The following is a 72,089-nucleotide window of genomic DNA, read 5'->3' as shown; positions in this document are numbered from 1 at the left end:
TTCACAGGCCACAGAAGGAGACAATGCAGCCAGTCCTGATGAGATCTTATAAGCTATGGTAGAAGTGGAGAAGGACCTCCCTTATCAGTGGACTAGTGGAGAGGTATAAGGGGAGAAGAGGGAAGGAGGGTGGAATTAGGAGGAGAGGGGTTCATAGGCAGGATACAAAATGAAAAAAATTAATAAAAAATTTAAAAAATCTTTCTTCTCTTCTATAAATATCTTCCCTGCACCATAGTTATGGAACTGTGCTGAAACTGTGTTCCTTAGGACTGGTCTTCCCATGATCTATTGATCTCTCTATTGTGCCAGTTGTTCCTTACTATAATCATCTCTATTTTCTGCAGAGAGAAGTTTATTTGATGAAGGAAGGTAGGTACACATTACTGTGGGTATAAGGACGATATTTAGAACATAGTAAGGAATATTGCCAGTCGAATAAAGGAATAGTAGTGGATTATTTTCTAAAGTTGTGACCCCAATAGCCTTAGAAATTTGTGGCTCTGTACCTAAAACTGTCCTATACAACAAAACACTTATGAATCAGGACAATCATCAACCTAGCAAGATATACAAAAAGGTAAAATAAGTGGCAATCACAAGTCCATGAAAACAAACAACTGTGCAATTGTACTTAAGACCCATTCATAATGAGGAAAATCATGCATGATGCTGGAAACCACCACATCCATGTATTATAAAATGGGAAGAAAATTCTGTTTACAGCCTGAGTGAACTTAGACTGCAGTATGTCAGATAAATAATAGAGGTACAGAGCCACAATTACTACTTGAAGTCCCTTATATGCAGATAAAAATTAACAGATAGTAGCATGGATTTTTTTCAGGCACAGTGGTGTGGGGGAAATGAAATTTTGGTTAAAGCAGACAAAAATTATAAGAAGAATAATTTGTAAATCCCTAGTAGTAAAATAGTGATAATAATTGATAATAATTTACTGAAATCTGACTAGTGAAGTCACTTAATATTTTGGCTTTTCTTATATTGTATATTACAACTATCAACAAATACTTTCAACACTATTTAAAACCTGTTTTGCAAACTTGACTGTTTCCCTTAGTTCCTACCATTTTTAACTTAAGCCACCAATATTTTTATCTATACTCTGTAATAGTCTCATAACTCTCCCTTTCCTTATCTCTCCCTTGAAAGGTTTATATTATTTATGCACAGCAGTGAAAATAACCCTTTAATTTTTCACACTATCATTTCCAAATTCTCTATAGTGATGCAATTAATTTGACATAAAATTCAAGCTGTAAAGTATAAGTGACAAACCTCATCTGGTTGTGGAAAATATATTCTTATCATCACCACTTTCTTCTTAGGCCATGTTGTGCTTCTCAATATTCCTAGAAAACCTCATCTATTTTCTACATTAGATTTTTTTGTTATTATTTTTGTCTGTAATAATATTTAGCATCAAAACTCCTTCATTCTAATCAGGAACTTCATAAATGTTATGTCTTTAGGCTGTCATCACTTTAGATAAAATTTCTACTAACATTTCCTTTTGCTTCAGTGTCTACATAGCACTGGTCAATTTGATATTTTACATATGCATTTTATTATAATTTGAGAATTTTACAATATTAATTTTTTTCAATTTTATCACTGTAGCTTTACTTTTTATCCTTATTATAAATAATTAATTAATATGTATCTTCAAGATATAATCCCAATTTTTGTCATACTCTTTTGTTTGATTTTAACTATAACTGTCAAATTTTACTAAAAATTTTGTGATCACTTCATGAAATCAAAGAAATATTGAAGCGAGCTAGAATGTATTTTAAATCAATGAGAAGTGGTTTAAATTCTAAATACCTGATGAAAGACATCTAAATCTTCCTGATGGTAAAATCAAAATCCACAAAATGAACAACAAAATAAAGTGTTCACTGCCTGATAACTTATGTGACTTCTTTAAATGTACTTTTTAAAGATCATCAATACACAATCAAAGAAGCAGAGAAACATTCACACATATCAATTAAAAATCCTGGATTAAGGCAAATCTGAATCTCTTCCCATTTTCTGACATAATGGGGAAAAAAACTGCTTCCAACTTAAATCCAGTATTTGAATAGTGTACTTGCTCTTTCCTAAAGCAAATGGCTTGTTTCTATATTTTTTTCTTTCTGGAAGAATTCAAGTCACAAAATGTGACACTACTTTATAAACACAGCAGACACCATCATTAGAAAATAACTGCTGTGCAAAAATCTTCTTTGAGTCAATGGTGCCATATCTATAAGGGAAATTTTGCAATAATTTTTTTATGGATCACTTTATAATCATTTTTTTGGTTTCAATTATATTATACAAGGAAGTTTACAACTGCTGAATAAATCCTTATACTTATAACACTCCTTTCTCTTAGGACATTTTGTTTATTAAAATATAAATGTCTGTAAAGAGATTAATAGTAATAGAATATACTTTAGAGAATTTGCTTAAAAGTGCTTGAAAATAAAAAGTAATTGGAAAAATTACAATTTAAAATAAAAAATATATCTTTAAACTGTTGTAAAAGTGAAGATTGAAGAGTAAAGTAGATAAAATTAATAAACTTTGCCTATTGACCAAGTTTTTCCATACTTATCACTCCTAATTTTCTCTCATTTTTCATTCTTTATTTTCTTCAACATTTTATTTTCTCATGGTGATTTTACTACAAAATAAATAGTGACTGGAGTACAAGATGGTGACAACAAGCATACATCATATCTAAAGGGCACAGGATCTGAAACTCCAAAATTGGTGAATGGCACAAGTAGTGACCCATGGAGAAGAAATGAACAAAAATATAGAGGCCATCATGGAAGACAGGAATCTACATTCAAACAGGTAAAGGAAATGTTGCAAGACATGAAAACAGAATTAGAAATAATAAAGAAAACACAAACAGAGAAAACTCTGGAGCTGGAGAATTTGGAGAAAAGATCAGGAACCGCAAAGGTAAGCATCACCAACAGAATACAAGGGATAGAAGAGAGAATCTCTGGGTCTGAAGATATAATTGCAGAATTGATACATGTCTCAAAAAAAAAATTCTGGAAAGCCTCAAACACAAAACATACAAGGAATTAAGGATGCCATGAAAAGACAGTATCTAAGAATAATAGGAATTGTTGAAAAAGAAGATTCCAGGCTCCAAGATCCAGAAAATATCTTCAAGAAAATCATAGAAGAATATTTTCCCAACTTAAAGAAAGAGATGTCCATAAACATACAAGAGGCCTACAGAAAACCAAATAGACCACACCAGAAAAGAAACTCGTCATGTCACATAATAGCCAAAACACTACATCTACAGAAAAAAGAAAAAAAAAAAAAAAAAAAAAACTAGTGAAACTGGCAAGGATACAAGGCCAAGTAACATATAAGGTAGAACTATCAGAATTACACCATACTTCTCAACAGAAAGTGTGAAAGCCAGAAGGGCCTCGGCAGATGTGATTCAGCAGACAATAAGAGACCACACATGCCAACACAGAACACTAGGCCCAGCAAAGCTTGCAATCAACATAGATGGAGAAAACAAAATATTCCATGATAAAACTGAACTTAAACAATACCTAATCAAAAATAAGGAAATCATGAAATTTGCAGGCAAATGGTGGAATCTAGAAAAGATCATTCTGAGTGAAGTATCCCAGAAGGACAAAGACACATATGGTATATACTCACTTATATAGACCTATAAGATAGGATAAACATAATGAAATCTATACGGTACGTCTAAAGAAGATAAACAGGAAAGAAGACCGGGGGTAAGATGATCAATCACTTAGAAAGATAAATGGGATGGGCATTGTACATAGGAGAAAACAAGTAACCAGGCAGGAGCCTACCACAGAGGGCCTCTGAAAGACTCTACCTAGCAGTGTATCAAAGAAGATACTAAGAATCATAATCAAACTTGGGCAGAGTGCAGGGAATCGTATGAAAGAAGGGAGAGTTAGTATGATGTGAAGAGGTTAGGAGCTCCACAAGGACCGAATAGATCTGGGTACAGGGGTCTTATAAGAGACTGTTTCACCAACCATAGGGCATGTATGGATATAACCTAGAACCTCTGCTCAGATGTAGCCCGTGGTAGATCAGTAACCAAGTGGGTTTCCCTGGTAAGGTGAACAAGGTTTATTTCTGACATGGACTCAATGGCAGGCTTTTTGACCTCCCCCCTCCCAAGGTAGGAGCAGCCCTGCTCCTCCTGCTAGGCCACAGAGGAGGACTTTCCAGCCAGTCCTGAAGATACTTGATGAAACAGGGTCAGATGAAAGGGGAGGGGGTCTTCTCCTATCAATGGACTTGGAAAGGGGCAGGGAGGAGAAGAGGGAGGGAGGGTGGGATTGGGAGGGAATGAGGGAGCAGGATACATCTGGGATACAGAGTTAATAAAATGTAACTCATAATAATATATATATTATTTTATATTTTATTTATATATTTTATTAATATATATTATTAATATATTTTATATATAAAATAAATTACTAGAAGGAAGACTCCAATCTAACAAAATCAAACATACTAAAGAAAACACAGTATTTAGATAACTTCACAACCAAAAATTAAAAGGAAAAAGCATAGAAACACAATAACACCACCAACTCCACAATAAAACGACAAACATTCATTAGTCAGTATTATCAATTGACATCAATGGACTCAACTCTCCAATAAAAAACAAAAATTAACAGAATGGTTGCAGAAACAAGATCCAACATTCTGCTGCATCCAAGAAACACACCTCTGCAACAAAGATAAACACTCCCTCAGAGTAAAGGGCTAGAAAAAGTTTTTTTTCAAACAAATATACCCAGAGAACAAGCTGGCATTAGCTATTCTAATGTCTAATAAAACAGACTTTCACTCAAAATGGATCAAAAAGGATGAGGAGGGGCCTTTCATTGTCATCAAAGGAAAAATCAACTAGGAGGACATAACAATCCTGAACATCTATGCCCCAAATATAAGAGTACCTAAATTTGTAAATGACAAATTATTAAAACTTAAATCACACATGTATCCCTTAAGTGTGGGAGATTTCAATTCTCCACTCTCACACCAAGGGACAGATAATCTGGAAAGAAACTAAACAGGAAAATAATGACACTTACGGAGGTCTTAAATCAAATAGACCTAATGGATGTTTACGGAACTTTTCACCCTAACTCAAAAAAGCATAACTTCTTCTCAGCACTCCATGGAAACATCTCAAAAAAAAAAAAAAAAAAAAAAAAAAGACATATAGTTGGGCACAATGCAAGCCTCAACACATAAAAGATCGAAATAATTTTTTTGTCTCCTACTATTTCACCATGGCCTAAAATTATACCTCAACAACAGAAATAACAAAAACATATACATGGAAACTAAATAACTTTCTACTCAATGACAGCTTAGTCAGGGAAGAAATGATAAAAGAAATTAGAGACTTCAAAATTCATTGAAAATGAAGGCAAAATTACCCAAAGTTATGGAAGACAAAGTAAGCAGTGCTAAGAGGAAAGTTCATAGCACTAAGTACTTCCAGGACGAAGTTTGAGACGTCACATAAAAGCAACTTAACAGCACTCCTAAAAGCCCCAGGGGGGAAAAACAAACACGCCAAAGACAAGTAGATGGTTGGAAATAATAAAACTCAGAGCTGAAGTCAATGAATTAGAAACAAAGAAAACAATTGAAAGAATCAATGAGACCAAGAGATTGTTCTTTGAAAAACTCAACAAGATAGGCAAACCCTTAACCAAACTAAGTAAAAGGCAGAGTGAAACTATCCAAATCAACAAAATCAGAAATGTAAAGTGTGACAAAACAACATACATGGAGCATATCCAAACAATCATTATGTCTTACTACAAAAGGCTATATCCCACAAATTTTGAGAATCTAAATGAAATGAACAATTTTTTGGATAGATTGCATTTACCCAAATTAAGTCAAGATCAGGTAAATAGATTAAATATTCCTATAGCCCCCAAGGAAATTGAAGCAGTCATCAAAAGTCTCCCTTCCAAAGGAAAAAAAAAAAGCCCAAAGCCAAGTGGTTTCAGAGAAGAATTCTAACAGACCTTCAAAGAAGAGCTAATTCCAATTCTCATCAAATTATTTCACATAAAAGAAAGAGAAAGAACATTACCAAACTCATTGTATGAGGCCACATTCACCTTGATAGCTAAACCACAAAAACACCCAACAAAAAAAGCTTCTGTCCTATCTCTTTTATGAACATTAATGCAAAAATATTCAATAAAATACTTGCAAACCAAATCCAAGTACTCATAAAAGATATCATCCAGCATGACCAAGTAAGCTTAATCCCAGGCATGTAGGGTTGTTTCAATATAGAGAAATTCATTACTTTTACAGTAATACCATATAAACAAACTGAAGGAGAAAAATCACATGATAATCTCCTTAGATGCTGAAAAAACATTTGAGAAAATCCAATACCCACTCATTTTTAAAGCCTTGGAGACATCAGACATACAAAGCACATAGCTAAACATAGCAAAGACAATATACAGCAAGCCTATAGCCAATATCAAACTAAATGGAGAGAAACTTAAATAAATCACACTGAGCTAAAGGACAAGGCAAGGCTACCTATTCTCTGTATCTGTTCTACATTGTACTTGAAATCCTAGCTAGAGCAGTAAGACAACTTAAGGAGATCAAAGGGAATACAAATGATAAATGTAGATGCCAAAGTATCATTATTTGCAGATGATAGGACAGTATACATGAGTGACCCCAGTATTTTACCAGAGAACACCTTCAGCTGCTAAACAACTTTAGCAAATTGTCTAGATACAAAATTAACTAAAAAAAATCAGTATCTTTCCTGCATACAAAAGAAAAAAGGGCTGAGAAAGAAATTAGGGAAACAACACCCCTCACAATAGCCACTAATAACATAAAGTACTTTGGTGTGACTTTAACCAAGCAAGTGAAATATGTGTTTGATAAAAACTTCATGTATCTAAAGAAATAAATTGAAGAAGATATAAGAAGATAGAAAGAGTTCCCATGCTCACATATCGGTAAGATTAACATAGTGAAAATAGCCATCCTGCCAAAAGCAATCTACAGATTTAATGTAATTCCCATCAAAATACCAGCACAATTCCTTACAGAACTTGAAAGAACAATTTTCAACCTCATATGGAAAAATTATAAACCCAGGATTGCTAAAACAATCCTGTACAACAGCAGATCAACTAGAGGTATATCCATCCCTGCTCTCAAGCTGTACTACAGAGCAATAGTACTAAAAACTTCATGGTACTGGCATAGAATCAGAATGGCGGATCATTGGAATCAGAGAGAAGACCCAAAAATGAAGCCACACATCTATGGATACTTGATTTTTGATGAAGAAGCTATAACCATACAATGGATTAAAATAGCATCTTCAACAAATGGTGCTGGTCAAACTGGATGTCTACATGAAGATAAATGAAAAAGACCCATATTTATCACCCTGCACAAAACTAAAAACTCCAAGTAGATCAAGGACCTCAACATAAAACCAGACACTAAAACTAAAATTGTTAGAAGAAAAATTGGTGAAGAACATTGACCTCATTGGCACAGGTGACAACTTCCTGAACAGATCAACAACAGCACAGGCTCTAAGATCAATAATCAAAAAATGGGACCTCATGAAACTGAAAATCTTCTGTAAAGCAAAGGGCAGTACCATCAGAACAAAATGACAGCCTACAGACTGAGAAAGGATATTACCAACATTATATTAGACAGAGGGTTAATATCTAGACTATGTACTGACCTCAAGAAGTTAAAAAGCCAAAAATCATGTAATCCAATTAAAATATAGGGTACATAGCTAAACAGAGGATTCTCAATAGAGGAATATCAAATGGCAGAGAAACACTTAAAGAAATGCTCAACACCTTTAGTCAGCAGGAAAATGCAAAGGCAAAACGATCATGAGATTTCACCTTACACCCATCAGAATGGCTAAGATGAATACCTCAAGTGACAGTACATGCTAGAGAGGATGTGGAGAAAAGGGAACCCTCCTCCACTGTTAATGGAAATGTAAACTTTTCAACCACTTTGGATATCTTTGTGGTGCTTTCTCTGAAAATTAGGAATTTGGTACCTCAAGATCCAACTGTACCCCTCCTAGGCATTTATCCAAAATATGCTCAAATATACAATAAGGACATTTGTTCTACTGTGTTTATAGCAGCTTTATTCGTAATAGTCACAATCCGGAAACAACCCTAATGTCACTCAACTGAGGGATGGATACAGAAATTGTGGTATTTTTACACAACGGAATACTACTCAGCACTTAAAAACATGGAAATCCTGAAATTTGCAGACAAATGGTATGAACTAGAAAAGATCATGCTCAGTAAGCTATCCCAGAAACAGAAAGACACACATGGTATATACTCACTTATAAGTGGATATTAGACATATAATATAGGATAGATATACTGTATACCTAAAGAAGCTAAGCAATAAGGACCCTGGGTAAGATGATCAATCCTCATTCAGAAAGGTACATGGGATGGACATCAGAAGAGGGAGAAAACAGTGAACATCATAGGAGCGTTCCACAGAGGATCTCTGTAAAACTCTACCCAACAGTGTATCAAAGCAGATGCTGAGACTCATAGTCAAATTTAGGTAGAGTACAGGGAATCTTATGAAAGGAGTGTTAAATGAAAGACCTAGTGGGGCAAGAACTCCATGAGAAGAGCAACAAAACCAAGGAGTCTGATCCTAGGGGTCTTTTCTGACACTGATACTCCAAACAAGGACCAAGCATGGAGATAACTTAGAAGCCCTGCATAGATATAGTCAGTGGCAACTCAATCTTCAAGTGCATCCCCTAGTAATGGGAACAGGGACTTCTCTGACATGAACTCAGTGGCTGGCTCTTTGATTACCTCCCCCTCATAAGGGAGCAGCCTTACCAGGACACAAAGGAAGAAAATTCATCCAGTCCTTATGAGACCTGATAGGCTTGGGTCAGATGGAATGGGAGTAGGACTGCCACCATCAGTTGACTTAGGGAGGGGCAAGGGAGGAAAAGACGAAATGAGGATGAGATTGGGACAGGATAAGAGACTGGGCTACAGCTGGGACACAAAGTGAATAAATTGTAATTAATTTAAAAAGACAAAAAAGATTTATTAAAAAATGGAAAAAAATAAGCTAAACCACAAGAAGAACCCTAGAGAAGATGCTTAATTCTCATTGAGAAGGGAAAACAGGAGAGACACCAAAAGCAGTAATAGAGAGAGAGAACAAGAAATAAGACCAGCAAAGCCATAAATAGCTCTGCTCAGGGGGGACTACAGAGACTAATGTCTCAACCAAAGATGCATTGAGAGGACATAGATACCCTGCTCATATTTATCCCATAGACAGCTTAGTCTGGGCTCCCTGCTCTTTGATCACATGCCCCTGGTGATGTGGCATTACCAGGCCACAGAGAAAGAGGATCCTGGCAGTCCTGATGAGACTTGATATGCTATGAACAGATGACAAAAGAGGAGGACTCCCCCTTTCAGTGGCCTACAAAAAGGGGACGGTGGGAAGAGGGAAGGAGTAGGAGCTGGAAGTAGCTGAGGGAGGGGACTTGAATCAGGATATTAAAATGAATAAATTGTGAAAAATAATTAAATGAATATATGTGGGAAAAATAGAAATAGCATTTATGTCCTCATGAAAGTCAATATCTATTGAAAGAGGGAGAGGGTATTTGAATAGTTGATTACTCTTATGAACCTTATATAGAGCTATATTTGATGGAAAATTAAAGAATTCATATACAATCTTGCATTATACAAAACAATTGCTGACTCTTATATAAATGTCAAGAAGAAGCTCACCTAGGAATGATAGGATGCCATTGTTTCATAATAGTCTTAAGGGACTCAGACTCTTATGAGTACTTTTTCTTTTCATTAGGATACTAATTGATCCTTAAATTTCAAGTTAGTAGCCAACCTAACTATTGTCTGAGTAGCAAGACAGAAAAAGCATACGGAAGAAAATATTTCAATATATTACTTGGCATAAGAATGCTTGTTTAATTCTGTCACTTGTAATAGAACTAATGGGAAGACAAGCACCCTGTGAGTGCATGAGGCCTGGCTAGTGGGAGGATGTTTACTTTTTCTTTGTTAGCTGATAAACATGTAGGTTTGTTGCTCAATATAATAGCTGTATTTATTTTAATGACTAAGAATAGAGGAAAATCTTCAAAGTTCTTACATTTCTGGGTGAAGATTCATTGATTTCCAAGAGTGTTATTTACATTATTTGTTTCTTTTCATATATAAAATGTCAGCTTCTATGTAATAATTTTCATTTAAAACATGACTTTCTGCTTCATCTTAAGCTGAAAAAAAAATTACTTCTATGTATGGATAGAAGATAATTGTGTGCCCCTTTGTCGTACAGGTCACTTAAAGTTAATAAAAAACTATATTTTACAATTTTTAAAAATATTAGTTGTCAGTTAGAACATTATTTGATATCATTTTTAAATTATTGCTTTTTCATTAGTGATAATCCTATCCAAACTTGGAAATGACTGTTTTACCCATCTCATTAGCCAAAAGTTTTATCATTTTATGGATCCCTTCCATCGTAGAGCAATATTAATGATTCTGATAAGAAAAGAATATTTGTAGCATTTTCTCTCAGTGTCAGATTTTTAGATTGTACTTTATCTTCAGTAATGTGTCTCCTTTATTAGCAAATCTATAAACTGAATGCTAGTAAGTGTTAGGTCAATACATTTGTTTTTCCAATTTCAACACAGTGCCACTTTAATAAGAATGACAAATAGTTAAGTGAGAGAGCCTCATAATATATCAATTTAATATTAAATCTTTTTCAGAATTATTATTTAATAATTTTTTGAACATTGAAAGACTTACTTGAAAGAAGAATAATATTTTTGTTTTTAAAAGACTAAAATGGGGAAAAGGATGGTCAAGGCATTCAGTATTCTTTCAAATATCATAAGAATTTTCAAATGTCTGTACCTCCCTCAGAATTAGTGTTTATTATAGACATCTAATCATGAGTGAAATTTTTATTCAATATCTCTAAGACCCTGGAAAGGTCAAAAATATTTGTGTATTGTTAAAAGAATTGATTTATTTCATTTTTTCCTAAATCACCTTTTTAAATATTGCATTGTTAACTCTTTTTTTTCCAGGTTAACATTTTTTAATTTTTATTATTAGTTACATTTTATTAACTCCGTATTCCCAGCTGTATCCCGCTCCCTCATTCCCTCCCAATCCCACCCTCCCTCCATCATTTCCTCCCTGCCCCTTTCCAAGTCCACTGATAGGGGAGGACCTCCTCCTCATTCATCTGACCCTGCTTTATCAGGTATCTTCAGGACTGGCTGCAAAGTCCTCCTTTTGCTAAATTTTCTTTTGTTGTTTTTTGTTTTTGTTTTCATGTGTTTTTTTTAATAATAATTTTTCGGAGAACTTTTATGACATTGCTGTTTAGGACTTAAACAGTCCCATTTTTTTTTCTTCATTAGATTCTTACAAAGAAGGGGAAAATGTGAATAACAAAGAAATTATACTAATTACTCTTAATGCAAATATAATGTCATTGATCTGAAAAGCTAATTCCAATTTATACTTTTATAAATATACAATAAATCTAGAGATTACTATTATAATTCTGATAGAAAGAAATGATAAGTATAGGTTCTCTCGTCAGTAATTTTTCATTTAATAAGAAAAAATGGATAAAGAGTTAATAGAGCTTTGCCATATACCACACATGACCGTAAAATTTTCAATATTTTGAGTTTCAGTTTGTTCTTCAGAAGTCAGGTTTTAAGTTAATTGATGATTTTTTTCTGTTTTTTTTCTAATTTATTTATTTATTCACTTTTCATCTGGATCACAGTCCCCTCCTTCCTCTTTACTGACCACACTTTCCTACCTCTTCCCCCCTCACTCCCTCTCCTTATCCTCAGAAAAGGGTAGCTCCCCACCCCCCAAACACTAAACTACCATGCCCCATCGAGTCACATCAGAACTAAGTGCACACTCTTTCAATGAAACCAGACAGACAGTCCAGCTAGGACAAAGTGACATAAAAGCAGGAAACAGAGTCCATGTCAGAGGCAGCTCCTACTCCACTTACTAGAAAATCTACATGAAGACCAAGCTTCCCATCACCTAGCAACATATGTATATGGGGCCTAAAGACTCCAGTCCATGAATGATTTTTGGTTGGTACTTCCATCAGTTTATGTAGTTGACACTGTTGGTCTTGGTCTTTGTGTAGAGTTTTTGTCCCCTCAAGGTCCTTCTATCATTCCCCTCATTCTTCCACAAGACTCCCTGAGCCCTGCCTAATATTTGGCTGTGGATCTCAGCATGTATTACAATCTGCTGCTGGGTGGAGCCTCTCAGAGGACAGTTATGCTAGGATCCTGTCTGTGAGCATAGCAGAATATCACTAATAGAGTCCAATGTTGGTTCTCTCCCATGGGGTGGGTCTCAAGTTGGTCAAATCATTGGTTATTTTTCTGTGTGTCCCACCACTGCTAGGGCTGCCACCACTGTGTGCTGCACCACAGCAACTATCCTTTCAAAGGATAGTCGGAGCATTGCAGGCTTATAGGAGAGTCTCAGGTTCTGCTTCTCTCAAGAATGGGTAGATTGCACAGAGCACAGTTCATGAGTAAGACTCCTGATCTCACAAGGGTGTGGAAAAGCATTTTCTTTCCCCTGTGTTACGGTTAGCTCATTTTAATGAGATTGCAGGTACTAGATGGCATCTGAAACATGGGAGTTTCAAGGCCTGAGGTTAAACCTCAGTTTTATAACCCTTCAGTTAAGCCACTTTGCTAATGAATGAGAGTTTGGGAAAACACCCATGCCTGGTCTCATGGACTGAACACAGGTTCAATGACTGTTCTGTGTCTGTCACCAGCCCTTAGTGGATAAGCAGGCTTCAGAGGCAAATTCTTTTTTTTTCTTTTTTTTTTTTTGTATTTTATTTTTTTCTTATCAGTTACATTTTATTAACTCTGTACCCCAGCCGTGTCCCGATCCCTCATTCCCTCCCTCCCTCCCTCCCTCCTCTCCACCGTGCCCCTTGCCAAGTCCACTGATAGGGGGGACCTCCTCCCCATTCATCTGATCCTGTTTTATCAGGTATCTTCAGGACTGGCTGCAAAGCTCTCCTCTGTGGCCTAACAGGACTGCTCCTCCTTTGGGGGGTGGGGAGGCCAAAGAGCCAGTCATTGAGTTCCTGTTAGAAATAGTCCTTGTTCCCCTCACTATGGGAAACCAATTGGTTACTGAGCTACCACAGGCTACATCTGAGCAGAGGTTCTAGGTTACATTCATACATGGTCCTTGGTTGCATGTCAGTCTCAGAAAAGACCCTGTGCCCAGATATATTTGGTCCTTGTGGAGCTCCTATCCTTTCCTCATCAGACTAACTCCCCTTCTTTCTTATGATTCCCTGTACTCTGCCAAAGGTTTGGTCATGAGTCTTTGCTTTGAAAACACTGCTAGTTAGAGTCTTTCCAATGCGCTCAGTAGACTCCTGTCATACATTCAATGCACATCCCATCTGTCATTCTAAACGAGGATTGATCATCTTACCCCATGTCCACTCTCTTGATTATCTTTTTTAGGTGTACAGATTTCATTATGTTTATTATATCTTATAGGTCTATATAAGTGAGTATATACCGTGTTTGTCTTTCTCCTTCTGGGATATTTCACTCAGGATGATCTTTTCTAGGTCCCATCATTTGCCTGCAAATTTCATGATTTCCTCCTTTTTGATTGCTGAGTAGTATGCCATTGTGTAAAAATACCACAATTTCTGTATCCATTCCTCCGTTGATGGACATCTGGGTTGTTTCCAGGTTCTGGCTATTACAAATAAAGCTGCTATAAACATGGTTGAGCAAATATCCCTTTTGTGTACTTGAGCAAACTTTGGGTATATACCTAGCAGTGGTATAGCTGGATCTTGAGGAAGCACTATTCCTAATTGTCTTAGAAAGCGCCAGATAGATTTCCAGAGTGGTTGTACCAGTTTACATTCCCACCAGCAGTGGAGGAGGGTTCCCCTTTCTCCACAACCTCTCCAGCATGTGTTGTCCCTTGAGTTTTTCATTTTGGCCATTCTGATGGGTGTAAGGTGATATCTAGGGTCGTTTTGATTTGCATTTCCCTGATGGCTAATGAGGATGAGCATTTCTTTAAGTGTTTCTCTGCCATTCGATATTCCTCTGTCAAGAATTCTCTGTTTAGCTCTGTTCCCCATTTTTTAATTGGATTACTTGGTTTGCTGCTTTTCAGCTTCTTTAGTTCTTTGTATATACTCGATATTAGTCCTCTGTCAGATAAAGGGTTAGTGAAGATTCTTTCCCAATCTGTAGGCAGGCGTTTTGTTTTGATGACAGTGTCCTTTGCTTTACAGAAGCTGTTCAGTTTCATGAGGTCCCATTTATTGATTGTTGCTCTTAGAGCCTGTGCTGTTGGTGTTCTGTTCAGGAAGTTGTCTCCTGTGCCAAGGAGTTCTAGGCTGTTCCCCACTTTTTCTTCTAACAGATTTAGAGTATCTGGTTTTATGTTGAGGTCTTTGATCCACTTGGACTTTAGTTTTGTGCAGGGTGATAAATAGAGATCTATTTTCATTTTTCTGCATGTGGACATCCAGTTGGAGCAGCACCATTTGTTGAAGATGCTGTCTTTTTTCCATTGAATGGTTTTGCCTTCTTTGTCAAATATCGAGTATTCATAGGTGTGTGGGTTTATTTCTGGATCTTCTATGCGGTTCCATTGATCCTCCTTTCTGTTTTTAGGCCAATACCATGCAGATTTTATTACTATTGCTTTGTAGTACAACTTGAGATCGGGGATGGAGATACCTCCAGATGATCTGTTGTTGTACAGGATTGTTTTGGAGATTCTGGGTTTTTTTGTTTCTCCATATGAAGCTGAGAATCTTTTTTTCAAGGTCTGTAAAGAATTGAGTTGGTATTTTGATGGGAATTGCATTGAATCTGTAGATTGCTTTTGGCAGGATGGCCATTTTCACAATGTTAATCCTACCAATCCATGAGCACGGGAGATCTTTCCATCTTCTGAGACCTTCTTCAATTTCTTTCTTCAGAGATTTGAAGTTTTTCTCAAACAGGTCTTTCACTTGCTTGGTTAGTGTCACCCCAAGGTACTTTATGTGGTTAGTGGCTATAGTGAAGGGTGTTGTTTCCCTAATTTCTTTCTCGGCCCTTTTGTCTTTGGTATACAGGAGGGCTTCTGATATTTTTGAGTTGATTTTGTATCCTGCCACTTTGCTGAAGGTGTTTATCAACTGGATGAGTTCTCTGGTTGAATTTTTGGGGTCGCTCATATATACTATCATATCATCTGCGAAAAGTGACACTTTGACCTCTTCCTTTCCGATTTGTACCCCCTTGATCTCCTTTAGTTGTCTTATTGCTCTGGCTAGGACTTCAAGTACTATGTTGAAGAGGTAGGGAGAGAGTGGGCAGCCTTGTCTTGTCCCTGATTTCAGTGGGATTGATTTAAGTTTCTCTCCATTGAGTTTGATGTTGGCTATAGGCTTGCTGTATATTGCTTTTACTATGTTTAGATATGTGCCTTGTATTCCTGATCTCTCCAAGACTTTAAACATGAATGGGTGTTGGACTTTGTCAAATGCTTTTTCAGCATCTAAGGAGATGATCATGTGGTTTTTCTCCTTCAGTTTGTTTATGTGGTGGATTACATTGATGGATTTCCATATGTTGAACCACCCTTGCATGCCTGGGATGAAGCCTACTTGGTCGTGGTGGATGATATCTTTGATGTGTTCTTGGATTCGGTTTGCAAGTATTTTATTGAGTATTTTTGCGTCAATGTTCATAAGAGAGATAGGTCTGAAGTTCTCTTTTCTTGTTGGGTCTTTGTGTGGTTTAGGTATCAGGGTGACTGTTGCTTCATAGAATGAGTTTGGTAATGTGCCTTCTGTTTCTATTTTGTGGAATAGTTTGAGGAGAATTGGTGTGAGCACTTCTTTGAAGGTCTGCTAGAATTCCGCGCTGAAACCATCTGGCCCAGGGCTTTTTTTGGAGGGGAGACTGTGAATGACTGCTTCAATCTCCTTGGAGGATATAGGGCTGTTCAGTCTTTCTACCTGATCTTGACTTAATGTTGGAAGATGGAATCTATCAAGAAAATTGTCCATTTCATTTAGATTTTCAAATTTTGTAGCATATAGGCTTTTGTAGTATGACCTAATGATTGTTTGAATTTCCTCTGTGTCTGTAGTTATGTCACCCTTTTCATCTCTGATTTTGTTGATTTGGATAGATTCTCTCTGCTTTTTAGATAGTTTGACTAAGGGTTTGTCTATCTTGTTGATTTTCTCAAAGAACCAGCTTTTTGTTTCATTGATTCTTTGAATAGTTTTATTTGTTTCTAATTGATTGATTTCAGCCCTGAGTTTGATTATTTCCAGCCTTCTGCTTCTCTTGGGTGTATCTGCTTCTTTTTTTTCTAGGGTTTTCAGTTGGGCCATTAAGTTGTTTGTATGTGCTGTTACGAATTTCTTCTTGCAGGCACTTAGTGCTATAAATTTTCCCCTGAGCACTGCTTTCAGTGTGTCCCATAAATTTGGGTATGTTGTGCCTTCATTTTCATTGAATTCTAGGAAGTCTTTAATTTCTTTCTTTATTTCTTCCTTAACCCAGCTGTCGTTGAGTAACAGGTTGTTCAGTTTCCATGTACGTGTAGGCAGTTTGTTATTTCTGTTGTTGTTGAGGTCCAGCTTAAGTCCATGGTGGTCAGATAGAATACAAGGGATTATTTCAATCTTTTTGTATCTGTTGAGGCTTTCTTTATGACCAACTATATGGTCTATTTTGGAGAACGTTCCATGTGGTGCTGAAAAGAAGGTATATTCTTTTGAGTTTGGATGAAAAGATCTGTAGACGTCTATTAGGTCCATTTGATTTACGGTCTCTGTAAGTGTTTTTATTTCCCTATTTGTTTTCTGTTTAGTTGATCTGTCCCTTGGTGAGAGTGGAGTGTTGAAGTCTCCCACTATTAGGGTTTTAGGATCAATGTGTGATTTAAGCTTTAATATTGTTTCATTTACGAATGTAGGTGCTCTTGTATTTGGGGCATAGATATTCAAAATTGTGATGTCCTCTTGGTGGATTTTTCCTTTGATGAGAATATAGTGGCTGTCCTTATCTTTTTTGATTAACTTGGGTTGAAAGACTATTTTATTAGATATTAGGATGGCTACTCCCGCTTGTTTTCTGGAACCATTTGCTTGAAAGACATTTTTCCAGCCCTTTACTCTGAGGTAGTGTTTATCTTTGTTGCATAGGTGTGTTTCTTGGATGCAACAGAATGATGGATCCTGTTTCTGCAACCATTCTGTTAGTCTGTGTCTTTTAATTGGGGAGTTGAGTCCGTTGATGTTGATAAAAACTAGTGACCAACAATTGTTACTTATTTTAGATGTGGTGTTGGTGGTGTCACTGAGTTTCATTGCTTGTCTTCTTTTGTTTTTGTTTTTTGTTGTTGTTGTTGTTGTTGTGTAATTATCTATTTCCTCTGTTTCCTTCGATGTGGTTGTTTTCTTTGGTTTGGAGTTTCCCTTCTAGTAACTTCTGTAGACCTGGGTTGCTATGTAGATATTGTTTAAATTTGGTTTTGTCTTGGAATATCTTGAATTCTCCGTCTATGTTGATTGAAAATTTTGCTGGGTATAGTAGTCTGGGTTGGAATCTGTGGTCCCTTAAGGACTTTATGATTTCTGTCCAGGCCCTTCTGGCTTTCATAGTTTCTGTTGAGAAATCTGGTGTGATTCTGATAGGTCTACCTTCATATGTTACTTGGCCTTTTTCCCTTGCTGCTTTTAGAATTTTTTCTTTGTTTTGTAGGTTCAGTGTTTTGACTATGATGTGACGTGAAGAATTTATTTTCTGGTCTAGTCTACTTTGGTGTTCTGTAGGCCTCTTGTATGTTTATGGCCATCTCCTTCTTTAAGTTGGGAAAGTTTTCTTCTATAATTTTCTTGAAAATATTTTCCGGACCTTTGAGCCTGATGTCTTCTTTTTCTTCTACTCCTATTATTCTTAGGTTTTGTCTTTTCATGGTGTCCAGAGGCAAATTCTTTGTTGGGTTCTTTTCCCAAAATAAATGATGAATCTCACATGGTTATCATGGATGAATGGAGTTAAAGAGAATGTTTATTTCCTAAATCAGAGACATTATTAAACCTTGGGCAGTGGGAAGTGTTTCGGAGCAATGTGCTTGATTTGATGAGACTGGGAGTGCCAAGAATATTTCATTTACTTTCAGCAGCACAGTCCTATCATAAAAAAAGGAATGCAGTACTTAATTATAACTTGGGCAGATGGGGTGTGGTGTGGTAGTGAAAGATATCCAGGTATGGTTAGTGGTATGGGAGAAGATCATTGTTTGAAAGGTAAGGTAGGTACCAAGACATCCATTAGTATGGAGGGTGTTTCTAGGAATCATGAAGTGATCACTGAACATGTTTGTTATTGGGAAGGGTTTGGGCCTGTAACCTCCCTGAGTACTATGTGACACTTCTTAGAAGATCTGGAGTTTCTCCAGATATGGCAGAAAGGAGGGAACAAAGCTGAGGATTTGAGTCAGCTATTTTAGCCCCTAACTCAGGGATGTCAGTAATGTTAGACTTCAACATTAACAGCAGGCTCCAACAATTGGTTGTGATTGCCTCAGTCTCTGTTCCATCTATATCCCTGCACATCTTATAGGCAGAGTAAATTTCGGGCTGAAGATTTTGTGGATAGGTTAGTGTCTACCCTCCCTCCATTGGAAGTCCTGCCTGGCTAGGAGCTGACCACTTCAGTCTCCATGTCCCCTGCTTCTAGCAGTCTTAACTAGAATCAGCCCCATATCTTTCCAGAAGCCTACAAGCTTGTCTCAGACATAGTCCTCCATCAGGTTCCATTCTTTCTCCTGACCCTTTAAAGTCTCATCCTGCTCTGTACACACACACACACACACACACACACACACACACACACACACACTGCCATCTCTTTAGCTACTTTGGATGTATATTGCATTTACCCTTCCAAGTGAGATTAAAGCATCCTCCCTTGTGGCTTCTGGTCACTTAGCTTCTTTGGGTCTGTGGATTGTACTCTATGGCTAACATCCACTTATAAGTGAGTACATAACGTGTTTTCTGGGTCTGGGCTACCTCACTCAGGATGATCTTTCCTAGTTCAATTAACTTGCCAGCAAACTTCATGATGTTCTTGTTTTTAATAGCTGAGTAGTATTCCACTATGTAAATGTACCACATTTTCTTTGTCCATTCTTGATGGACATCTGAGTTGTTTCCAGTTTCTGGCTATTATGAATAAAGCTGCTATGAATATATTTGAGTAAATGTCCTTATAGTGTGGTTGAAAATCTTTTGGGTATATGTCCAGGAGTGCTATAACTGAATCTTGGTATAGACCTATTACCAATTTTCTGAGAAAGCACCAGTTTGATTTCCAAGCTGGTTGTACAAGAATACACTCCCATTAGCAATGGAGGAGTGTTTCCCTTGCTCCATAGCCTCTCCAGCATGTACTGTCACTTAAGTTTTTATATTAACCATTCTGTTGAGTATAAAATGGAATATGAGTTGCTTTGATTTGCATTTTCCTGATGACTGAGGACACTGAGCATTTCTTTAAGTGCTTCGTGCAATTAGAGACTCCTTTGTCGAGAATTCTCTTTTTAGCTCTGTACACCATTTTTAATGGAATTATTTGCTTTGTTTGTGTTTAATTTCTTGAGTTCTTTCTTTATTTTGGATAATAACCCTCTGTCAGATGTAGGGTTTGTGAAGATCTTTTCCCATTCTATAGGCTGATATTTTGTTCTGTTGAAGGGATCCTTTGCCTTACAGGAGTTGTTCAGTTTCATGAAATGCCACTTATTAATTGTTGATTATCAGTCCCTGAGTTGTTGTTATTCTGTTCAACAACTTGCCTCTTGTATCAATGAGTTCAATGCTATTCACCTCTCTCTCTTCTTTTAGACTTAGTGTATTCAGTTATATGTTGATTCTTTGATCTACTTGGTTTTGACTTTTGTTCAGGGTGATAAATATGGATCTATTTGCATTCCTCTACATGCAGAAGTCCAATTAGACTAGCACCATTTTTCTAAGATGCTTTAGTTTTTTCATTGTATGGTTTTGGCTTATTTGACGAAAATCACATGTCTGTAGGTGTGTGATTTTATTTCTGGGACTTTGATTCAATTCTACTAATCAATCCATCTGTATCTATGCCAATAACATACAGTTTTTACTATGATTGCTATATAGCACAGCTTGAAATCAGGGATGATGCTACTTCCAGAAGTTCTTTTATTGTACAGGATTGTTTCAGCTTTCCTGATTGTTTTTTTTTTCCTTATGATTTAAGAATTATTCTTTCAAAGTCTGTAAGAAATTTTAGATGTTTATATGTTAATGCAAATTGGTTGGAATCAGTAGAGTACTTTTGGTAAGATGTCTAATTTTCTTATGTTAATCCTACCAATCCATGAGCATGATGGATCTTTCAATATTTTGATATCTTCTTTAATTTCTTTTTTTCAGAGGCTTGAAGTTCTTGCCATACAAGTCTTTCATTTGTTTGGTTAGAGTTACACTAAGATATTTTATATTATTTGTGGCTACTGTGAATGGTGATGTGTCCCTAATTTCTATTTCAGCCCATTTACCATTTGTATAAAGGAGGGCTATGGGTTTTTGTTTTTGTTTTTGTTTTGAGTTAATTTTTTACCAATCCACTTTTATGAAGGTGGTTTTCAGTTATAGAAGTTCTCTGGAAAAATTTTGGTGATCACTTCTGTATATTATTCTCTGCAAATAGTGATATTTTGACTCCATCCTTTCATATTTGTATCTCCTTGATCTCTTTTATGTTTCTTATTACTATAATAAAACATCAAGTACTTTGTTGAACAGATGTGGAGAGAGTGGCAACTTTGCTTGTCTCTGATTTTAGTGGAATTTCTTCAAGTTTTTCTCTATTTAATTTGCTGTTGGGTATTGGCCTGCTGTATATTGCCTTAACTGTGTTTAGGTGTGCACCTTGAATCTCTGATTTTCCTGAGAATTTAAACATGAAGAGGTGTTGGATTTTGTCAAAGGCTTTTCTGCATCTAATGAGATGATCATTTTAGTATCTAATGATATGATCACATGTTTTGCTTTCAGTTTGTTTATATGTTGAATTAAGTTGATGGATTTTTATATATTGAACTATCTCTGTATCCCTTGGATGTAGTTAACTTGATCATGGTTGATGATGCTTTTGATGTGTTCTTGGATTCATTTTACAAGTATTTTTTTTAGTATTTTTGCTTTAATGTCCACAGGGATACTGTTCTGAAATTTTCAGCTCTTTGTATGGAAGAAGTATTGTGGTGACTATGGCCTCATAAAATGAGTTTGGCAATGTTCTTTCTGTTTCTATACTGTAGAATATATTAAGTAGTATTTGTAATAGCTCTGTTTTTAAAAGTTCAGTAGAGGGTATCCAAGATGGCGGTGGCTAGTGTGCACCTTATCTGAGGGGCAAAGGACCTGTAAGCCCAAAATTGGTGAGTGAAGGGGCTGATCAACCCAGAACAGAGTTATCTAGGCTTCTAGGAAGAAAGAGACTAACAATGAACTGAGTCCATCTAGAATTAGGTCACCTGGCAGACTCCTCTGGGAGGAGACACCCCGGAAGGTGAGCCTTAGGCACTTCCCCATATCCAACTCCCAATTCCCTCTTTGGAAGAGGCAGAAGGCAGCCAGCAGAATGTGCCAAAGACCACACTGTCTGTGCTCCAGCCCCAGCGACAGTGGCAGCTTCTACCAAAGAAAACCTGAGAACTGAGGCTGAAAATACCCAATCCTTTTGGGTACTCTCCCTTCCCCAGAAAGCTGCCATAACCATGCTCTGGCGATCAGAAGGATAGAGAGTCACACTGCAGGTTCACCCCAGTGCTGCTGGCTGCTCCTAGCAAATAAACCCCATCTCAGGATCTGGGACTGAGGTCACTCAACCCTTCCTGACACTGTCCTGGGTCCAGCCACAATAAGGTCTAACACCAAGCTCTAGCACCAGCGGCCCCTGGCAGAGAAACCCCAGCTCAGGATCGGAGACTGAAAATACCCAACCCTTCCTGGCACTCTCCTAAGAACGCCATAAGCTTGCCCTTGCAGAGCCAAAGGACAGAGAGGCAGCCTACAGATTCTCCCACAGGCCACAGCACCTTGGTTCCAGCACACCCAGCTGCCCCTGGCAGAGAAACCCCAGTTCTCAATCTGAGAATGAGGACACTCAACCCTACCTGGTACTCCCCCGGAACCAGCCCACATATGTGCTAGCTCCAGGCAGCTTCTGGCAGCGAGATCCGGGCTGGGATCTGGGACTGAGGACACTCAACCCAACTCTTTATGGTGCTATACTGGGACCAGTCACCATAAGCCTTCCCTGACGGAGGGGAAGGTCAGAGAGGTGGCACATAGTGCAGGTCGACACCAAGTCCTGCTGCTACAGTGCCACTGAGCAGACTGTTAGCCTACACCCACATTTGCACCAACAGGATCAAATTAAAGAGTAGAGAACAAGGGGAACCCCTGTGCATTGCAACTGGTCCTTCAAGGGAGTCAATGTGCCTTCTAGGGAGTGTTTGCACCAGACCTAGGGCCTCCTTACGAAAGCTACCAGATGACAGATCCCTACCACCCATACCCCTACGGTGGGCATCATAGGGATTCTTGCAATAGCAATCCCAACACTGAAGCCTCTGCCCTGCGGGACTAACAGTGAAACCCAGGCAAACAATTCTTGGATCCCAGACAGAGCTGCATTCCAGTGACCTGCAGTCCACTGCAATAGTCAGGAAATCTGTGCATGCACACTGCGCCCACTAAAAGCACCTGCAAATAGCTCCAGCATCACATTCCTTATTTAGGTAAAGCTAAAACCACAATGCACACTCCCAAACCAGTGAACCTCTCTCACCTTCCTGAAAAAAAGTCCAAAAAACAGAAAGAGACGGTCCTAGCCTGAACTACAGACTGCAAGAACAAACATTGAGGGTTATAGATAACCAGACGGCCAGAGGTAGATATAAGAACACACCCAAAAAAAGAATGAGGACATCATGACTTCACCAGCAAACCCCCAAATCAATGGACACTTCAATTCACTAGATACACACACACACACACACACACACACACACACACACAACAACTTTAAAACTGTTTTTCTAGCGATTAGAGGCTCATAAAGAGGAAATGAACAAATCCCTCAGAGAAATGGCCACAGAAATTGAAATGAACAAAGGAAATAAACAAAACTCTCAGAGAAATGGCCATGAAAATTGAGGCAAACAAAGAGGAAATGAATAAACCTCTCAAAGAAATAACCACACAAATGGAGGCACATAAAGAAAAAATGAACAAAGCTCTCAAAGAAATACAGGCAAATACAGCCAAATAAATAGAGGCACAATTAGTGGTATATAGAGAGGAAATGGACAAAAAAAAAAAAAATAGAAGCCTTCATTGAAAAGCAGGACTCCACATTCACACGGATGAAGGAAATGGTGCAAGACATAAAAACAGAATTAGAATCAATAAAGAAAACACAAACAGAGAAAAACCTGGAGCTGGAGAGCATAGAGAAAAGATCAGGAACTACAAAGGTAAGCATTACCAACAGAATACAAGAGATGGAAGAGACAATCTCAGGTGCCGAAGATACACTTGCAGAAATTGACAAGTCTCTCAAACAAAATATAAAATCAGAAAAGTTCCAAACACAAAACATCCAAGAAATCAAGGACACCATGAAAAGACAAAATCTAAGAATAATAGGAGTAGAAGAAAAAGAAGACATCAGGCTATATGGTCTGGAAAATATTTTTAAGAATATTATAGAAGAAAATTTTCCCAACTTAAAAAAAAATGATGTCCATAAACATACAAGAAGCCTACAGAACACCAAACAGACTAGAACAGAAAAGAAATTCTTCAAGTCACATCATATTCAAAACACTGAACCTACAGAACAAAGAAAAAATTTTAAAAGCAGTAAGGGAAAAAGGCCAAATAACATATGAAGGTAGACCTATCAGAATCACACCAGATTTCTCAACAGAAACTATGAAAGCTAGAAGGGCCTGGGAAGAAATCATGCAGATCTTAAGGGACCACAGATGACAACCCAGACAACTATACCCAGCAATACTTTCAATCACCATAGATGGAGAAGTCAAGATATTCCATGACAAAAGCAAATTTAAACAATATCTACACAGTAACCCAGCCCTGCAGAAGTTAGTAGAAGGGAAATTCCAACCTAACAAAAACAGCTACATCCAAGGAAACATAGGAAATAGATAACTACACCCCCCCCACACACAAACAAACACACACACACACAAACACAAAAAAATACCAAAAAAATACAAGCAATTAAACACAGCAACACCACCAACCCCACATCAAAAGAAAGTAACATTCATTGGTCACTAGTATCTACCAACATCAATGGACTCAACTCACCAATAAAAAGACACAAACTAAGAGAATGGTTCTGGAAATATGATCCAACATTCTATTGCATACAAGAAACACACCTCTGCAACAAAGATAAACACTACCTCAGAGTAAAGGGCTGGAAAAATGTTTTTCAAGAAAATGGATCCAGAATACAAGCTGGAGTAGCTATCCTAATATCTAATAAAATATATTTTCAACCAAAATTAATCAAAAAAGATAAGGCGGGGCACTACATTCTCATCAAAAGAAATATCTACCAAGAGGACATCACAGTTCTGAACATCTGTGCCCTAAATACAAGTGCACCTATATTTGTAAATGAAACATTATTAAATCACACATGAATCCCTACACCTTAATAGCGGGAGACCTTTACACCCACTCTTACCAAGGGACATATCAACTAGACAGAAACCAAAAAGAGAAATAAAGGCACTTACAGAGTCCCTAAATCAAATGGACCTAATAGATGTCTAAAGATCTTTTCAATCAAACTCAAAAGAGTATGCCTTCTTTTGGGCACCTCATGGAACCTTCTTCAAAATAGACCATATAGTTGGTCACAAAGCAAGCCTCAACAGATACAAGAAGATTAAAATAATCCCTTATATTCTATCTGACCACCACAGACTAAAGCTTGACATCAGCAACAATGGAAATAACAAAAAGCCTACACACACATGGAAACCGAACAACTTCTACTCAATGACAGCTGGGTTAAGGAAGAAATAAAGAAAGAAATCAAAGACTTCCTATAATTCAATGAAAATGAAGGCACAATATACCCAAATTTATGGGACACTTTGAAAGCAGTGCTCAGAGGAAAATTTATAGCACTAAGTGCCTGCAAGAAGTTTGTAACATCTCATACAAGCATCTTAATGGCCCAAGTGAAAGCCCTAAAAAAATAAAAATTAAAAAAAGAAGCAGATACACCCAAGAGGAGCAGACAGCTGGAAATAAACTCAGGGCTGAATTTAGTCAATTAAAAACAGATAAAAGTATTCAAAGAATCAATAAAACAAAAAGCTGGTTCTTTGAGAAAATCAACAAGATAGACAAACCCTTAGCCAAACTAACTAAAAAGCAGAGAGAATCTATCCAAATCAGCAAAATCAGAAATGAAAAGGGGGACATAACTACAGACACTGAGGAGATCCAAGCAATCATTAGGTCATACTACAAAAGCCTGTATGCCACAAAATTTGAAAATCTAAATGAAATGGACATTTTCTTGATAGATTCCTTCTACCAACATTAAGTCAAGATCAGGTAGAAAGACTGAATAACCCTATATCCCCCCAAGGAAATTGAAGCAGTCCTCAATAGTCTCCCCTCCAAAAAAAGCTCTGGACCAGATGGTTTCAGCACGGAATTCTACCAGACCTCCAAAGAAGTGCTAACACCAATACTCCAAAAACTATTCCACAAAATAGAAACAGAAGGAACATTACCAAACTCATTCTATGAAGTCACAGTCACCTTGATACCTAAACCACACAAAGACCCAACAAAAAAGAGAACTTCAGACCTATCTCTCTTACGAACATTGATGCAAAAATACTCAATAAAATACTGGCAAACCAAATCTAAGAACACATAAAAGATATCATTCACCATGACCAAGTAGTCTTCATCCCAGGCATGCAAGGGTGGTTCAATATAAGGAAATCCATCAATGTAATCCACCATATAAACAAACTGAAGGAGAAAAAACACATGATCATCTCCTTAGATGCCGAAAAAGCATTTGCCAAAATCCAACACCCTTTCATGTTGAAAGTCTTGGAGAGTTCAGGGATACAAGGCACATACGTAAATGCAGTAAAGGCAATAATATACAGCAAGTCTATAGCCAATATCAAGGTCAATGGAGAAAAACTCAAACCAATCCCACTGAAATCAGGGACAAGACAAGGGGGCCCACAAGGGAGCTAAACAGAGAATTCTCTGTATAGGAATATATAATTGCAGAGAAACACTTAAAGAGATGCTCAACATCCTTAGCCATCAGAAAGATGCAAATCAAAATGACCCTGAGATTTCATCTTTCCCTCCTTCTACTATATCTCCCTCCCCTTTCCTTACTGAGTCCCCCTTTTGCCATTTCTTCTATCAGATTATTTGTATCCTTCTTTTTACCATTTTCCTCAACCAACCTTCTTCTGCATTTACCTCCCTCACATTCCTTAATGAGGTACCTTTTAATCAGTTACAAATCAGATTACTTGCATTTTAAGGCTTATGATCAATTTTGTGGCCTTGGTGAACTGAACCTAAACAGTACTTACTTAAGAAGCACTTAGGGATTTGTGGAGTCCTGGGAGAGAAAAACATGATAATACTGTTATTATTCCCAACAAATAACACATTTGACCTTGTTGTTTTCTTTTATGATTGCTTATGTGTTTTTTTTGGGGGGGGGGTGGACAAATTGTCATTTACATTTTTCCTTGTCATTGTTGTTTTCTTTTTTCTTATTTTAAGCCAAGATATCGTGTATACCAAAATGCCCTTAAATTACATATGCAGCCAATAATAACATGATATCTTAGAATCTGCTGATTTTACTTTCCAGTGCTGAAAATAAAGGACTGAGTAAGTTTATATGGTTTGCGAAGTGCTCAAAATGAAATTCAGAGTAACATGTATAATTGACAAGCACTCCAGTAATTGAGTAACATCTGTAGCTCAAATATACGATTTTTCTTTGAACACTGTGGAATATCCACAAGTAAGATAACTTAGATCTTGTATAACTTCTGCAGGATGTTCTAGACTCAAGATGAAGTCAACTAACTGCAGGAGATAATAATGAATATCTGTATCTTTAAAGTTTGAATGAGTTAAGTATTAATTGTTATATTAATTATTTCTGTTACTAGATATGTTCAAAATGCAATAAAGATGTGGCCATTACTATAGTAAAAACAGTATTTTTTTTTCTTTTTTAAATAAGCGTACTTTTTTCTTTTTTATATTAATTTTTATTTATTATAATTTATTCATATTATATCACTACTGTAGCCTCTCCCTCATTTCCTCTTCTCCCCATGCCCTTTCCCTAGTCCGCTGATATGGGAGGACCTCCTCCCCTTCTATGTGTCCTTAGATTATCAGTTCTCATAAAGACTGGATGCAAAAGTCGCAGATTGATTTCCAAGGTGGTTGTACAAGTTTACATTCCCACCAGCAATGGAGGAGGCTTCCCTTTTCTCCACATCCTCTCCAGCATGTATTGTCACTTGAGTTTTTGATCTTAGCCATTCTTATGAATATAAGGTGAAATATCAGGGTCTTTTTGATTTGCATCTCCTTGATGACTAAAGACATTGAGCATTTCTTTAAGAGTTTGTCTGACATTTTATATTCTTCTACAGATACTTTTCTGTTTACCTCTGTACCCCAATTTTTAATTGGATTACTTGCTTTGTTGTTGTTTAACATTTTTAGTTCTTTATATATTCTGAATATTATCCCTCTGTCATAGCGTTTCCTCAAGATCTAGCTATACCACTCCTAGGCATATATCCAAAAGATGCTCAAGTTTTGGACATTTGTTCAACCACGTTTGTAACAGCTTTATTCATTATAGCCAGACCCAGGAAACAACCCAGATGTCCCTCAAAGGAGGATTGGATACAAAAATTGTGGTACATTTACACAGCAGAATACTACTCAGCAATCAAAAACAAAGAAATCATGAAATTTGCAGGCCAATGGTGATATTTAAAAAAGATCATCCTGAGTGAGGTATCCTAGAAGCAGAAAGACACAGATGGTATATACTCACTTATAAGTGGATATTAGACATATAATATAGGATAATCATACTAAAATCTGTACACCTAAGGAAGCTAATCAAAAAGGAGGACCCTGGATAAGTTGCTCAATCTTCATTCAGAAAGATAAATGGTATGGACATTGAAAGAAGGATTATAAAAGAAACAGGACAGAAGCCTACCACAGAGGGCCTCTGAAAGACTCTATCCAGCAGTGTATCAAAGCAGATGCTGAGACTCATAACCAAACTTTGGGCAGCGTACAGGGAATCTTATGAAAGAAGGGGGAGATAGTAAGGTCTGGAGAGGACAGGAGCTCTCCAAGAGAGCAACAGTACCAAAATACCTGGGCCCAGGGTTCTTTTCTGAGACTGATACACCAACCAAGGACCATTCTTGGATATAACCTAGAACCCCTGTTCAGATGTAGCCTCTCAGTATCCAAGTGGTACCTTAGTAAGGGAACAGGGACTGTCTCTGACACAAACTCAGGGGCTGGCTCTTTGACCACCTCCCACTGAGGGGGGAGGACCAATGCAAGGCCACATAGGAGGACAATACAGCCAGTCCTGATGAGACCTGATAAGCTCGGGTCAGATGGAAGGGGAGGAGGACCTCCCCTATCAGTGGACTTGGAAGAGGGACTTGGGAGGAGATGAAGGAGTGAGGGTGGGATTGGGAGGGGCTGAGAGAGAGGGCTACAGCTGGGACATAAAGTGTATAAAGTGTAATTTCAAAAAAATAAAAAAAATAATTAAAAAAAAGAAAGTATTGTCAAAGGTAAAAATGGCTTCATATAATAAAAATGTGTTTTGTTTTTTTTTTATGTTTTTTTAAAAAGACTGCCTGCATTATCTTCCTTTGTGGTCTGGAAAGGCTGTACCCCACAAGTTTAGGTGATTAAATAGCCGGACAGTAAATTCATGTCAGAGACATTACCTGCCCCCCCAACTGGAAAACATACTTGGAATCTGTGCTACCTATGGGCTTCCTCTGAGCAGGGGGTCTAGGTCTTCCCCCTGCATGGTTCTTGTTTGGATTATTGGTCTTTCCCCGTATTTTGGCTCTGTTGCTCTCCTTGTGGATTTCCTGTCACTTTCCATGTCTTTCTATCTCCACCTTCTTCCATAACATTCCCTGCACTCTGGTCAAAGTTTGGCTATGAGTCTCAGTGTCTCCCTCGATACCCTGGTGGTTAGAGTGTTTCAGAGGTCCTCTAAGGAAGGCTCCTGTACTGTTCCTTGTCTTTTCCTATTTCTGATGCCTGACGTGTTTGCACTTATGAGTGAGGTTTCAGCCTTTCCCTAGGTTCTTCCTTCTTGTTTAGCTTCTTTAGGACTACGGTCTTTAGTATGTTTATCCTATATTATATGGCTAATACCCACTTATAAGTGAATATATACCATATGTGTCTCTCAGCTTTTGGGTTACCTCACCTAGGATGATCTTTTCTAGTTCCTACCATTTGCCTGCACATTTCATAATTTTCTTTTTTTAAATTGCTGAGTATTATTCCATACTGTAAATGGGCCACATTTTCTGTATCCATTCTTCAATTAAGGGATATCTAGGTTGTTTCCATATTCTGACTATTACAAATAAATCTGCCATGAAAATAGTTGAGCAAATGTCCTTATTGAATGGTAGGGCATATTTTGGGTATATGCCCAGGAGTGGAAACTAACAATCGTTGGTCACTAATACCTATTAACATCAAAAATATTATTTCTAACATTTCAAATCTAGAGTCCTATTTCAAACATAAATCTTATAATCAGTGCTGGATAAATGCAATAGTTTAATTTATTAATTTACTACTGAGAAGATATTCTAAAAGATTTGTTAAATTTATGGAATTAACTAAATTAAAATCTTCGAAACTGCCTTTACCATACACATATGGAGTTGCCTCTATAATTAAGCATCATCTTTACAACATTGATGTTGTTAATGCACTTTAACAAAGTACACTAATGACAAGATTTTCAGATTAGTTGATATTTTTTCAGAAAGCAAAATAACATTGTATCACAAAATAAGTCATTCAGGACCATGAAAGCAAGGGATGTACTGAAACTTATAAGTGTACTGGATGTTCTTGGAAAGGCCCTAAGATTGATTCTCAGCACTTATAAGTGGATATTGGGTAGCTCAAAAAAATCTGTATTGCCACCCTAAAGATATGCAATCTAAATCATTTAAAAAGTGAGTGATTACATTTTCTCTCATAAGAGATTCCTCCAAAAGAGAGAGTGATTATTATATCTGCCATGGCTTTCACGGCTGTCTCCCTTTATATAAAACATTGTTTTGAAGGTGTGTGCTTAAACTAAAATAAAACAATGGTTTATGGTTCAGGAAATGTAATTTAAGTCATTTAATGTGTATTACCTACTATTTACTAAGATTTGTTCCATTTTTTTTTTTTTTCCGGGCTGTAACTCCCTCCCTTATCAACACCCAGCCACACCGATTTCCTTCTCCTCTTCCTATGCCCCTCCCCTGGTCCACTGATAGGAGAGGTCATACTCCCCTACTATCTGAGCATAGCCTCTCAGGTTTCATCAGTACTGCATCTTCTTCCTCTATGCGCTAGTAAGACTGCACCACATACTAGGAGGTGATCAAAGATCCAGCCACTGAGTCTATGTCAGACACAGCTCCTGTACAGATTACTAGGAAACCCACTTGGAGACTGAGCTGCCTATGGGCTACATCTGAGCAGGGGGTCTAGGTCTGCTGCATACATGGTTCTTGGTTGGGGTATGAGTCTCCGCAGGAGTCCCTGGGCCCAGATTTTTTGCCTCTGTTAGTCTTCTTGTGGAGGTGCTGTCCTCTCTAGGTTTTCCTATCTCTCCATTCCTCAATAAGAATTCCTGCACTCTGCCCAATGATTGGCAATGAGTCTTCACTTCTGCTTCCATACCCTGACTGGTAGAGTCTTTCAGAGGGTCCCTCTGGCAGACTCCAGTCCTGTTCCCCATAATCTCCCACTTTTGGTGTCTATCCTGTTTGTCCTACTGAATGTGGATTAAACATTTTCTCTAGGTTCCTCCTTATTATTTACCTTCCTTAGGTCTACACAATTTAGTATGTTTATCCTATATTATATGTCTAATATCCACTTATAGGTGCATATATACCATGTGTGCATTTATGCTTCTGGGTTACCTAACTCAGGAAGACATTTGTAGTTCTATCAATTTGCCTCAAATTTCATGATTTCCTTGTTTTTAATTTCTGAGCAGTATTCAAATTGCATAAACATAGCACAATTTCTGTATCCATTCTTCATTTGTGGGACATCTAGGTTGTTACCCAGTTCTAGTTATTACAAAAAAAGCTAATATGAACATGGTTGAGCAAATGTCCTTGTTGTATACTTGAGCACATTTTGGATATATGCCTAAGCGTGGTATAACTGGATTTTGAGGTAAGCATTATTCCTAATTGACTGAGAAAATGCCAAATTGTTTTCCAAAATGGTTGTAAAGGTTTGCATTCCCACCAGTCATGCAAGAGTATTCACCTTTCTTCACATTCTGTCCAGTATGTGTTGTCACCTGAGTTTTTCATCTTAGCCATTCTTATGGTTGTAAGGTGAAAGCTCAGGGTTGTTTTGATTTGCATTTCCCTGATGACTAAGGACATTGAGCATTTCTTTAAGTGTTTCTCTGCCATTCTGTATTACTCTACTGAGAATTCTCTGATTAGCTCTGTACCCTATTTTTTTTTTTAAATAAGGTTGCTTCATTTGTTCCTTTTTAACTTCTTTAGTTCTTTATATATTCTGGATATCAGCCCTCTGTCATATTTAGGGTTGGTGAAGATCCTTTCCAGTCTGTAGGCTGTCGTTTTGTTCTGATAATAGTGGACTTTCCTCTACAGAAGCTTTTCAGTTTAATGTGGTCCCATTTATTAATTGTTGATTTAGAGCCTGTGCTATTGGTGTTCTGATCAGAAAGTAATCTTCTGTACCAATGAGTTCAAGGCCCTTCCCCACTTTTTTCTTCTAACATGGTTAGTGTGTCTGGTTTTATTTTGAGGTTTTTTGTCCACTTAGAATTTAGTTCAGTTCAGGGTGATATATATGGATCTATTTGCATTTATATACATGTAGACATTCAGGTAGGCCAACAATATTTGTTAAAGATGCAATCTATTTTCCATTGTATTGCTTTGGTTTCTTTGTCAAAATTCAAGTATCCGTAGGTGTGTGAGTTTATTTCTGGGTCTTCTATTAAATACCATTGATCCACCATTCTAGTTCTCTGCCAGATCCATTCATTATTTATTACTGTTGCTTTACAGTAGAGCTTGAGATCAAAGATGGAGATAACTCCAGAAAATCTGTTATTGTATAGGACTGTTAGCAATTCTGTTTTTTTTTTTTTCTTTTCCATGTGAAATTGAGATTTGTTCTTTCAAGTTCTGTAAAGAATTTTGTTGGTATTTTGATGGGAATTGCATTGAATTTGTAGATTGATTTTGATTGGATGGCCACTTTTACTCCATAAATCCTACCAATTCATGACCATGGGAGATCTTTCCATCTTCTGATATCGTCTTCTATTTCTTTCTTCAGAGACTTGAAGTTTTTTTCATACAGGTCTTTCACTTGCTTGGTTACAACCACACCAAGGTACTTTATGTTATGTATGGCTATTGTAAAGAATTTTGTTTTCCTAATTTCTTTCTCGGCCCTTTTGTCTTTGGTATACAGGAGGACTACTAATTTTTTTGAGTTAATTTTGTATCCTGCTACTTTGATGAAAGCCTTAACAGCTGAAGCAGTTCTCTGGTAGAATTTTGGGGGTCTCTCATGTATACTATCATATGATCAGTTAATAGTGATACTTCTACGTCTTCATTTCCAATTTGTATTCCCTTTATCTCTTTTAATTGTCTTATTGTTCTACCTAGAACTTCAAGTACTATGTAGTAGATATATGGAGAGAGTGAGCAGCTTTGCCCTGTTCCTGATTTCAGTGGGATTGATTTAATTTTCTCTCCATTTAATGTGATGTTGGATAAAGGCTTGCTATATATTGCATTTGCTATGTTTAGGTATGTGCCTTGTATTTGTGATCTCTCCAAAACTCTAAATATAAATGTGTGTTGGATTTTGTCAAATGCTTTTTTGGCATCTAAGGAGATAATTATGTAAGTTTTTTTTTCTTCTCTTTGTTTATGTGGTGAATTACATTGATGGATTTTCATATATTGAAACACCCCTGAATGCCTACGATGAAGCCTACTCGGTCATGGTGGATAATACCCTTTAGTGTTCTTGGAATTGGTTTGTGAGCATTTTATTGAGTATATTTGCATCAATGTTCATAAGAGAGATAGGTCTGAAATTCTAGATTTTTTTAATTAGGTCTTTGTGTAATTTAGGTATCAAGGGTACTGTGTCCTCATCTAATGAGTTTGATAATGTTCCTTCTGTTTCTATTTGTGGAATAATTTGAAGTTTATTTGCCTCAGCTCTTCATTGAATGTCTGGTAGAATTCTGCACTGAAAACATCAGGTCCTGGCCTTTTTTTTTTTTTTTTTTTTGGTAGAGAGATTTTGAAGACTGCTTCTATTTCCTGGGGGCATATAGGACTTTTAATTGATTTACCTGATCTTGGTTTAGCTTTGGTAAATGGAGTCTATCAAGAAAATTGTCCATTTAATTTAGATTTTTAAAAATTTGTGGCATATTGGATTTTGTAGTAAGACCTCATGATTCTTTGAATTTCCTCAGTGTCTGTCATTATGTCCACCTTTTCATTTTTTTTTTTTCTGGTTTGGATTGCTTCTCTCTGCCTATTGGCTAAGGATTTGTCTATATTGTAGATTTTCTCAAAGAACCGGCTATTAGTGTCATTCATTCTTTGAATTGTCCATTTTATTTCAAATTTACTGATTTAATATTTAATTATTACCAACCTTTTACTCCTCTTTGGTGTGTCTCCTTCTTATTTTTCTAGGGATTTCAAATGTGCCATTAAGTTGCTTGTATGAAATGTCTCAAACTTCTTTCTGGAGGTACTTTGTGCTATGAACTTTCCTCATAGCACTACATTATTGTGTGCCATAAGATTGGGTAATTTGTGCCTTCATTTTCAGTGAATTTTAGGAAGTATTTAATTTCTTTATTTTTTTCTAATCAAGCTGTCATTGAGTCGAGATTTTTTAAATTTACAAGCATGTGTAGGGTTTCTATTATTTCTGTTGTTGTTGAGGTCTAATTTTAGGCCATGGTTGTATCAGGAAAAAGTCATTATTTCAATCTTCTTGTATATTTGAGGCTTGATTTATTTTCTACTGTATTTCAAATTAAGGAGAAGATTTCGTGGGTGTGCTGAGAAGAAGTTATACTCTTCTGTTTGGGTGAAATGTTATGTAGACATCTATTAGGTCTGTTTGTTTTAGGACCTCTGTAAGTGTCATAAATTCCCTATAAAGTTTCTGTATAGATGGTCTGTCTCTTGCTGAGAGTGGAATGTTGAAATCTCCGACTATTAAGGTGCTGAGATTGATGTGTGATTTAAGCCTTAATAATGTTTCATTTACAAATGCAGGTACTTTTCTTTTGGGGGCATAGATGTTCCAGATTGTGATGTCCTCCTAGTTGATTTTTCCATTGATGAGAATGAAGTGCCCTTCCTCAACGTTTTTTATTGATTTTGGTTAAAATCTATTTTTTAGATATTAGGATAGCTATTCCAGCTTGTTTTCTGGGTCTTTTTGCTTGAAAACTTTTTCCAGCCCTCTTCTCTAATGTAGTATCTGTCATTGTTGAAAAGATGTGTTTCTTGGATGCAGCAGTATGTTGGATCAAGTTTCCTCAACCATTTTGTTAGTCTGTGTCTTTTTTATTTAAGAGTTGATTGAATTGATGTTGCTAGATAACAGTGACCAATGAATGTTAGTTCTGTTTATTGTGGAGTTGGTGACAGTGTGTTTGTGTGGTTGTTTCCTTTTGAGTATTTTGAGAGGTTATCTATGTCTTGTGTTTTCTTGGGTAAAGATGATTTCGTTAAATTGTTGTTTTCCTTCTAGTATCTTTTGTAAGGCTGCGATGCTGTGTAGATTTTGTTTAAGTTTAGTTTGTCATGGAATATATTGTTCTCTCCATCTGTGTTGATTGAAATTTTTTCTTGGTGTAGTAGTCTGGTTTGACATCTGTGGTCTCTTAGAGTTTGCATGACATCTTCGCAGGCCCTTCTGGCTTTTATACTTTCTCTTGAGAAGTCTGGAGTGATTCTGATAGGTCTACCTTTGTATGTTAACAACTTGGCTTTTTTCCCCTGCTACTTTTAATATATTTTCTTTGTTCTTTGGATTTAGTTTTGACTATTATACGTCATGAGGAGTTTCTTTTCTTGTCTAGTCTATTTGCTGTTCTATAAGCCTCTTGTATATTTAAGGACATCTCTTAATTAAGTTGGGAAATGTTTCCACTATGATTTTTTTTAAATACTTTCTGGATCTTGGAGCCTGGAATCTTCTTTTTCGTCTATTCCTATGTTTCTTAGCTTTTGTTTTTTCATGGCATCCTTGATTTTTTGGATGATTTGTGTTTGGGACTTTTCTGATTTTATTTTTTCTCTGACAAATGTTGCAATTTCTGCAATTGTATCTTCAGGGCCTGAGATTCTCTCTTCTCTTCCATCTCTTGTATTCTGTTAGTGGTGTTTCCCATTGTGGTTCCTGAACTTTTTTCTAAGTTCTCCAGGTCCAGGGTTTTCTCTGTTTCTGTTTTCTTTATTGATTATTATTTTGTTTTCATGTCTTGCAACATTTACTTCATCTGTTTGAATGTGGATTCCTGTCTTTCCATGATGGCCTCTATTATTTTGTTTGTTTCTCGCTATATGCCATTACTTGTACCTCTGCTTGTGCCTCTATTTGCCTGTATTTCCTTGTATTACTTTGAGAGCTTTGTTCATTTCCTCTCTATATGCCTCTATTTGTGCATCTACATGTGCCTCTAATTGTTTGGCTGTATTTGCCTGTATTTCTTTGAGAGCTTTGTTTGTTTCCTCTTTGTGTGCCTCTAATAACTGGATAAGCATAGATTTGAGATAATTTCCCTGTGTTTCCAATGAATTAGCATATCTATTGATTTTGGGGTTTGCTGGTGAAGCCATGATGTCCTGATTTTTGTTGGATGTGTTCTTAAACTCTAGCCATCTGCTTATCAATAACCTTTGCTGTTTGTTCATTTAGTCTGTACTTCAGACTGGGTCTGTCTGTTTCTGGTGTCTGGAGTATTCTTCAGGATGATGAGACTGGTCCACCAGTCTGAGAATGAATGTTGATGCTTCAGTTGTAGCTAAGTTAGGAAGGTTGCAGACACATAAGTGCAAGCAAAGACATGTATGTGGAAGTGGGCCTTGAAGGACAGATTACTAGAGCATGTAGATGTCTGGAAGGATGGGGTTTAAGCAGAGGATGGAGTGCAGGTGCTGAAAGTGTTCATGGGCACAAAGTGCATGTACAAGTGCCCAGCATATCTCAGTGTCCTACAAGCCTGTTTTACTGTTCTACTGTGACTCAGATCTTCTGCCCTTCAAAAACAGTGAGCACTGGTCACTGCTATCTTGGAGCCCCCAAGTGTGTTTGTTTTGTGCAACAGTTTTTGAGTCTTAATTATCATACATTCTGTCAGTCTATGTCTTTTTATTGGAGAGTTGAGTCCATTGATATTGAGAGAGCTTAATCACCATGGGCTGTCATATAATTTTATTTTGATGCCAGTTGTGCTAATGTCTTTGTGTATTTGGTTTCTTTTAATTTTGCTGTAGTGAGGTTAATTCATTTCTTGTATGTTCCTGAATGTACTTAGTTTTCTTGGACTGTATTTTTCCTTACAATATCTTCTGTAAGGCTGGATTTGTGGGTAGGTACTTTTCAATTTGTTTTTGTCTTTGAATAACTTGTTTTCTTAGTCTATGATAACTGAGAGTTTTCTGGGTATAGTAGTCTGGGCTAACATCTGTGTTCTTTTAGGACACAGATGTCCTAAATCCAGGCCCTTCTGGATTTCATAATCTCTGTTGAGAAGTCAGGTGTGATTCTAATGGGTTTGCCATTGTATGTTACTTGGACTTTTTCCCTTGCAGCTTTTAGTATTTTTTCTTTATTCTGTATACTTACTGTTTTGTTTATTATGTGGCAGGAGGATTTTCTTTTCTAGTCTAATCTATTAGGTGTTCTGTTGACCTCTTGTATGCTTATAGGCCTCTCTTTGAATCTGGGAAATTGTTTTTTCTATGATTTTTATTGAAAAAAATTTCTGGGCCTTGGAAATGCAAATATTCTTTTTCCTCTATTCCTATTATTCTTTGGTTTTGTCTTTTCATGTTGTTTTGGATTTCTTTGATGGTTTGAGTCTGTAATTTTTTAATTAAATTTTTATATTTTATATTAATTACAGTTTATTCACTTTGTATCCCAGCTGTAGCCCCCTTCCTCAGCCCCTTCCAACCCCACCTTTCCTTGCTCATCTCCTTCTATTTCCCTCTCCAGGTTCACTGATAGGGGAGGTCCTCCTCCTCTTCTATCTGACCCTAGCTTATCAGGTTTCATCAGGACCAGCTGCATTGTCTTCGTCTCTGGCCAGGCAAGGTTGCTTCCCCATCAGGGGCAGGCAGTCAAAGAGCTAGTCACTGACTTCATGTCAGAGACAGTCCCTGTTTCCCTTATTAGGAAAACCACTTGGAGACTGAGTTGCCATGGTCTACATCTGAACAGGGGTTCTAGCTTATATCTATGGATGGTCCTTGAATGGAGTATCAGTCTCAGAAAAGATCCCTGTGCCCAGTTTTTTTGGTACTGTTGCTCTCCTTGTGGAGCTCCTGTCTTCTCCAGGTCCCCTTCATTCCTAAGATTCTTTGCACTCTGCCCCAAGTTTGGTTATGTGTCTCAGTATCTTCTTTGACACACTGTTGGGCAGAATCTTTCAAAGGCCCTCTGTGGTAGGTTCCTGTACTGTTTCCTATATTCTCCTTCTTCCAATGTCTGTCCTGCTTCCCTTTCTGAGTGAAGATTAATCTTACCCAGAGTGTCAGTAATTTTTTTAGCTTTAACATTTTCTTTGATGGATACTCTGATTTCTTCCATTGTATCTTTCACACCTGAGATTCTTTCTTCTGTCCCTTATACTCTGTTGGTTATGCTTACCTCTGTAGTTCCTTTTATTTCCTCTAAGTTCTCCATCTCCATGATTTCCTCCATTTCTGTTTTCCTTAATTTTTCCATTACTATCTTCACATCTTGAATCTTTTTGCTCATTTCCTTCACCTATCTTATTGTATTTTCCTGCTTTTCCTTCAATTCCTTTGTTTGTTTGATGTTCCTCAGTTTCTTTGATTTCTTTAAGTGATTTAATTATTTCTACTCTAAAGACCACAAACTCATTAGGTGTATTTTCCTGTATTTCTTTATGCATGGCTGTGTTCTCTCTGACTTTATCTTTCTTTATTTCTTTACACATTTTATTTGTTTCTTCTATTATCCTCTTCTTAAGGTCATCTTCTTGAGTTTCACTTATGTTAGGGTGTCCAGGGCTATTTGTCGACAGAGAAACCCAGTCTCTGGTGTTTTGGTGCCCACACTTCTGTCTGGGACAGTGAGTACTGCCCACAGGTATGTGCCTCTGGGCAGGTGGCCAAGTGCCTTTTGGAGCATGGAACCTTTTCCAGGGGTTGCCTGGGTGACCTGAAGTCAGTCAGCCCTGAGGGTTTTCTCTCAACTGGAAAACCCAGTCTCTGGCGTTATGGGGTCCACAGTTCAGTCTGGATTGGTGATCAGAGTATGCAAGCATATGGCTCTGGGTTGGCGACCTAGCATCTGCCAGGACCTAGGAAGTCTTTCCAGGGTTTAGCTGGGTGATCTGAGATTGGACCTAAATGTTTCCCACAACATGGACTTTCCTTTCACCTGGGAAATACAGTTTTAGAGCATACACTTCACTCTGTTGATCTCTATGCACTCACTGCTGTCTTGCTCTTCAGACCCAGTGTGCTCTCGGGGCCACCATCCTGGATCTCTGGTATGTATGATTACTCCATATTGAACCATAATATCCTAAGAAATAAGAACTGGAACACATTGTATATCTCCAGATGGCTCCATTTGGTCACAGTTTATTAAATGATAGTCTCGATTACAAGCAATGGACAACTTTAATATGTTTATGAGGACAAAGATAGGCCCTTGCTTTTGCCCAATTCAGTACAATTTGTTTCCATTAACTTGCATTTGGATTTAGGACAATATTTTAAGTAATTAATGAGGTGATTGTGTTGAACTGGTCTCACCAATTCATTTAAAAAGAGTAGTATGAACTGAAAGAGTAAAAGGATCAATAACAAGAGGGAAATTATAGACAACCACAATAACTGATGTATATAGTTAAGAAATTGCTTCATATAAATACATGTTCAGTTCTTTTCTAAGTCCTCTAATGCATACTCTACATTCTGTTTCAACAGATGACTAGGCTTCCACATATTTTATCACCTGTATTTTTTGCAGAATGTTAATATTTATTAATTATTTAGCTTTTAGTTAAACAGCGGTTATTCCTAAACCAGCTGTATACTCAAATCAGACTAGAATTTACTTAATTAACCTTGAGCACAATGATGGACAATGATTACTCCATCCTAAACTGCCAAGCCCATATAGTTTTCTACCATTCAGATTTTACACATTATACTTGCTTTTAGTCATATCTTAGGACTTGTTCATCTCTCCTCATGGTTCCAAGTTCTCTCCTGTTCATCTCTGCTTTCCCACTTATTTCACTTGCTTCTTTTTCCTCCCTCTGACCAGGAACCATCTACATTTTTACCCTTTGACATCCTGCTACTCCTCAGGGTATCCTTCCTTATGCTCAAGGATGATCCTCTTGGTGTCTATGACCATATCGCTTTATTTATTTACAAACACAGGAGTTTAACATGTGCAAACTTTTATCTGTACTGTTAAAATTCACACTGTTTACTAGATTAGCAGTTTACTATAGTAAAAATTTCTGAAGTCATATTTGAGCAAGTGTCCATGTTGTATGGTAAAGTATCCTTTGGGTATATACACAGGAGAGATATACCTGGGTTTTGAGGTAAAACTAGTCTTAATTTTCTGAGAAAGAGGCAGATTGATTTTAAAAGTGGTTGTGCAAGTTTACAGTCCCAGCAGCAATGGAGCAGGGTTCCCCTTTCTCCACATCCTCGCCAGCATGTGTTGTCACCTGAAATTTTGATCTTAGTCATTCTGTCCTCTGTGAGATGGAATCTCAGTGTTGTTTTGGTTTGCATTTTCTTGATGACTAAAGACATATGGCATTGCTTTAAGTATTTCTCAGACATTCAAGATTCCTCTGTTGAGAATTCCCTGTTTAGTTACATGCCCCATTTTTTAATTTTTAATTTTTCATATTCATTTCAGCTCATTCACTTTGTATCCCAGTTGTAGCCCCCTCTCTCAGCCCCTCCCAATCCTACACTCCCTCCCTCATCTCCTCCCTGCCCCTCTCTAAGTCCACTGATAGGGGAGGTCCTCCCCCCCTCCATCTGATATTAGCCTATCTGGTCTCATCAGGACTGGCTGCATTGTTCTCCTCTATGGTTTGGCAAGGCTGCTCTTCCCTCAGGGGGAGGTGATCAAAGAGCCAGCCACTGAGTTCATGTCAGAGACAGTCCTTGTTCCACTAACTAGGGAACCCACTTGGAGACTGAGCTGCCATGGGCTACATCTGATGATGGGTTCTAGGTTATATCCATGAATGGTCCTTGGTTGGAGTATCAGTCTCAGAAAAGACCCCTGTGCCCAGATCTTTTGGTTCTGTTGCTCTCCCTGTGGAACTCCTGTCCTCTCTATTTCTTACTTTCTCCCCCTTCTTTCATAAGATTCCATGCATTCTGCCCAAAGTTTGGATATGAGTCTCAGTATAATCGTATTATTTTGTTTGTTGGTGTTTGCTTTCTTTACTTCATTATATATTTTGGATATTAGACCTTTGTTGGATATAGGATTGTTGAAGATCTTTTCCTAAATGTAGACTGTCATTTTGTTCTGTTGACAGTGTGTATTGCCTACAGAAGCTTTTCAGTTTCAAGATCATTTATTAATTGTATCATTTATTTTTTTAATTTTAATATTAATTATTTATTGATTACAATTTATTCACTTTGTATTCCAGCTGTAGCCCTCTCCCCTGTCTCCTCCCTCTCCTGCCCTCCTTCCTTCTTATCACCCTATGCCTCTTCCCTAGTCCACTGATAGGGGAGGTCCTCCTCTCCTTCTATCTGACCCTAGCCTGTCAAGACTGGTTGCATTGTCTTCCTCTGTGCCTTGTAGGATGCCCACCCTCCCTATTAGGGAGAGGTGATTAAAGAGCCAGCCACTTAGTTCATGTCAGAGACAATCTCTGATCTCATTACTAGGGGACCTACTTAAACACTGAGCTGCCATTAGCAACATCTAAGGAGGGGTTCTAGGTTATCTTCATGCATGGTCCTTGGTTGAAGTATCAGTCTTTGCAAAGAACAGTGGGTCCAGATTTTTTTTTTGGTTCTGTTTCTCTCCTTGTGGAGCTCTTGTTCCCTCCAAGTCTTTCTGTCTCCTCCTTCTTTGATAGGATTCCCTGCACTCTACCCAAAGTTTGGCTATGAGTCTCATCATCTACTTAGATACTCTGCTGGGTAGAGTCTTTCAGAAACCCTCTATGGTAGGATCCTGTCCTGTTCCATGTTTTTTCCCTTCCAGTGTATTAATTGTTGACCTTAGCACCTGAGTTTTTGGTGTTTTGTGCAAAAAAATTGTCTCCTATCCCACTGAATTTGAGGCTCTTCTGCCTTTTCTCTTCTAATAGATTTAGTATATCTGCTGGGTTTTTTTTTTGAAGTCTTTGATCCAGTTTGATTTTAGTTTTGTGCAGGGAGATGAATATGCATCTATTTGCATTTTCTACATGCAGATATCCAGTTAGATCAGCACCACCTGTTGATAATGTCTTTTTTTCCATTGTGTGTTTTTGGCTCCTTTGTCAAAGATCAAGTGACTGTAGGTATATGCACTTATTTCTGGGTCTTCAATTAGATTCCATTGATGAACCAGTTTATTCTTATGCCAGTGCCATGCAGTTTTTATTAAGAGTGTTCTGTAGTATAGCTTGAAATAAGGGATGGATTTACTTCCAGATGTTCTCTTATTGTACAAGATTATTCTAGCTATTTTGGGTTTTTTGTTTTTCCATATGAAGTTGAGAACTGTTCTTTCAAGGTCTGTAAAGAATTGTGCTGTCCTTTTGATAGAAATTGCATTGAATCTGTAGATTGCTTTTGGCAGGATGGGCATTTTTACTATGTTAATTCTACTGCTCCATAAAATTACCATTAGTAAAAAAATATTAATCTCATATATGATTGATAATGATACTGTTATAAATAAAGAAGTTGGTGTAATTGAAGTTAAAAATATCCAAAGACACTTACTTAAAAATGTGTTTATTTTTAGTAATCACTTCCTTAACACACATTTCAATTACTTTATCGATCCTCATCTAAATTATGATTTATATTAACACTTCCTCAGTTTTTTGATTTCCTATCTGTTCCCATTTCTCTTCAGTCTATTTTTGTTCACATTTCTGTTAAACTGCCTTAAGGTTTTCACTGTCCTCAAAATCATCACATTTTATGGATTTTTTTCAACAGTCTATTTACCAGACTCTTCTGCTACATTCATCATGGATTATTTGTTCTATGTCTTTCAACCGTTGTTGTGTGATGCTGTGAATTTTTGACTCATTTTTCACTGTCTCCTTCATGAGTTCATGTTTTTCCAATCATCACAGAATGGTAGTGCTAAGAATGTCATGTTGGGCCCACCATTACTCTCTATACTAGACATTTAATTTTCATATCATCCAGCCATACTTATAATGATGATAAATCCAAGTTATAGGTTTTATAGATTTTCAACTTGTATTTCTCATGCTTTCACATTCATATAACTAATGATCTTGTGATGGTGCAAATTTAGAGTTTCCGTAGGCTTCTCAAAATAAAGTTCACTATAATTATCCTAAGCTCTTTCTTTCCAATATTTGGTTGTTGATATATACTTTAATAACATGTAAGTCGTATATTTATGATCCAGTATGATCTAAACAGTAGTTATACTACTATATTATGTTAACATCATATAAAAATACTTCATATTTTTTGTTTTCTCATTACTCTTATTTATTGGTTTTAGTACTTATTATTTTGAATATACTCTGGCTATATTCCTTTAAAAATCTTTTTGACTCAATTATCTAATTTTATTACACATCATACCACCAAGAATATTCATCAAAAATCTGAACAGGTCTTTTATATGTTTAAAAAAGTCATAATTTTATAAAGCTTGAAAGAAGTTTCAAGCCATCCCTTTCCTTTTTTAGCATGACAGTTTTTATTTGTAACCCCAAATGACCTAGAACTCACTCTGTAACCTAAAAATCATAGCATCAGTCCTTCTGCCTGAGTTTTCCAGTGACAGGATTATAAACATGAACCCACTATATATACTTTTAATCTTTTTAATGTACTTAGTATATGTGGTTTAGCCTTAATTTTTATTTTTCTACAGTTATATAATTCCCAATGGTGTTAAGCCTATTGAAGTTGCAGATCCTGACATAAAACTTGAAAATATAATGTTGTGTATACCCTTGTCATCCACTTTTTTAACACACCTCAATGCTCTATGTATATATTTCTCAGTGCATTTATAGCTTGTATTTGTTGTTGTTTAAAACTGTCTACTCAATTAGATTATAAAGGTGAAAACGATTACTTGAGAGAATTCCTTATGAAGAAGCACTCATATTTCCCATTTAGCTTATGAAAATATCAGGAACGAAAACAAATAATAAAAGTAGAATCCTAATTTGTACTTTTACTATGGGGACAGCAGAAAGAAAGCGAAGAAACCTACTATAAAAGATGAATGAATTTGATCAATGGATCCTCTAATTAATGTCAATGCAGGGCCATAGTGGACTTCTCCAAATGACAGCATCACTGAAGGTAAAGTTGAAACTGGAACATAAAAGATCTGGAAAAGTCACACTAGGAACAACAAAAGAGAGATATGATTTATTGATTCCTAGGTTGTGCTTTCATATTTAGTAATGATATAAATTATTATGGTTCTGAAAGACAGTGATTGAAGATGGGGAGGAAATCCCAAAAGTGATAAAACAAAATGACATCCTCACAGCCATCTAAGATGAGAATATATTTTTCTTTCTAATGCTATAAGCTATTAGGTTCCAAAAGTCTAGTTTATGAGTATGACACAGTTATAAATGAAAGCAGAAATAAACTTAATGTCAAATGCATAAACAATTAAAAAAGAAACAGAATGTATTAATTTCAGTAAGGTAATAATAATAAGAACTGATCCAAGGACAGACAATGGAAGTTTACGTTTTAAGAACATTAGTACTAGATATACATTTGCAATGAATTACTGCTTTTTTTTTTTTTTTTACAAGGTCATAATTCCACTTAAATAGTAACAGGCATACATTATTTTCACAAACAACCAAGAATTCTTTGGGGTCCATTTTATGAACCTTGGAGATTCAAACTTAACTAGCAAAAATATATATCACAGAAATATTATTTTATGAGAATTGTTACCTCATACATTCAAAAGGACTATTTGCTGGCATTGAAGTGATATTTTATTTAGGAGATGTGTTAATTGGCATCCGTGGTTTTGATCATTCAACAAATGGACTCCTTTACTGTACACTAACTTAAAATATCTTTTTTTATAATTAAATGCATATTGAAATTGCTTTTGAATTTGATATTTTGAATGTCATCATTTTCTTTTTTTTCTTTATTAATTACACTTTATTCACTTTGTATCCCCCCTGTGGTTCTCTCCCTCCTCCCGTCCCAATCCCTCCCTTTCTCCACCCTCTGCATGCATGCCCCTCCCCAAGTACACTGATACGGGAGGACTTCTTTTCCTTCCTTCTGATCCTAGTCAATTAGGTCTCATCAGGAGTGGCTGCGTTGTCTTCTTCTGTGGCCTGGTAATGCTGCTTCCCCCTCAGGGGGAGGTAATTAAAGAGCAGGCCAATCAGTTCATGTCAGAGACAGTCCCTGTTCCTATGACAATGGAACCCACTTGGATACTGAACTGCCATGTGCTACATCTGTGCAGGACATTTGCTCAACCGTGTTTGTAGCAGCCTTATTTGTAATAGCCAGAACCTGGAAACAGCCCAGATACCCCTCAGTGGAGGAATGGATGCACAAATTGTGGTATATCTACACAATGGAATATTACTCAGTGCCGCAGACCGGCCCCCTCAGGTGCCCCGCGTCAGCGGGAAAATCAGAGAATTTGGATATCAGGAAGGCACAGATAGGCGAAATGACAGTCAGACACACACCAGGTGGTATTGGTTTGGATCTTCTGCGTTTTACTGAAGTCAAGCCAACACTTTTATAGTAATCTTACAAAGAAGCACCTTCAAGTTGACATATCCCCCGGAACATTTACAAAGTTTATATTTTAACTGAAAGAGTGTCTACAAAAAATCTAGGCCTTACAGCCTCTTAAGCAGAGCAAACATAGAACTAGTGACTTGTTTGCCAATTTAGCAAGTAGAGGACCAGGGGCTTGTTAAACTTGTGGTCTGTTTACGTAGTTTATTGTTAGTTGATTAGGGGTTGTTAATAATCCTCCGAACTAGGTCGGGCTAAAGATTTACAATCTTTCCCTAGATAGGATGCTTGAACTAACCTGTCCGTAAAACTTATAGTATAATACAAAACTTTTTGACCTCCGATGTTCGCCTATCTTCTTTCTGCCTCATCATAAATACCCGTGTTAGGTAATGGTTTTGTAGTAGCTTTACTGCAGTGGGAATTTGTCCTAACAGATCCTGATTAAACATTTTCTTTAGAAAGCCCTAAAACTCTTGTCCTTTTACTACCTAAAATGTTTGGTTTTTCCACAAGCAATTCCTGATGCTGAATCTGATTTATTACTTCTCCTAAAATTTTATTTTCCTTCTACTCTTATTTGCTAAAGCTTTTAGTGATCTATTAGAAATGTTTCCTTGAATAGTTAATTGTACTGTTTCAAGAATCATAGAGAAACAGCAAAAAAGGAGCTCATCAATTCCAGTCTTGTAACCAAATAAGCGTGGGACTTAAAATATGTCTTTTGGCTTAGATGGCCATGTTAGGGTTTTTGCTAGGGACTTTCAGGAAGCTGATTCCCGTAGGAAACATGTCTTCTCATCTGTTTGCATAATTTTATGCTTTCATAACACATGTTTATGCTATACAGACTTTCTGGAGTTAGTGTAGCAACTCAGCAATAAAAAACAAGGAAATCATGAAATTTGCAGGTGAATGGTGGGATCTGGAAAAGATCATCCTGAGTGAGCTATCCCAGAAGCAGAAAGATGCACACGGTATATACTCACTCATATAGACATATATAGGATAAACCTACTAAAATCTGTACACCTAAAGAAACTAATCAAGAGGGAGAACTCTTGCTAAAATGCTCAATTCCTACCCAGAAAGGCAAAGAGGCTGGACATCAGAAGAAGGAGAAAAGAGGGAACAAGTCAGGAGCCTGACAACAGAGGACCTCTGAAAAGCTCTGCCCTGCAGACTATCAATGCAGATGCTGAGACTTATGGGCAACCTTTGGGCAGAGTGCAGGGAATCGTAGGAAAGAAGTGGGAAACAGTAAGATCTGAAGAGGACAGGAACTCCACAAGGAGAGCAACAGAACCAAAAAATCTGAGCACAGGGGTCTTTCCTGAGACTGATATTCCAACCAAGGACTATGCATGGAGATAACCTAAGACCCCTGCATAGATGTAGCCCATGGCAGTTCAGTATCCAAGTGGAATGTCATAATTTTCAACAGAATATTATCAGTGTTCTCTGAAGCAAGCAATTATGCCTGTTAGTCTTTGTTGTGATTCATTGTATTTTAACACATTCCATGTGGAAAGAAAGAATCAAAAAACAATTTCATATGTTATTTACTTAGAATTAATATGAACTCCCTGGTTATTTATTTATTTACAGTTTTTATCTGTCTTGAAACTTAACCCAGAGCTTCTGTTCTTAGTTTTCTACCGCAAGTTAAATATACAAAAATAGTTTTACTTTATTTTATTTATTATCTTTTTTTTAACCTAAAGTAGACTATTTCTTCAAGGATTTAAAACATCCTTTTGTCATTAATGTACCTTAGAGAGATAGATATTGTGATTAACCCCTATATTTAGATGAGGTTTTTACACAGTAATGTGAATGGTTTGATTGTGAATGAAAGCCCCTACAGGGTTTAATTCATGTACTATAATTGTAATTTGTAAGAAAATATATTGAGAATGAAAATCCAGGCAGATGTAGTTATTCATTGAATTCATCTGTACATGGAATGTTAAGATAGGTTCATAAGAAAATACAATTAGGGCTTAAGACAAGGTATATCCAATCTAAGTAAGATGTTTCAGTTGAGAACTACTGTATAACAATGCACGTCAGTATGTGGTGGCTTGAAATATTATCTTTCACTTAATGTTCATTAATTCCAAAAATAATCAAGATCCCACATAGACTCATTCAAATATCTGGATATGTCTTGAATAACTCCATAAATTGCCTATATTTTGGGACTTAACTCTTACTACTGAGTTAAAGGTTTTTCCCCCTCTGCAGTGAGTGAGTATTGAGTCCTATTCATGTGTATTATATTATGAATGTCAAGGTATAAATAATAAATACCAGAAAAGCCACTCTCTCACCATCACCTTTGCTACTAATAATATTGCTGTTGCTGTTACTACTACTACTACTACTGCTGCTGTTGTTGCTGTTGCTACTATAACTACTACTGCTATTACACACACAAGGCATAATTCTGCATGTATAACTTGAAATTTCTTGTAGCATACCATTCTTTGGGCACTCAAATTTTCTTCAAAGAAGTAAGTTTAAAACATATTCAAACACCAGAATGGAGATTGTCTATATTTCAATGACTGTTCTTGGCAAGTACCAGTTCTATCATCACATACTTATGACAGTAGTGACAGACGCCAGATAAATTAAGTGGTTTGTATGTAAGGGATCTTCTCAATGAGAATAGTGCTGACATTTTTATAGCCATATTTACCAGAAAAAACAGTGGTAAAAATGTCTAAATAGAAGAGATTATACATTATACGTGAAATAATTTCTACAGGTTGGGTAGCTTTTTGGTAAATAAAAAAATATTATAGATAGCCAAGATTGGATCAAGTATATGAATACAAAAGAATAAAATGAAGTTCGTGTTCACAAACAGTAAAGTAGAAGTTTTCATTGTCAATGAAAATGGTATACACGTGATCCATGGTTACAAAACTGAAAGTTATCATAATTAGGATTAAGGTTTTATACCTTCAAACAGAGTAAACAAAGACATATAATATTCAGGCAAACGGACAGAACTAGAAAAAATAATCCTGAGTAAGGTAACTCAGACCCAGAAAGACAGACATGGTATATACTCACTTATAAATGGATATTAGCCATAAAGTACAGGAAAACCATGCTAGGATCCACAGACCCTAAGAAGCAAGGAGGGTGCAAGGGAAAATGCTGAATGTCACTCAAAACAAAATAAAATAGATATCTTAAGTAGATGGAGGGAAGGGAGTGCGTGAGAGAGGGTGTAGGGAGGTTTACAGGGATGGGGATCAAGTGTGTGGAGAGTGGAGGAATACCTGGAGAGAACAAAAATCTGTGGAGGTGGGTAACTCTGTGACAAGGGAGGCTTCTGGGATTCCATGGTAGTGACCCTAGTTAAGACTCCTAGCAGTAGGGTTTAAGGAGCCTGAAGTAGCCATCTCCTGTAGTCAGGTAGTCAGGTGGGACTTCCAGTGGAGGGAGGGGAACATCAACCAACCCATAAAGCATTTGACCCAAATTTTGTCTTGTCTACAAGAAACGTAGGGATAAAGATGAAGCAGAGATTGAGGGAATGGCAAACCAATTACTGGCCTAAATTAAGACCAACTCCATGGGTCTCAGTATTAATGATGCTCTGCTATGATTCTAGACAGGGATCCAGCATAACATTCTTCTGAGTAGCTTCATCTAGCAACTGATGGAAACAGATGCAGAGACCCACAGACAAAGAGTAGACCAAGCTCAGGGAGTTTTGTCAGAGTGGGAGGAAGGATAGAAGGAGAGTGAGGAGTAAAGAACACCACAAGAACACCTACAAAATCAACCAATTAGGGCCAATGAAAGCTCACAAAGACTGAACCACCAACTAAAGAGCATGCAATGACTGGACCGAGACCCCCCCCCCACATTTATAGCAGGTGTGCAGAGTGGTCAACATGTGGGTCCTCTAACAATGGGAGTAAAGGCTGTCTTTTACTCTGTTGTTTACCACTTGATATTTTTCCAGTAGTCAGGCTGCCTTGTTAGTTCCTACTGGGAGAATATGCTCTTAGTCCTGCAATTTGAGGTGTCAGAATGGGTTGATACCGCTTGGGGTCTCTCTTTCTCTGAGAAAAAGAAGAGGATGGAATGAGGGAAGGTAGAGGAGCAGGATCAGGCTATCAAAAGATTAAATAAATAAATAGATAAATAACTACATAAATGGAAAAATACGAAAAAAAGAAAAATTGAAGTGTTTGGCTTCTTCCACTAGTCAAGTGCTATCTGATTTTTCTACTTTTGTGAGCTGTTTTCCAAATATATACATGCTATAGGATAATAATGAGTCATATCAGTTTACAGTGGCATCATAATTATTAGTTAGCAAAATTTTTTGATTAGTTTTATTGAGTTGAGACTTACAAATTGATTGTTCTGCTAGAATATATTTCAGGCACTTCAGTAGAATATATTAAGTATTGGAAAATTGTAAAATTGATAATCATAGCTGATTTCCTTATTTTTTATTATTCCTTAGTGAAATTGATGACATACCTGAAATGATTAATGTTGACAAAATTTCTACTTAATTAATTATGACCTTACAGAATTTGTTTAGAAAACAAACAGTTAATATATATCTTTTGATTTTCTTGTAATTTTAGTATTTGTTTTCATCATTTGTATCATCACTATGACCTATAATCATAAGGGAAAGCCATCTTTTTTGTTGTTTTCAAATATAGTAAGGACAATTAAAAATGGATGTGACACTAAGGCTAAGTAAAAGTAAAGGAGGAAAATTCAGAGATCCAGACTCTCCAGAGTTGAAATATAGTGAACTATGAGAATGAACATGTGAAGGAAGTCAGTCGTTAGTTATTAAATGGCAAACAATTGCTGGAACAGTGTAGAAAATTACCAGATAAACATATATAATTCAATATCATAAGAAAATAAAAAATTTATGAACACACTCACTTCTTACTATAGCTTAAGAAATCTAGCAACAACAACAAAAACTTAGACATGTCCAGTTTGTCTGCTTGTTAGAGTGGAAGTCATTGTATTTGCTATATTTCAGTTATCCATATTGGATGAAGACCTTGACTATTTCCCTAGCCTTAAAGGACATGGAGTGACTTCTTTCTTTCATTTTGATGCTACTGTAGATACCATATTGCTATATTTGTTGTGAAGAAATATGGGTACTTAAAAATGATAAATCCCTGCACTACTTTTATGTTTCTTCAGGTTTATTATCCTACCCATTGTCTGGTCAAATATATTTTATTCTCATTGCCAACATCATTTGGCAATTCTTCCATTAATGCTTGAGTTACTAAGGCTTATATTTCGCACATATACCATTAGTTGGCTGAATCAATCATGTTTTTCCCTGTTAAACATTGAAATTTTCATTGGAAAGTTTTAGCTCTTTGCTATTAATATCTGTATACTACCATGAAAAATGGATTTATGTTACTAAAACATGGATTCCTATTATGATTTAGCAGTGTCATTTGACTTAGTTGGGTTTTGCATTTCTCTGATAAAACACCATGACCAAAGAAAAGTTGAGGAAGAAAGGGCTTGTTTGACTTAAATATCTTTCACATCAGAGTCAATTTTTGAAGGAAGTCAGGACAATAATGAATGGCAGCAATGTGGAAACAGTAACTGAAACAGATTTCATAGAGAAATGCTGCATAAGGGATTGATTTTCTTTGCTTGCTAAGTTTGCCCTCTTTTATACCTCAATATTACCTGCCCAAGAATGGTAAAACCTATAGGCATTAATCAAGGAAATGACTCATAGACTTTCTAATAGACCAATCTGATGGAATGATTGTTTTTCAACTAAGGTTCACAGATTACCTTGTATGTCAAGTCTACAGATATCTAGCTATGACTTATAGCCAAACTTTGGGCAGAGTTCAGGGAATATTATGGAAGAATGGGAAACTCAAAAGAACTGGAGGGGACAGGAGCTCCACAAGGAGACCAACAGAGCCAAATATCTGGGCCCGGGGGGGTTCTGCAGAGAATAGTGAATCAACCAAGGATCATGAATGGAGAGAACCTAGACTTCCTGCTTAGAAGTAGCCCATGGGAAGCTCAGTCTCTATGGTGGTTTCTTAGTAAGGGGAGGGGGACCCTCTCTGGCATAAACTCGTTTTTTTTTTTATCTTGAATCTCTGTCCCTGGCCAGGTGGCCTTACTTGGGCCACAGAGAAAGGCAGTCTTGACAGTCCTCATGAGACCTGATAGGCTGGGATCAGATAGTAGGGGAAGCAGACCTCCCCTATCACTGGATTAGGGGAGGGACATAGATGGAGAAGAGGGTGGGACTGGAAGGAGATGAGGGAGGAGATACAGCCAGGATACAAAGTGAATAAATTGTAATAAATAATAATAAAAATGGAAAAATTCTCAACATATTAAAGTCCAAAGCCTCTAAAATAGTCAGTCTCTTAACTATAGGCTCCTGTAAAATTTAAAAATAAGTAATTCAAGTTAAATCCTTCTTACCTCAAAAGGAAAGATTCAGAATACAGATACACAATCAAATCAATGTAAAGCCAAAATGCAACAGTATAAATATAGATACCCCAGTGCTTGATTTCTGGGACCATATTCTTCTGGGCTTTAAATACCCTGAGCATCTCCACTTCTCCAGTTCTGTCTTCCATAGCACATGCAAGTTATCTCCTGTCTCAGGCTTTCTCTACTCCACAGCTGGGTGTTGTTCATTGTGGTCATTCAATTACACTTTTATTTCCAATATACTAAGGTTTTCACTGCAAATGTGACTCCCAATTTATCTATCCCTTTTTGTTCTCCCTACAGAGATTCCAGTCCTGCCACATAGTATTAGGTCACAGCTGTTATCCATGACCTCTTCATCCCTTTAAGACCAGTAGAACCTAGGTTATTTTTAGACATTACTAAATTCAGCTGCCAGTAGGAGATGTAACCCTGACTCCACAGGACCACAACGTCTATGTGCTGACCCTAAGAAAATAATCTTGAAATATTTCACCTCTCTTTTTTTATTATTTTTTTTATTATTTTTTTCTTTTTAGTTACATTTTGTTAACTCTGTGTCCCAGCTGTATCCCGCTCCCTCATTCCCTCCCCAACCCCACACTCCCTCCCTGGTCTCCTCCCTGCCCCTTTCCAAGTCCACTGATAGGGGAGGACCTCCTCCCCTTTCATCTGACCCTGTTTTATCAGGTATCTTCAGGGCTGGCTGCAAAGTCCTCCTCTGTGGCCTAACAGACTGCTCCTCCCCTGGGGGGGTCAAACAGCCTGCCCTTGAGATCCTGTTAGAAACAGTCCGTGTTCCCCTAACTTTGGAAAACTACTTGGTTACTGAGCTACCACAGGCCACATCCGAGCAGAAGTTCTAGGTTATATCCATAGATGGTCCTTGGTTGAGTGTCAGTCTCAGAAAAGACCCTGTGCCCAGATATCTTTGGTCCTTGTAGAGCTCCTATCCTTTCCATATCATACTAACTTCCCTTCTTTCATGTGATTCCCTGCACTCTGCCAAGGGTTTGGTTATGAGTCTTAGTGTCTGCTTTGAAGCACTGCTAGGTAGAGTCTTTCAGATGCCTTTTGTGGTAGACTCCTGTCATAAGTTCAATGCACATCCCATTTGTCTTTCTAAATGAGGATTAATCACCTTCGCCTGTGTCCACTTTCTTGATTATCTTCTTTAGGTGTGTAGATTTCATTATGTTTATCATATCTTGTAGTTCTATATAAGCGAGTATATACCAAGTTTGTCTTTCTCCTTCTGGGATACTTCACTCAGAATGATCTTTTCTAGATCCCACCACTTGCCTGCAAATTTCATGATTTCCTCCTTTTTGATTGCTGAGTAGTATTCCATTGTGTAAAAATACCACAATTTCTGTATCCATTCCTCCGTTGATGGACATCTGGGTAGTTTCCAAGTTCTGGCTATTACAAATAAAGCTGCTACGAACATGGTTGAACAAATGTCCTTGTTGTGTACTTGAGAAAATTTTGGGTATATACCTAGGAGTGGTATAGCTGGGTCTTGAGGTAGCACTACTCCTAGTTGTCTGAGAAAGCGCCAGATTGACTTCCAAAGTGGTTGAACCAGTTTACATTTCCACCAGCAATGGAGGAGGGTTCCCTTTTCTCCACAACCTCTCCAGCATGTACTATCACTTGAGTTTTTCATCTTGGCCATTCTGATGGGTGTAAGGTGAAATCTCAGGGTCGTTTTGATTTGCATTTCCCTAATGGCTAATGAGGTTGAGCATTTTTTTAAGTGTTTCTCTGCCATTCGATGTTCCTCTTTCGAGAATTCTCTGTTTAGCTCTGTTCCCCATTTTTTAAGTGGATTACTTGGTTTGTTACTTTTCTGCTTCTTTAGTTCTTTATATATACTTGATATTAGCCCTCTGTCAGATAAAGGGTTGGTGAAGATTCTTTCCCAATCTGTAGGCTGTCTATTTGTTTTGATGACAGTGTCTTTTCAACAAATGGTGCTGGACCAACTGGATGTATACATGCAGAAAAATGAAAATAGATCCATATTTATCACCCTGCACAAAACTAAAGTCCAAGTGGATCAAGGACCTCAACATAAAACCAGATACTCTAAATCAGTTGGAAAAAAAAGTGGGAAACAGCCTAGAACTCATTGGCACAGGAGACAACTTCCTGAACAGAACACCAACAGCACAGGCTCTAAGAGCAACAATCAATAAACGGGACCTCATGAAACTGAAAAGCTTCTGTAAAGCAATTCACCTCTCTTTTTAATCACTGTTAATTTCTTAGCTCCAGCTAACCAGCTTTGGTTATAGCAGCAAAATAAAGTTTGTGCTTAGTGTTTCTGGCATGTTATTAATAAGAGTTAACTCCAGCTGACCATAACCATCAAGTCTTAATACAAAATACTATATGAAATACTCTGATTTAGTCTTTACTTCCCTTTTATACTTTATAAGGCAGGCCTCCAAAATCTGCTATGCCCTCATAATTATCTTCTAAATTCTTACAAGAGCTCATTAAACTCAATGGTTTTTCTAGCCTGGAGTTTGGAAGTCCTTTTACAATGCTCATAACAACATGGTCAGGTCTCTGATAGGCATGGACTCAGAGGAAGAAACCTAAAAGTAGGAAATGAAGCATAAGACATGGCAGAATGTTTCTTACTGCTTTTCTCCCCGTAGCTTCATTAGTTGTTTTTTTTTTTTTTTTTCTTTCTTTTACATCCCAGCACCACTTGCCCAGGGCACCACCTTTCATGACCTGAGCCCTCTGCTTCCATCATTAATCAAGAAAATGTTAGCACACATTTCCCTAAAGGCAAATCTGACAGAAGTATTTTATCAATTGAGGTTTCCTCTTCCAACATAACCCCAGTTTGTTTCATTCTGACAGCATCTAACTGGAACTCTGTGAGCAAAATTGCTGTAGTAACATAGGAAGGAACTGCCCATTTTCTGACAGAAATTTACCTTTAAAAAGGATGAAACACAGAACTTAGTGCCAGCTTTAATCTAGTAATAAAATTTTGACATCTGGGCATCCACAAATACTTAGTTTGGTTAACTAACTTTAAAAGTTTCTAATGTCCAGATCTTTGAAAATGTTAATTCTTCCACAATTTTTCAAATGAGAGATGATAGTAAACATTTTTCTTATGATTTTTACTTGGGAAAATAAGTCGTTTTAATTAAGATAAATATGGGCCTACCACAGAGGGCCTCTGAAAGACTCTACCCAGCAAGGTATCAAAGCAGATGCTGAGACTCATAGCCAAACTTTGAGCAGAATGCAAGGAATCTTACGCAAGAAGGAGGAGATAGAAAGACATGGAAAAGATAGGAGCTCCACAGAAAGAACAACAAAACCAAAAATTCTGGGCACAGGGGTATTTTCTAAGACTGATAGTTCAAACAATGACCATTCATGGAGATAATTCAGAACCCCTGCAGAGATGTAGCCCGTGGCAGCTACAAGAGGATTTCCTAGTAATGGGAACAGGGGCTGTCTCAAACATGAACTTAAGAGCTGGTTCTTTGATCACTTACCCTCTGAGAGGGGAGCCACCCTACCAGGCCACAGAGGAAGACAATGTAGCCAGTCTTGATGAGACCTGATTGATGAGGGTCAGATGGATGGGGAGGAAGACTTCCCTTATCAATCAACTGGGAGAGGAGCATAGGAGAAGAAGAGAGAGAGAGAGAGTGGAATTGGGAGGGGACGTGGGAGGGTGCTACATCTGGGATATGAAGTGGATAAACTGTAACTTATAAAAAATATATATTCAAAAAAGAAAATAGGTAAAATATTTCAGCAGAAGTTTATTCAAAGAAGACATATAAATGTAGAGAATATAAGTGAAATGATGTTCCATATCACTATGGATCCTTATAGCCAATAGGATAACTGTTAATATTGAGATAGATACAGAGAAATTAGAACTTGTATGAGCTAATGGTGTAGTTTTGAATGGTACATTTTTTACAGAAAATGTATGCTACTTTCTCAAAAAATTAAAGAATGAAATCATCACACGATTCAGTTATTCTGCTTTATAGAATGTCTCCAAAAGACACAAAATAGGGTCTAAGATGATATGGGAGAAGAGTGAGATAGTATGGGACTGTAAAAAGATGAAGGAGGGGGCTACCATCAGTATATAAAATGAATAAATTGTAAAAAATAAAAATAAAATTATATATATAATAAAAATAAAAATAATATGCAACTGAGGTTTTTCTGATTCCTTTGAAATGCAGTTACAAACTGTTGTGAGCCATCATATGGCAGCTAAGAACTGAACCTAGGTCCTCTGCAAGAGCAACAAGTGTTCCTAACTGCTGAGTAATCTATTTAAATATAAATATTAGACCATGTATTCATAAACAACATTTTATTCATTATTTTTACATTGATTCCATGAATTGCTTTTACCTATTGTTTGTTGTAAAAATATGTTTCTGCTATCATAAATGTACACATCATCCTCAACTAGTCCACCTAAATGGGGAGTTCTCCTCCCCTTATATCTGACACTATCATATCAGGTCTCATCAAGACTGTACGGATCCTCTTTCTGTGGTCTAGTAAGGCCACCTCACCAGGGGAAGGTGATCAAAGAGCAGGCAACCGAGTTCATGCCAGTGACTTCCTCTGCTTCCCTAACTAGGGAACCCTCATGGATACTGAATTGCCTATGGGCTACATCTGAGCAGAGGGACTATGTTCTCTCCATATATGGTCCTTGGTTGGTGAATCAGTCTCTGCTGGCACTCCTAAGCCCAGAAAGTTTGGCTTTGTTGATCTCCTGTGGAGTTCCTGTTTCCCCAGGCCTTCTACCCCCAATTCTTCCATAAGACTCCCTGTGTTCTGCTCAAGGTTCGGCTGTGAGTTTCTGCATCTGCTTCTATCCCTTCCTGAGTGGAGTCTTTCATTGGATATCTATGATAGGCTCCCATTCTGTTCCCTCTCTTTTGCCACTTCTGGTGTTCTGTTTGCCTTCTGAGTAAGAATTAAGCATCCTTCCTAGGGTCCTCCTTGTTGTTTAGCTTCTTTAGGTCTGTAGATTTTTGTATATGTATCTTATATTATATGCCTAATATCTGCTTATGAATATATACCCTGAATATATTTCTGATTCTGGGTCACCTCACTCAGGATGATCTTTTCTGGTTCCATCCATTTGCCTACAAATTTCATGATTTCCATGTTTTTAATAGCTGGAATTTACAATGTGTAAATTTCTGTATTTGTTCTCCAAAGACTGCTCCAAGGCTCAACCTGTCTCCCTAAGGAGAGCAACAGGACCTCTGAGTGCACAGGTTCCCTAAAACGTCTGCACCCAGCAAGCACAGTGTCTGAGCAAAGTGCCTGGGCTCACTAACCTTAGACCAAGAACGCCAGTGGGGGATCAGCTGATGTCAGGATTTTCCTATGCAAAAGAAGGTTCCCTGAGCTCCTCATGTGGTCCCCATGATAAAATATCTGAGGAGATGCACAGGAGGCTCCCTGAGATCCATCTGCCAGTCTGAGATCATTCTCACCATTCTGAGAAAGGCTCCTCTAGAGACATACACCTTCTTGCCCTAGGGATCTTCCTGAATCCCAAAGAACTCCTGTAGATAACAAGATGAAACATTCCATTACTTGAGACAACCAGATGGCTAAAAGTCAGCACAAAACCACAATCAATAAAAGCCAAAACAATATGGCTTCCCCGGGACTCAGTTATAAAGAGTCAAGCAGCCCTGAATGCCTAAATACAACTGAAACACAAGAAAATGAGCTTAAATCTATGTTTACAAAGATGGTAACAGAAGAAAAGAGTAAAATACTTGAAGAAATACAGAAAGATGGACTCAAACAGATCAAGGCCTTTAGGGAGGAAATAATTAAATTACTGAAGGAAATACAGGAAAGTTCAAACAAACAGGTGAAGGAAATGGACAAATCATATAATGAAAGGCAGGAAAATACAAACAAGTGAAAGAATTCAACAAAATGTTTCAAGATCTGAAGATGGAAATAGAAACATTAAGGAAAGTACAAACTGCAGAAATGCTGGGGAGGAAGAACTTAGGGAAGAAAACAGGACTTACAGAGGTAAGCATCACCAACAGAATACAGGAGATGAAGGAAAGAATCTCAGGTGTAGAAGACAGAATGGAAGAAAACAATGCATCCATCAAAAAATGTTAAATACAAAAAATTACTGACACATTTTAAAAATTTGTATTATTTCACTTCTTATACCTCTATCTCCCAAACATTATTCCACTCTAATCCCTTCCAACTCCCTCAACACTAGGTAAGAGAGAAAGAAGGTTGCAGGAGAAAGGGGGGATAGCCCTTTTAGACTACTTGCTGCTGAACATGTTGTTCCATGGGAGAGGGCTGATCATCCCTGACAGGATTCTTCTACTTAGTCTCTTTGTTCAGGACCACTTGAGAAACTTCAACAACAGCAACAAGAAGCAGCATAGAGAGCAGAATCTTCCTTCTTGTTCTCGTCTCCTTCCTCATCATTGTCATCGTCATCTTTCTCCTCTTGCACCTGCTTCTTCACAGTGCCACCCCCACTCTGGGTTCAGGCATTTATAACCTCTAAAGAGTATCCAGAATTTGAAACATAAATTATCGGAGGCTGGAAAAAATAACACTCCTGCTAGTGCATGAGACAAGTCATATTTAGCAGCTGTGGACAGTCTGAAGCAGCCCAATGTACCATACCTGGGGATTAAAACAAAATATATTCACATATAAAAACTGAATGGTACTGGCATAGAAACAGAATGGTGGATCAATGGAATCAGATAGAAGACCCAGAAATAAACTCACACACTTATGGACACCTGGTTTTTTACAAAGATGCCAAAAATCATACAATGGAAAAAAAGATAGCATCTTCAACATATGGTGCTGGTATAACTGGATGTCTACATGTAGAAAAATAAAAATAGATCCATATTTATCACCTTGCACAAAAGAAAAGTCCAAAAGGATCAAAGACCTCAATATAAAACTAGAACACTAAAACTGTTAGAAGAAAAAAACAGCCTAGAAGTCACTGGTACAGGAGACAACTTCCTGAACAGAACACCAACAACACAGGCTCTCATAACAACAATAAATAAATGGGACTTCATGAAACTGAAAAGCTTTTGTAAAGCAAAGGACACTGTCGTCAAAACAAAACAACTGCCTACAGATTGGGCAAGGATCTTCACCAACCTTATATCAGAGAGAGGGCTAATATCTAGTATATATAAAGTATGATATGGAAAGGATAGGAGCTCTACAAGGACCAAATATATCCAGGCACAGGGTCTTTTCTGAGACTGACACTCAACCAAGGACCATCTATGGATATAACCTAGAACTTCTGCTCGGATGTGGCCCGTGGTGGCTCAGTAACCAAGTAGTTTTCCAAAGTAAGGGGAACACAGACTATTTCTAACAGTATCTCAAGGGCAGGCTGTTTGACCCCCCCCCCCAGGGGAGGAGCAGTCTGTTAGGCCACAGAGGAGGACTTTGCAGCCAGCCCTGAAGATACCTGATAAAACAGGGTCAGATGAAAGGGGAGGAGGTCCTCCCCTATCAGTGGACTTGGAAAGGGGCAGGGAGGAGACCAGGGAGGGAGTGTGGGGTTGGGCAGGGAATGAGGGAGCGGGATACAGCTGGGACACAGAGTTAACAAAATGTAACTAAAAAGAAAAATAAAATTAAAAAAAATAAAAATAAAAAATAAAAAAAAAGAACTCAAGAAGTTAAAAAGCAGCAAATCTAACTGACGTGGAAAAAACAGTCATACTAACTGACGTGGAAAGGCTAGGAGCTCCAAAAGGACCAAATATATCTGGGCACAGGGGTCTTTTCTGAGACTGATACTCCACCAAGGACCATGTATGAATATAACCTAGAACCTCTGATCAGATGTAGCCCGTTGTAGCTCAGTAACCAATTGGTTTCCCATAGTAAGGGGAACAGGGACTATTTCTGACAGGAACTCAATGGCAGTCTCTTTGACCTCCCCACCCCCCAATGGAGGAGCAGTCCTTCTAGGCCACAGAGGAGGACTTTGCAGCCAGTCCTGAAGATACCTGATAAAACAGGGTCAGATGAAAGGAGAGGAAGTCTTCCTCAATCAGTGGACTTGGAAAGGGGCAGGGAGGAGATGAGGGAGGGAAGGTGGGATTGGGAGGGAATGAGGAAACAGGATACAGCTGGGATACAGAGTTAATAAAATGTAACTAATAATAAAAATTGAAAAAAGCAGCAAATCAAGTAATCAAATTAAAAAATGGGGTACAGAGCTAAACAGAGTATTCTCAATAGAGGAATATAGAATGGCAGAGAAACAAATAAATGTTCAACGACCTTAGTCATCAGGGAGATGCAAATCAAAATGACCCTGAGATTTCACCTTACACCCATCAGTGTGACTAAGATGAATAACTCAAGGGACAACACATGCTGGAGAGGATGTGGAGAAAGGGGAACCCTCCTGCACTGCTAGTGGGAATTCAAATTTATACAACCACTTTGGAAATCAGTCTGGCACTATCTCAGACAATTGGAATAGTGCTTCCTCACATTCCAGCTATACCACTCTTAGGCATATATCTTAAAGATGCTCAAGTACACAACAAGTACATCTGCTCTACCATGTTTATAGCAGCTTTATTTGTAACAGCCAGAAGTTGGAAACAGCCTAGATGCCCCTCAGTTGAGGAATGGATGCAGAAATTGTAGTACATCTACACAATGAATTATTACTCAGAAATTAAAAAAAAAAAAAAAAACAAGGAAATCATGAAGTTTGCAGTAAATGGTGGGAACTGGAAAAGATCATCCTGAGTGAGGTATCCCAGAAGCAGAAAGACACACAGAGCATATACTCACTCTTAAGTGGATATTAGACATATAATATAAGATAAAAGAACTAAAATCTGTACAGGTAAGGAAGCTAATCAGGAAGGAGTACTCTGGCTAAGACGCTCAATCCCCATTCAGAAAGGAAAAGAGGAGGAGGGAGAAAACAGGGAACAGGACACGAGCCTACCACAGAAGGTCTCTGAAAGGCTCTACCCTGCAGGGTATTGAGGCAAAGGCTGAGACTCATAGCCAAACTTTGGGCAGAATGAAGGGAATTATAAAAGAAGTGGGAGATAATAAGACCTGGAGAAGACAGGAGCTCCACAATGAGAGAAACAGAACCAAAAAATCTGGACACAGGGGTCTTTTCTGAAAATGATGCTCCAGCCAAGGTCCTCTCATGGAGATGGCCTGCAATCTCTGCACAGAGGTATCCTATGAAAGTTCAGTGTCCAAGTGGCCTCCATAGTAATGGGGACAGGGACTGTCTCTGACATGAGCTGATTGGCCTGTTCTTTGATCACCTCCCTCTGATGGGGTAGCAGCCTGACCAGGCCACAGAAGAAGACAATGCAGCCACTCCTGATGAAACCTGATAGAATAGGATCAGAGGGGACGTGAGGAGGACCCCCCATCAGTGGACTAGGAGAGAGACATGGGTGGGGAAGAGGGAGGGTAGGATGGGGAGGGGAGGAGGGAAGGAGGTACAGGGGGGATACAAAGAGAATAAACTGTAATTAATAAAAAATAAAAATAATTAAAAAAAATAAATCCAACATTTTTCCTACAAACTCTTCTGAACTACTTGGACACCAGACATACATACTGAACACACATATAGACATATATATATATATACATATAGACAAAACTTTCATACATATAAAATAAAAAATTAAACATTTAAAATATTAAAAGAACATATGATACAAACTGAAACATGACCTTGCTGTATATCATAGAAACTAAAATAATTTTAAAAGACACATACTCTCATTTACCTTATATAAGGTATATAGCATAATCATCTTCATATAAACAAAAAGTAAAGAGGGCCAGCCTTTAAAGAGGAGGGAGAAAAAAGTTACTTAATGGGTAAAAGTTTTCAGTTTTTCAAGATTTTTGAGGTTTAATGATAATGAGTTATTGTGTTTATGTTTACTAAACATCTAAGATCATTTACATGCTTAGTATTATGCATTTTATCTTGATTTTTAAAAAGTTCAATTTCTGACTGACAAATTTTTCTATACATAAAACTCTAGTAAGACCCCAAGAACTAAGAAATGACTCTTAAAAGAGCTAAAAATTCCATGGTTACTACACAAAAATCAATTGTTTTCTTAAATACCAGTTAGAAGCAATTAAAAGCATGATAGTTGTATATTAGCACAAAATAGTTCTTTTATTTTATTACTTTAAAGTTTGCTCTCTTCCTGCATTGCTGCTGATGAAGCTAATGTATTCTTTAGTCTTGCTCTATTAAAGGTGTTATTTTCTCTAGCTTTTATTAATGTCTTTCTTTTATATTTTGTGTACTTTCTATATGGCTTGTTCATATATTGGGATTTTTTGGCATTTATTATGATTAATGTTCTCTATGCTTGTTGGTTTTTAACATTATAAAGTTTTTAAAATATCCATCAATAATTTGAAGGCTCTTCCTTTCCATTGTATGCCAATTATATGTATATTTTGTTTTTGAAAATGTGCCAAAACTTTATACATTTTAGTCTGTTTTTTTCAGTTTTTGTTTTGTTTTTGTTTCAGTTATTATAGTATGATTGGAAGCTTACGGATTCTTCAACTGTTTCATATAATTAATGACCTCAACAAAGTCATTCTTCTTTCATTATATTAATGTTTTTGGTTTCCAAAAAAAAACTTTATCCCATCTTTCTTGTAATTTCCACTGTTGAAAATATTTGCCATGCAAGGGTGGTTCAACATACGGAAATCCATCAATGTAATCCACCACATAAACAAAATGAAGGAGAAAAACCACATGATCATCTCCTTAGATGCTGAAAAAGCATTTGACAAAGTCCAACACCCATTCATGTTTAAAGTCTTGGAGAGAGCAGGAATACAAGGCACATATCTAAACATAATAAAGGCAATATACAGCAAGCCTATAGCCAACATCAAACTCAATGGAGAGAAACTTAAATCAATCCCACTGAAATCAGGGACAAGACAAGGCTGCCCACTCTCTCCCTACCTCTTCACCATAGTACTTGAAGTCCTAGCCTGAGCAATAAGACGACTAAAGGAGATCAAGGGGATACAAATCTGAAAGGAAGAGGTCAAAGTGTCACTATTCTCAGATGATATGATAGTATATATGAGCAAACCCAAGAATTCAAGCAGAGAACTCCTCCAGTTGATAAACACCTTCAGCAAAGTGGCAGGATACAAAATCAACTCAAAAAAATCAGAAGCCCTCCTGTATACCAAAGACAAAATGGCCAAGAAAGAAATTAGGGAAACAACACCCTTCACAATAGCCACTAACCATATAAAGTACCTTGGGGTGACACTAACCAAGCAAGTGAAAGACCTGTTCGAGAAAAACTTCAAGTCTCTGAAGAAAGAAATTGAAGAAGATCTCAGAAGATGGAAAGATCTCCCGTGCTCATGGATTGGTAGGATTAACATTGTGAAAATGGCCATCCTGCCAAAAGCAATCTACAGATTCAATGCAATTCCCATCAAAATACCAACTCAATTCTTTACAGACCTTGAAAAAAAGATTCTCAGCTTCATATGGAGAAACAAAAAACCCAGAATCTCCAAAACAATCCTGTACAACAACAGATCATCTGGAGGTATCTCTATCCCCGATCTCAAGTTGTATTACAGAGCAATAGTAATAAAAACTGCATGGTATTGGCATAGAAACAGAAAGGAGGATCAATGGAACCGCATAGAAGACCCAGAAATAAACCCACACACCTATGAATACTCTATTTTTGACAAAGAAGGCAAAACCATTCAATGGAAAAAAGACAGCATCTTCAACAAATGGTGCTGGTCCAACTGGATAACCACATGCAGAAAAATGAAAATAGATCTATATTTATCACCTTGCACAAAACTAAAGTCCAAGTGGATCAAAGACCTCAACATAAAACCAGATACTCTAAAGCTGTTAGAAGAAAAAGTGGGGAAGAGCCTAGAACTCATTGGCACAGGAGACAACTTCCTGAACAGAACACCAACAGCACAGGCTCTAAGAGCAACAATCAATAAATGGGACCTCATGAAACTGAAAAGCTTCCTGTAAAGCAAAGGACACTGTCATCAAAACAAAACGCCTGCCTACAGATTGGGAAAGAATCTTCACTAACCCTTTATCTGACAGAGGACTAATATCGAGTATATACAAAGAACTAAAGAAGCTGAAAAGCAGCAAACCAAGTAATCCAATTAAAAAATGGGGAACAGAGCTAAACAGAGAATTTTCAACAGAGGAATATCGAATGGCAGAGAAACACTTAAAGAAATGCTCATCCTCATTAGCCATCAGGGAAATGCAAATCAAAACGACCCTGAGATATCACCTTACACCCATCAGAATGGCCAAAATGAAAAACTCAAGGGACAACACATGCTGGAGAGGATGTGGAGAAAGGGGAACCCTCCTCCACTGATGGTGGGAATGTAAACTGGTACAACCACTCTGGAAATCTATCTGGCGCTTTCTAAGACAATTAGGAATAGTGCTTCCTCAAGACCTAGCTATACCACTGCTAGGTATATACCCAAAGTTTGCTCAAGTACACAAAAGGGATATTTGCTCAACCATGTTTATAGCAGCTTTATTTGTAATAGCCAGAACCTGGAAACAACCCAGCTGTCCATCAAAGGAGGAATGGGTACAGAAATTGTGGTATTTTTACACAATGCAATACTACTCAGCAATCAAAAAGGAGGAAATCATGAAATTTGCAGGCAAATGGTGGGATCTAGAAAAGATCATCCTGAGTGAAATATCCCAGAAGGAGAAAGACAAACACGGTATATACTCAATTATATAGACCTATAAGATATGATAAACATAATGAAATCTATACACCTAAAAAAGATAATCAAGAGAGCAGACATGGGGTAAGATTATCAATCCTCGTGTTGAAAGACAGAGGGGATGCACATTGAACATTGACAGGAGTCTACTGAGCACATTTGAAAGACTCTAACTAGCAGTGTTTTCAAAGCAAAGACTCATGACCAAACCTTTGGCAGAGTACAGGGAATCATAAGAAAGAAGGGGAGTTAGTCTGATGAGGAAAGGATAGGAGCTCCACAAGGACCAAATATATCTGGGCACAGGGTCTTTTCTGAGACTGACATGCAACCAAGGACCATGTATGAATGTAACCTAGAACCTCTGCTCAGATGTAGCCTGTGGTAGCTCAGTAACCAATTGGTTTCCCATAGTGAGGGGAACAAGGACTATTTCTAACAGGAACTCAATGACTGGCTCTTTGGCCTCCCCACCCCCCAAGGGAGGAGCAGTCCTGTTAGGCCACAGAGGAGAGCTTTGCAGCCAGTCCTGAAGATACCTGATAAAACAGGATCAGATGAATGGGGAGGAGGTCCCCCCTATCAGTGGACTTGGCAAGGGGCACGGTGGAGATGAGGGAGGGAGGGAGGGACTGGGAGGGAATGAGGGATCGGGACAAGGCTGGGGTACAGAGTTAATAAAATGTAACTGATAAGAAAAAAATAAAAAAAAGAAAAGCAATAATTTAATAAAAAAATAATAAAATAAACTTTAAAACTCTCAAGTAACCATGTAAGAGAAATGGGGATAAGGAAACTCAAGAAACCCAGCCACAATGCCTCTGAGAAACTAGCATTTATCTTACCCTAAAAATGTAAATTGAATAATAATTTTGTAGACTTTAAAGCCAGAGCAGTTGCCTGAGTTCAATATTAAAGGCAGAAAGGGGGGGGGGAGACACTGTGCTTAAAATTCTGTTATAGAAACCCGAAGACGTTTTCAGATTTCCAAGGCTTTCAGTATGCAGAAAAAAAAGTCTGCAGAACACATGCATGATATATTATACATGCAGACACTGTAGGAGTTTATGGGTGATGGTGGACGGTGGGAACAATTATGGACTGTTGTTCAGAGAGAGAGAAAAAGGAAAAAGAGAATTGCATTTTAATGTCACAGATATTTCAAAGACAAGCTGATACGTTTTTGGAAGGGGAAGGAACTGAGTAGGAAAGAAGATGCAGAGCTGTCTCCAAAGACACTTGCTCATAGCAGAGAGCCCTCCAGATCACTCTCTGCAGAACGGTCTTAAAGTCAGACAGAATCATTGAAGACACTTAAATTTCCTTGTCCGTTCAGCCTCTGTGTAAAAAAGTAACATTTCTGTGTTCTCTCCCCTGCCTCCAATTTCAACACTTGCTATTAATTCCTGTTCACAATCTCCTTATATTTGTAACGATTCTTTACTTAAAAAGTTGTTAAGACTACTTCAGTGAAATTTTATGTAATAAATTTGTATTTATAAGCAAAAAAAAAAAAAAGAAAACATTTGCCATAGCATTCTTGAAATCTCATTACAATAATTCTGACATCACTTCCATATTTGACTTCGATCTCTTGTGGTCATTGTGTTTAAATACTGTGTGCGCGCGCGAGCGTGTGTGTGTGTGTGTGTGTGTGTGTGTGTGTGTGTGTGTGTGTGTGTTGTGAGAATTCAGACATGTGCTAGATAAGAAGATCTCACATATGTTGGCATTAAATGTGATATTTTATGTGTAATTGCATAATTTATTATGCAGTGCTTATAGCTGATCACAGCCTAAATATTTTTTGGTTTCCTTGTTTGTCATTAGTCTCTTTACATTTCTCTAAATAAATCTTAATTATTTTATGGTAGGGATGGTTCTTTCAGTTGTTTTTTCTTGTCCCTTAGCACTTCCCTCTTCCTAAACTTGTAAGAAATCTTGAAAAGGAATTAGGCCTGATATGCCATCTTGTTTAAGGCCACTGACTGAGTATAGCATATCTGATCTGCCTTCTAGAGATCCTATTTTTTTTTTTTTTTTTGGTTATATGTTTAGTTTGAAGGTGCTGTGTTGGCCCTGTTATTTCAGTTCTATTGTAAGGCTAGGAACAGCTCTTGATTTTAAGTTTGTTCAGCTTTTCCTTGTTGTGTAAATAAAATAATTGTCCTCCAAGTTCCTCAAAAGCACAATAGCTAAATACTAGTGGAAATTTATTTTTTATTTTTTAAGACTTATTTATTATTTATACATTCTGCCTGCATGTGTGTCAACAGGCCAGAAGAAGGCTTCAGATCTCATTGTAGAGGGTTCTTAGCCACCATGTAATTTTTAGGAATTGAACTCGGGACATTTGGAAGAATAGCCAGTACTCTTAAACTTTGAGCCACCTTGCCACCCCTTGCTATATTTGGCTTAAAACTTACTGAAGTAGAATAGGAAGAAAAGACCAATTATTTGGAATTGATTTATTGATTTACTTGGTTATTTTCTTAAAGAATTGATTGTACTGTCTATTGATGAGAATGATTTTATTTGTTACCTGGAAAAGAATGAACAATAACTCAACAAATAACAATGAGTTGCTGCTCGTAACAAACTGCTAATGGCCATATCTGATTCTGGAAAATTTTGCTTGCTTATTCACCTCACTTTGTGGTTTTAGAGTGTAAAATGAGAATGCAAACTAGACTCAGTATTACAGCATTTCAAGAGTTATTCTGCCTTTTGTCCTTTGCTGACATATCATCTCTCATTGTGCATATTCTAGAAAATTTCCCAGAACATTGCAAGTAGCTTCTTGTTGCTTATAGGATATACCTGTTTTTTTTTTCTTTCTTTTTTCTTAATTATTTTTTCCAGGAAATACATTTTGATCATATCCTTACCCAAACTCTTTTTAGGTCCTCCTCTGCCTCCATACATAGTGAATTCATCTTTTTTCTTCTTCCCTCTCATTCTTGGTCTCTTAAACAATACAAAAAAAATCAAACTTAAAATAAAACATACACACAAACAAAACATAAAAAACAGGAGTTTTTCTGTGTTGGCCAATTACTCCTGGACATAGGGTCTTCCCTTGCGTATGTTTGGACTACCTAGTAACACTAACTGGATAAAAGTGATTTTGCTTTTCCCAGCAAGTTTCAACTGTAAACAACAACAATAAAATATTGGTTAAAGTTGTAACTTTATGTCCTCTTCCCCTTCCCATTACTAGTTTTGTCTATTTTGACTCTGTGCAGGTCTTGTTTGTATTATCACATTCACTGTAAGTTTATATGGATATCAATCCAGCTTTGTTGGGGAGACAGTGTTTCCTTGGAGTCATCTACCAGTTCTGGCTCTTAAAATCTTTCCAGCTCTTCTTACACATAAATCCTCAAACTTGAGGAGAGACTTTGATAATGATACCCCATCTATAACCTGAAAATTTTTATTATTACTCTAAGGTCTCAGATTTTTTTTAATAATGACCTTTCTTAAAAGAAGGGTCAGTGAATATGTTCTATTCTAGGAGATGAATATTCAGGATTAAATGTACAGATGAAATATTCATAACTGCGTGTGTATAAATATGAACAAAATTTCATAAAATATCTCAACACAGTTGTTGAAAATCTCAAATCTAAATCTAAAGTGACTGAAGTTAACCAAAGAAGAATTAATTTTGTAAAATTAAGGTGAGGAAAGTGGCCAAAACTACTTTGTGAAGGTCAGCTATTACTCAATAAAATCTTACACTAAACTAGTTTATTTCAACAGGCACAAAATAGTTATAAGGAACATCATGGTAATTCTAACAAATTGCAATCTATGCCATTAATAAATTCATGTACATTAGAAATATGACTGTGTTAAATTGAAATTATTGTTTTAAAAATTAACTATCATGAAGACTACTAAATTATTTTTAACATATAAATTTTCCTGAGCAAAAAAGTTTTAGCTGAAAGAATTCAGTAATAGTATTAAAATAAAAGACACTTTTATTTTTATTTTTTAATTAATCCATCTATTCACTTTGTTTTTTTTTTTTTTTGTTTGTTTGTTTGTTTGTTTGTTTTTTGAGACAATGTTTCTTTGTGTAGCCATGGCTGTCCTGGACTTGTTTTGTAAACCAGGCTGGCCTCAAACTCACAACAATCCACTTACTTATGCCTCCCTGAGTTCTGGGATTACAGGTGTCTGCACACACCTGGCAACTCTTGATCACTTAATAAGCTTATTGGTAAACTTCCTACAAACAGAGAAAAAGCAAACAACTCTAGGTAATGAATGAAAAACACAGGAAGAATAAACACAGAAAATATAGCTTATAAAATTATTATCAAATGTAAAAAAGGAGCTTAAAAGTTCAAGGACTCCACAAGAAGATCTACATAGTCAACAAACCTGGGCACATGGCAAGGCAAAGCAACTGAACCACCAACCAAAAAGCATGCATGGACTGGTCCTAGGCCCTTTTGCACATATGTTGCAGATGTATAGATTATCATCATGTGGTTCCCCCAATAACTGGAGCAGAAGCTCTCTTTGACTCTGCTGCCTCACTTTGGATCCCATTCACCTAACTGGGCTGCTTTGTCTGCCCTCAGTAGGACAGGACACACCTAGTCTGTAGTGATAGGGTGGTTTGGTATGCATGGGGCCTCCCCCTTCTCTCAGGAGGAGAGTGAAAAATGGGATGAAGGGTTATGCAAAAGTGAGGACTGGAAGGGGAAGTGGGGGCCTGCAGTCAGAATGTACAGTGAACAAATAAGCAATTTTGTTAAAAGTGGGCTAAAAAAGTAATAGTAACATTGCAAAACCCAAAGGAACACAGCAAAATATAACACAAAAATGAGATGTCATGCTCTCTGCCTCCATCTTCAACAGATGAAGCAGAAATTCTCCCACAGTTTCCCGCACCACCACAGCTCCTTTTCTTATTTAAAACCCCTGCAGGTGAGATTTTGATCTTAGTCATTCTGATGGCTGTAAGGTGAAATCTCAAGGTCGTTTTGATTTGCATTTCTCTGATAACTAAGAACTATGAGCATTTCTTTAAGTGATTCTCTGCCATTCGATATTCCTCTATAGAGAATTCTCTGTTTAGCTCTGTACCCCATTTTTTTTAATTTGATAACTTGATTTGTTGTTTTTTAACTTCTTGAGTTATTTATATGTTCTTGATCATCTGAACTTCTGTCAGACATAGGGTTGATGAAGATCCTTTCCCACTCAGTAGGCTGCCTTTTGTTCTAATGACAGTGTTCTTTGCTCTGCAGAAGCTTTTCAGTTTCATGAGGTCCCATTTATTGATTGTTGCTCTTTGAGCCTCTGCTGTTGGTGTTTTGGTCAGAAAGTTGTCTCCTGTGTCAATGAGTTCAAAGCTTTCCCCTATTTTTCTTCTAACAGATTTAGTGTGTCTGGTTTTAAGTTGAGGTCTTTGATCCACTTAGAATTAGTTTTGTGCATGGTAATAAATATGGATCTATTTGCATTTTTCTACATGTAGACATCCAGTTAGAAAAAGCACCATATGTTGAAGATGTTGTCAAGTGACAATACATGCTGGAGAGGATGTGGGGAAAAAGAGAACCTTCCTTCATTGCTGGTTGGAATGTAAACTTGTATGACCACTTTGGAAATCAATCTGGCACTTTCTCAGACAATTAGAAATAATGATTCCTCAAGATCCATCTATACCACTCCTACACATATATCCAAAATATGCTGAAGTACACAAGGACATTTGCTCAATCATGTTCATAGCAACTTTATTCGTAATAGCCAGAAAATGGAAACAACACAGATGTCCCTCAACAGAGGAATGGATACACAAAATGTGGTACATTTACACAATGGAATACTACTCAGCAATTAAAAACAAGGAAATCATGAAATTTGCAGGCAAATGGTGGGATCTAGAAAAGGTCATCCTGAGTGTGGCATTCCAGAAGTAGAAAGACACACATTGTATATACACACTTATAAGTGGATATTAGACATATAATATAGGATAAACATACTAAAATCTCTATACCTAAAGAAGCTAAACAAAAAGGAGGACTTTGGGTAAGATGATCAATCCTCACTCAGAATTGCAAACCAGACAAACATTGGAAGAGGGAGAAAACAGGGAACAGGACAGGAGTCTACCTATCATGGAGCTAGAGTCTGAAAGACTCTACCCAGCAGTGTATCAAAATAGTTGCTGAGGCTCATATCCAAACTTTGGACAGATTGCATGCAATTCTATGAAAGACGAAGTAGATAGAAAGACCTGGAGGATTCAGGAGCTCAACAAGGAGTGCAACAGATCAAAAAATTCTGGGCACAGGGGTCTTTTCTGAGACTGATATTCAAACCAAGGACCATGTACGGAGATAACCTAGAACCCCTGCATAGATGTAGCCTATGACTGCTCAGTCTCCATGTAGGATTCATAGTAAAGGGACCAGAGCCTGTCTCTGAAATGAATTCAGTGGTTGGCTCTTTGATCACCTTCCCCTGAGGGGGGCGGGGGGGGGCAGCCTTACCAGGCCACAGAGAAAGACAATGCAGCCAGTCCTGATGAGACTTGATAAGGTAGGGTCAGAGGGAAGGGGAGGAGGACCTCCTCTATCAGTGGACTTGGAGAGGATCATGGGAGAAGATGAAGGAGGGAAGGGGGGACGGTGAAGGAATGAGGGAGAGAGCTCCATCTGGGATACAAAGTGAATAAAGTGTAAT

The sequence above is a fragment of the Psammomys obesus genome, unplaced genomic scaffold, assembly GCF_907164565.1.
Source record: "Psammomys obesus unplaced genomic scaffold, mPsaObe1.curated_primary_1811, whole genome shotgun sequence".
Taxonomy (NCBI): Eukaryota; Metazoa; Chordata; class Mammalia; order Rodentia; family Muridae; genus Psammomys; species Psammomys obesus.
Note: the sequence above shows the minus strand (reverse complement) of the source record.